Source organism: Schistocerca serialis, chromosome 3 (assembly GCF_023864345.2).
Source record: "Schistocerca serialis cubense isolate TAMUIC-IGC-003099 chromosome 3, iqSchSeri2.2, whole genome shotgun sequence".
Lineage (NCBI taxonomy): Eukaryota > Metazoa > Arthropoda > Insecta > Orthoptera > Acrididae > Schistocerca > Schistocerca serialis.
The window spans coordinates 800,278,964-800,351,052 of NC_064640.1; the positions used below are offsets into that span (position 1 = coordinate 800,278,964).

The following is a 72,089-nucleotide window of genomic DNA, read 5'->3' on the forward strand; positions in this document are numbered from 1 at the left end:
TTTGAGCCTCAGCTTCTAGTGACTATTGATGAGTAAGAATTTTCTTTTAATCTAAATCGAATTCTCTCGTTCAGAGGCTCTAAACAGTTTGTGATAAACTTGTTTAATGACTACGATAGAGTTGCATAGACGATTAATGTTATTGATGAATGCATTGGACTTCTTGAGTGAGGAGTAGATTGAAATCCCCTCCCTGATGCAGGTTTTCTATGCTTGCCATAAATCAGGTCTAGAAAATACCAGTACGGTCTCTTCAACGAGACTGCGACAGATCCTACCCATAATAAATCCTTTCTTCAACGTACCCATTCAAACGTCTCTATATCTCACGAAATTAAAACGCTGGAGTCTCATTCGGGAGGAGCGACATATGAATCTGCGTCTGGCTACCTAGACTTAGATTTTCAATGTTTTTCCTAAATCACTTTAGATGAATGCTGGGTGGCTTCCTATGAAAAACTGTAATGAAATGCGAACTTGGGTTGTGCCACTACTGACCTTGTCGTTAACGGGACGTTTAACCCTAATCCTCTTTCCTTCTAGCTACTGGTACCTCGAAGCTGAGCAGGTGTTAAACTTTCTGAACTAATAATCTTTTTTGCAGATATTCTTAGTAGAAGATTTGTATTTCGCGCAGAAGATGGTAGCCCCAATTTCGGAAGCCTGTCTTGAATACGGACACTTTTTGTCTTCTTACACGCCTATTTGGAAAAAATGAACTGAATGGCATGTCATGCATTTACTCTCTGCTGACAACACGACATTGACTACGAATATCTGAATGAATGAACTTGGTTCGCTTATGCTCCTAAACAAGTTTACGCGAAATGGCATCGATATTGTGAACAAAAATATCGATAACGTGGCTTGGCTTATCGACTGAGTTCATTTCATACATGAGAGTCTCTGGCATGACGTAGAAACGCATGAGGGGCCGGGAGAGGATATGTGGTGAAAGCTTGCTGGGGCGGCGTCAGTAATATTATGCATTTCTATTTGTGTGGCAGTGTATCTAGCCGTCGGCATGTGTGTTTTTTCCAAACGATAAGAAGGTTTGAAGAAAGTGTCGGTAATTGTTGTGAACTGAAAGCTATAGATATTCGAAGAAAAACATAAGCTACTTTATATTCTTGCACATAAACAAAGAACAGCTGACACAATCCAACGCTTGTTGTGTGCGCTTGTAGTGCAAAGTAGGTTTTAAAGTGTTCCACGCTAGCAAGTGGAAATACGGCTAGCTAAAAAAATTAATAGTCATGAATAATCAGTTGCGAAAATTCTCAAAAATAGAACATGAATGCAAGATCCCAGACTTTTGAATTGGTAAGTAACGACGGTCCTAGCCCATAGTTGTTGAAAATTACCAAACATTTTCGGTTTGAAGTGTACTACAGAACTATTTAAAAAGGGTAGATGCGCTAATTCGTCTTTGTGTAAAGTAATTTGTATCAGTGGCACAAATATTGTGAAAAAGCGTTCCTATTTTCAGTACCGGCTGTGTTAATTGCGCCGGTCATTACGTCTTCTTTTTACTTCGTATCTGCTCTTGCATTCGAATCACGACAATAAACCCAGGTGAATATATTAATATGTTAGACGTGTTTGCATAACGACAAAGGCATTTTAACATGCGGTTAGAGAAAGTTGAGTTTACTGTTAGGTAATGAGTTGAACTTCTTCATTTAAAAAATCAATTTTCTGTAGTTGTGGCAAGTTGGAATGTGATGTTATTTTTGTTACGGTACGAAAGGTAAATGAAAATATTGTTTCTGCGTGCATTTGCTAACACCCCGCCGCAAAAATATAAGAAAAAAATGTCGTGAATCAATTTTCGTATTCTGCGGAATGAACTTTTGTGAAGGGACATTTTACACTGAATAAGAAAGCGTTTCAGTTCGTAGCTATTTAGTGTAATTCAGTGCTTTTTGATTACGTTGTCACAATGGACAGTTAATATCATGTTTAAATATTGTGAACAGTCTCTACCATATGTTTCTCAAAATTTTTTCATACTCTCTTCAGTCTGTCCTCTTATCTCAGCTTTTCCAGAACCTCATTTAACTCTATGGATGTGTTGGGTACTTGTCTAAAGTGTGGGTCTATGTGCTGTATTCACTGTATCGCACTCATTTTGAAAGTTTGTAGTATATGAATTTTGCATTATATAACGTTTTTGGATATGCAGTTTTTAATGGATTTTTTTAGCTTTTTCCATATTGATCGAATAATTAGTATTGATACATCAGGCTTTAGATGAAATGGTCTATTGTAGGATTTCATGAACTTTGATCTACTTATACCCATTTCACACGTATTGGTAATTTTTAGATATTTTATATAAGAAATAGGCACATTCTAAAATATATGCCTTTTAAAAAATGTGAATGTATCTGCATAAGTCAGCAGTTAAACCTGCAGAGTCCTGTTATGCAGCTGATGTTACCATTTTACTTTTTGCATCTGATGTGAATTTTCTGGATATATCAGAGGACAGGACCAGAGTCTATGAAGAGGAGTTTTGCAACAATGCTGCAAGCAAAAGTATCAATACCTAAGCCCCTGTCATATAACAGAAAATGACACATCAAAAGGCAAATGTAAAGTCCGTATCACCTTGTTTTGAAGAAGCCAAAAGCAATTAATAAGATGCAGAAGTACAGAAATGTGATAGTGCACTAAGTCCAACTTGAGTTTTCTACACAATATTATGAAATTTGAGGAATTTAAGAAAGAATATTTAACACATGAAATGGATGGTGTAACACAACAGAAGAAAACAATTGGAGGTAAAAATGATAGTGAGATATGGCTCATCACATTAAGTGACAAATATGGCTGTAGTGGAATATTAAGTTTCCATTGTTAGATTAGTAAATAATAGTGAAGAACTTCAAAAGGAAATGTTTGTGTTCAGGAAAACTTCAGCATAATCCCAGTAGTAAGACATTACATGATAATAGAACAAGCATATTATCTTTGTAAGCTGACAAAAAAATGGAAAAACATGATCACATGGAGAGAGCATCTCTACAGTATGAATTCAAATCAGATGATGATGTGACAAACTTGATCCCACAGTCTCTCTTTCAAATGGTAACTTCAAAATCAAATTTCTTGCTAAAAATCTCAACAGTAGTAAATTAAAAAGAACTGTGGTAAGACACTCCTTTACAGTTTCTTGGGAGAAAGATCTGATGATGGCAAAAGAGCACAATAAAACCAAATCATATCCTTTACTGATGGGTAAAGAAATGGAAGTCTATTTCCACAATATTGTTACTCTCTCGACACAGCTTCAATTGTGGAAGAAGAACGGCACTTAAGGCTGCTCCAGTCCACGACTGATTTAGACCAATGGTTCCCAACCTCGGGGTAATTACCACCTGAGGAGTAAAATATAATTTTCTGAGGGGTAAAAGCTAAATGGTTCAATTGTTTGTCACAAAACTAAATTATTTTCAAAAGATCACTACTATTATCACCATTTCGTAAGTCTTTAATATTGATTATATAAGTTATCAATAATTACTTTTCTCAATTAGTAGCATTAATGTTGATGGTGTTAAGGCAGCAACCAGCCACAAATTTATTTTCAGTTCCTTTATTACTGGTTTTGAATCATTATGATTTATCTTCAGATGCTTTTCATTCTTTCATTACGTTTTTTTTACATATTAATTGTCCTAAAATATAAATAATACATAATTATAAGCATGCCACTCAGATGGTTGCATTACAGATTTTCATTGGATGTGACTTACGTGAAATGTCGGTTTGGAGTGTTTGTTTTCATTACATTCGTCCAACAGATGTGAATTCATTCCCACTGCATTCTTATTGTTGCACACACAAATTTTTCTTGCTGAGCTTTTTAGATTTGTCACAGAAAAGATTTCTAGCACACACCACATGTTTTGATACAATACAAAGTGCTTACAAACATATGAGTGACAAAGATACTATAGTATTTTGTGACATCATGAAGATGTCCCATGTTTGGAAAAAGTTCATAAATTCACTTAAGCAACTGAAACACCTTTTACACTAGTACAGGGAGACATTGATAGTGTGAGCTTTGTGGTAAATACTGTTATATTAATTATATAGTTGATCCATTTTTTTTTTTTTTTTTTTTTTAGTACTGTATAGGTAAGACAGTAGGATACATTATTTATTTACATTTAGCATCATGAGAATTGTAGTAACACATAAATTTGCTACTTGATCTGCAGATAAGCATAAGAATATCATTTGCTATGGAGGGTGGAAAATAATTTTTGGAAATTTTTCAGGAAAGGGGTGTTAGCTAACTCGGTTTGTTCATTAAGGATATAGTCTGGGGTGCTGTTCTCTCTCTCTCTCTCTCTCTCTCTCTCTCTCTCTCTCTCTCTCTATCTATTAAATATCATTTCATTCATCTTTCATCACTTTAAAAATAAGTGTTCCAAGAAAAGCATTTCATTCTACAGATTAGATAGGTGCTAAAGTTGGAGATGATGCTTGGGGGGGGGGGGGGGGGGGTTACTAGCTAATGCCTGACTGAACCTGAGGAAGGTTCAGAACCACTGATTTAGACAGTCTTAATTGGATATGCATACTTAGCACTGAATAAATTGACCATGGGCTGGAGTGAGATTCCCTGGTGCTCAGAGCCATTTGAACAATTTTTTTGGAGTGAGATTTCCTCTCTTCTCCCATAAATTAAGCAGTGTGTGGGTATTACAAATATTGTCTTATGTTGAGGCTGCAAGGATTGATGTGGGTGTGCGTGACCAAAAGTTAAGATGGCAAAATATTAAATACATTGCCCTTGCAGGTGTCATAGCAACTGTTGCCACTGCTATAAATTTAGCCATTATTAAAATGATTCTTTTGGCAACAATTATGAAGAATGTAGAGCTCAAAATTTATACATGCAAAACATGTATACATGCATTAAAATCTCTGAAGAATTATTTTGGACAGATCAATAAAATCAAAAGGTTTAAACTCCAAGCACTATGTGCAGCAGAATACGTTGCTACATTATTTTATCGTGGGGGAAGTAGAGGGAATGGAGAACATGGAAACAGTCTGGAGTTGAAATCAGATGCTACATAATGAGGGGAAAATATGTAAGTAAACAGAAGAGACAGATGTAACTGAACAAATTTTCCATTACTTCAACAATCACAATAACAGAAATAAAAGGACTGAGAAAACGCGAAAATTGTGTGGAAGAGATGAATAGGTTATATGAAGAAATCAGTATAGAGAAATAGTTAATACCTGATTGTGGACAATCTCAGGTTGTTTAGGAAATGTGAAGAATCTCCACTGAGGACAACAGACTGAATTAATAAAGTGCAAAGAATAGAGCTAAATGAATACCAGATGAAGGAATAAACCAGGTTCATACAATAAAAGAAATAATTACCAATGAGCAGATAATATTTAGTGACTGAATCTTCAAGTTTGCCTCGAATGTACATCGTGCTGAATCTTCCAGATAGATTAAAACTCTGTCCTGAGCTAATATTTGGAACTGGGGCTTTAGAATTTCATTAGCACTGTTAACTGTTGTGATGTGGCTTACTGAATTATTCATTTTACATCTTGTAATGCTGATAAGTGTGTTATCCGCAACAGAAAAACATCCAGATTCAATGTTTATACTCAAATTCTTGCTATAACTTAGTAGTAGTTTCTTAATTGTCACTATGTGAAGGTAAAATATAAATTAATTTGTTCTGCAAAGACTTTCGTTTTTCATTCAGTATTTTTATTAGTCATGTAAAGTAGAGAAATGGTTTTGGTGCTTCTTATAGGCAATGAAGAGGAAATAATGGGCTCTAGATTAATGATTAATTTTCTTTTGGCAGACTGTAGAGGGCAGACAAGTTGATGAAGCTGTAGCAAGTCTTTTTCACACAGTACTTTTCCACCGATCATTGGGTAAATTTCGATATAAGCAAGAAGGTAGTTACTCAGTAGGCACTGTCGGCTACTGTGATGTGGACTGTGATTTCATTGATTTTACATATGTAAGTATTTGAAATAATGAACTTTTAATTTGTTGTGGACTTTATTTCATTATCAATTTCATACCATCTGCAGTTGGAACATACATTTATTTGCAAACGAAATATAAATTGAGCACTATTGGAGCAACATTTTGACACTTTGATAAGAAAGGTAAAGAGCTGGTGTTAGTAACTGCTGAAATTTTTCATGATCAAAATGTATTGATTTCCAGCTTCTGGGTAAGATATAATCAAGAGTGACATAGCTTCTTTGTGAAAGTAATATGTATGTGCCACTTCAAATTGGACTTGAGAAGGATCTTGCTATGAAATGTATCCTTTATCAGTTCACTATCATGTATAACAAAACATTCACATTTAAAATAAGTGATGTAATTTGGATGTTTACTGAAGTGACACACACTCCTTAGTAGCAGAAACTGCAAATAATGTTTTGACAACTATTGAACAGTTGCCAACAAATACTGTTGCATACTGTAGATAAAAAAGAGCATTTACTTACCCTTCATCTGGAGTTTACTTCATCAATAACGTAACGTGTGTGTGTTGGGGGGGGGGGGGGGCAGTAAGAAGATGTAATTATCAGCAGTTTTGGTATGAATTGATTTTGAAATGAGAATTTTCTCATAAATTATCCCACATATTTTTGTCCTGTCTTGCAGCTTATTATTCTAAGTCATCTTTCCATTTACATAGTACTTGTTGCACAGAGCACTTCAAAAGAAAAATGTTTAAACTTCCTCTGACCACCTCTAAAACTTTGTAAGTACCTGTTTTCTTGAACGCAGTTACTTAAACTACTGTCTTAGAATAGTTATATTGCATTATGAACTTTGTCATTTAGAAATGGTTTCAGTTGGGAAAAAGTGGATTTTTCAGGATTAAGAGAAGTATTGTTATTCTCCGGATATTTGTATATATTTAGTAGTGGCCTCTTAACTATTTATAGGACAAAATGATTTTGAAAAGTGAGTATAAGTTTCTGAGATTTTAATGGCATGATGACAGCTTATGTATTACACAGCAGAAAGGTCTAATCTCAAAAGATTGATTTTTAAGATATTTCTTAATACAAAAGGATACAGAATGAACTTTTGAAATAGAAGTACCAGAAATTATTCAGTGATTATAGAAACAAGCCTTTATTGTTTGCTGGAACTTTCTCGTGGGTGCTTGGTTCAGTTAAGTCACACAAGGTAGCACTATTTTTAATAGATTGGTCCTTTCGTGTGCGACTGTGGTGAATACCTCTCACAGAGCTCTAACAGAGATTAAACTGAAACTTTGAAATAATATTGCTAAATAGGATAGTGTAAAGAGAACACACGAAGCAGAAAAAATTTTTAATGAGTTGATGCAACTTTACTGACACTGAAGATTGGGTTGAGCAGTCTAGTGCCTTACTAGTCCTAATCATATTGGCAGTGGTGTGCCCTTGTCTTCCTCTGACCTTTGGAGAGTCCCATTTTTAAAACTGTGTGCTTTCACAGTACCAATGAAATTCATATTGTGAAATTTGTGGCTTACAAGCAAATGAAAATAGGTCGGCAGATTCCTGGTGAGTTGTTCTTTTCATTGATATACCAATATGATTGCCCAGAAACATTGTACGTCTGATCTTTTATTAGCAGAAACTTTTTTCTTTAATTCTCAGTATCTCAAAGTAAAGGCAAATGTCAAAGTTGCACTATGCTGAAAGGGTAAAAAAGAACTGCGCCACATGCTTCCCAGTATTGAACCACCCCTTTCAGGTTCTTTGCAGAAACCTTTGTGGAAGTGTAGTATGTCCTGAGGGATTAAAACTGTTGGTCAGATATTGTTACTTTGTCTTTAAAGCAAAACAATTCAATCTTATGAACTTAGTTCCTTTTAGGCATTTTGAATAGTTACTGCTGCGATATACGTTCCTTTTAGGCATTTTGAATAGTTAATGCTGCAGTATACGTCTCTCTTGCAGCACTAGAATTAACCTAGAGTTAAAGCATCATACCTCTCAAAGCAAATTGAATGAACAGCTTACAGCTCTAGTTAACCAACCAGTTAAATTAATCAACAAAAATAATCAATTTTTGAAAATATAAGGTAATTAGACAGATAAAAAAGTTTGTTCACCAAGCAGTGGCAGGATAACTCACACACACACACAAGGGTGTTAAAATTTGCAAGCTTTCAGAGCCAGTGGCTCTTATTCTTGCACAAGGTTCGAAGGGGAAAGAAGAGGGGTGAAGGAAAAGGACTGGTGAGGTTTAGGAACAGGGGAACAGTTAAGGATAGTCACCCAGCACCCTGGGTCAGGGGAGACTTACCGGACAGGAGGAGAAGGAAAGACTGATTGTTGAAGACTGCATCGGATGGTTTGAAATCCTGAGAGTTTCAAAGTGGAAGATAAGTTAATGCGCAGGACAGAGATTAATGCCAAAACATCGTGCATGAGTTGGAGTGGAAAGCTAAGTGCATTTTATGTGGTAGAGGTGGGAGGCGGAGGTGGCAAAAAATACAGGTAAGAAAATGAAAGAAATAGAAAACTGAAAGGGAGTGAAGAAAGGAATAGTTACTTTGAAGAAACTAACATAAATTAAGCCCAGATGGGTGGCGGGAACCAGTGTCATGTTGTAGTGCCAGTTCCCACATGCGGAGTTCTGAGAAAGTGGTGTCTTGGGGGAAGAACCCTGATGGCAGGTGTGGTGGAAACGGGCACTGAGGTTATGAATGTTATGTTGTACAGCATACTCTGCAACAGAGTATTGTGTTACTAGTGTATACCCTCTACCTATGCCCATTCATATTAACTCATGACTTTGTGGTAGTCATGCCAATGTAAAAGGCTGAACAATGTTTAAATAAGAGGTGGTATGCGATGTCATTTCAGAGGCCGCTCTCCCTTTGATAGTATATGTTTTGCCAGTTATGCGGCTGGTATAGATAGTGGCACGGGGATAGATAGTGGTATGAGGATGTATAGGGCAAGGCTTACAGTGGGGGCTGTCACAGACGTAGAAGCCGTAGGGTACAGAGATAGGTGCAGGAGGAGTGAAAGATCTAACAAGGATATTGTGGATATTGGGAGAGCAACAAAAAGGTGTTCTAGGTGTGATGGGCAAAATGTTGGACAGAATCAACCTCATTTCAGGGCCCAGTTTTAGGAAGTCACAACCTTCATGAAATAGCTGATTAATACACTCAAGACCAGTATAATACTGACAAGGGGGGCCATGACATCGGAATGACTGATTTACTTCAAACTTTGTACATCTTTAGTTGGCCATTAAAGCAACATAATGTGCAAGTAATGAGGTGCACTACTCTGGCAATTCCAAGAAAATTGCAAGAGAAGTTTTACGCGTCTTTTATATGGCTAATGTGTGTAGATATTGGCTGTTACAGCTCATGGTGGTCAAGTAATAAGCATTAGAACCTTAAAAGATGAACTTGTATGAGGCAACCGTTAGATTCCTGCTCAAATGTGCATATTAATCTTTTTTTTTTTTTTTCATCACTGGTCATATTAATTTATATGGCATTTGAGAGGCAATATAATGAAAAAAGACACTGTGTATTTGCATGAAGTTTCAATTTGTTTTCCATGTCTGCATGATAAGTAGCATCCTGTAAGGTGTGATGATGTGAGCATGTCCGATGAGTAATTGTGCATTACTCTTGTGATTTGGCACATTGTAACTCATTATATTACTGATCATGAATAACATCATTTGCATTATTTAAAACTTTTATCCATTATGAATGAGGAACACTGTGACTGATGAATAAAGGTGTCTTGTAATTATTGAAACCAGTCACCTTTTGTTTTTTCCTTTAATTTTTTTTTATTCCGTTACCGGATTCGAACTGCCTAGCGATTCATCAGATGGTACATTTATTAATTGTCTGCAGCAATGTGGAAGTCATGTAGAGTGATTAATAACCATTGGTTGGATTGCACTGCAGTACAATTAACGTCACAGGCAAACATTCATTATATTTTCCAGATTGCTGTGTTCACCTATATCCAACTAATGGGTATTAATCACCGTACACAAATCCCACAGTACTGCAGAGAATTAATAAATGTACCCTCTGATGATGAATCTCGAGGCGGTTCGAAACTGGTAATGCAATAATAAAAAAAAAATGAAGAACAAAACAAAAGTGACTAGTTGCAGTAATTTCAAGAAACCTTTATTCGCATAATTATTTATTTAAGTTTGACATGGGCTCTCAAAGTCTGTCCTTCATCTTTGAAAATTTAATTACATACAGTAAATAGGCAAATAACATAGTAAATTCACTAAAACTTCATGAAAATGCATGTGGTTTTTTTCCACTATATTACCTCTTAGATGTCACGTAAATTAAATAATGCGACCAGTGATAATAAAAACATAGATTAAAAAGTGTTATCAGGACTCCAACTGTTGTCTTGTCTACGAACCTCTTCCAACATGCCAAGGCTAACCACTTGACCACAGTGACTTCTTACGGTTGGCATCTTCGCACAGCTACATCAGTTACATAATACATGTAAAACTTCTCTAGTGATTTTCTCAGAATTGCCTGAGTAGTGCCCTTACTGCTTGCATGTTATGTTGTTTTAATTGCCTACTAAAGGTGTACAAAGTCTGAAGTAAATCCATGATCCCAACATTGTGGCCTCCCCTTGGAAGTGACAAGTGGTGTACTCCGAAGTTTTTTTGAGGCATGAGTAGTGCCAGGACTGGATGTGATGACCTGGAAAATCTGCTTTTGAATTAGGCTGATCGTGTAATTACATCCGGTGAAGGCTGAAGTGAGAATGGTGGTGTATAGCTGTAAAGAGTCTGCATCTGAACAAACATGTTTGCCTCAAATGCCAAGGCTGTATGGGAGGGAATGTTTCCATGTCAAACATTCCCTCTCACACAGCCTTAGAATTTGAGGCAAACATATTTGTTCAGATGCAGACTCTTCACATTAATACACCACAATTCTCACCTCAGCCTGCACTGGATATAATTACTCCACCAGCCTAGTTCAGAAACAGATTTTCCAGTCCATCACATCCAATCTTGGAACTACTCATCACTCCAAAAAACAACTTAGGATTACACCACTTGTCTGTCAGTAATATACTGGTCTTCAGTGTATTAATCAGCTACTTCAGCAAGGTTATGACTTCCTAAACTGCACCCTAAAATGAGGTCGATTCTGTCTGACATTTTGCCCATCACACCTAGAACATCTTTTTGTTACCCTACCAATCTCCACAATATCCTTGTTAGACCCTACACTCCTCCTGCATGTATCTCTGTACCCTATTGCTCCTATGTCTGTGACTGTCCCCGCTGTAAGCCTAGCCCTCTTGCCCTATGCACCCTCCTGCCACTACCTATACCAGGCCTGTAACTGATAAAAACACACACTATCAATGGGAGAGCCACCTGTGAAATGACACATCATATACCAGCTGTTATTTAAACATTGTTCAGCCTTTTACATTGGCATGACTACCACAAAGTTATCAATTAATATGAATGGGCATAGGCAGAAGGTTTATACTGGCAACACACAATGTCATGTTGCAGAGCATGCTGTACAACATAAGTCATAACCTCGGTGCCTGTTTCCACCACACCCGCCATCGGGGTTCTTCCCCCAGACACCATTTTCCCAGAACTCCGCAGGTGGAAACTGGCACTACAAGAAGTCCTTGATTCTCGCCACCCATCTGGGCTTAATTTACGTTAATTTTTTCGGTCTTGGTGTTTCTTCATGGTAACTATTCACTTCCTTTCAGTTTCCTATATCTTTCACTTTCTGACCTGTCTACTTTTTGTCACCCCACTCCCACCTCTTATAATGTAAAATACACTTAGCTTTCCACTCCAACTCGTGCATGATGTTTTGGCAGTAATCTCTGTCCTGCACATTACTTCATCTTCCAGGTAGAAGCTATCAGGTTTTCAAATCATCTGATGCAGTCTCCGACAGTCAGTCTTTCCTTCTCGTCCTGTCCAGTAAGTTTCCCGTGACCCATTGTTCTGGGTGACTATTCTGAACTCTACCCCTTTTCATAAACCGCACCAGTCCTCTTTCTTCACTCCTCTTCCTTCCCCTTCAACTCTTGCGCCAGAATGAGGAACCACTGACTCCGGAAGCTTGCAAACTTTAATACATTTATGTGTGTTTTCTCCTGCTGCTGCTTGGTGAGTCAATTTTTTAGCTATCCAAGTACATTATATTTACAATCAATTAAATGAATGTCTCAAATGCAGTCTGTGAATATAGTTACATGATGATTAAAGTGTGATGAAAATCAGTTTTCATTTAGTTTCTAACTCCGAAGTTTGTCTTCAGCTTGACTGGCTGTACAAACTCGCACGCTCATTAAAATTATTTTTGTGAAGAAGTAAATCTTTCCAGTAGCTTTTGTCAGGATTTTAATAACCAGCAATAAAAACAACAAGAGTCATATATTTCATTTAAGTGGTTGTGTCCCTTCTAAACAACTCATTCTGAATATGCAGTCTTCTCCTTGTAGTCCTGTCTGTATTACCCATGGAAGAATGAAACAGGTCACAGGTTAGTTTAGGGTTTTTCTGTTGGTCAAAAGTCCTTCATTTACAGGAGAAAGGGATGTATAGACTTCCTGTAATATCACTCAAGTACAATGGCATTTTCTGCTAAGCACAGTAAGAACTTTGCTCCATTTGCATCAGTTTCATGAGAGCTGTTGGATAATTTTGTGTGTGATTTGGTCCTTAGACTATAGCAATCTGTGTGCATATTCACAAGCTGACTGATTGTCTATCAGTAATGAGCGAACTGTGTAAACAGTGTTCTCAAGGCACGAATGTTGCATCCTGTGTTGTAACTAATCAACTGGTTACTTTAATTTCAGATCACTTCTTCTGAACTGGAAATGTTTGGCTGTCTGCAACTGAACATCCTTTGACTCACTGATGCTTGGTTTTTCCTTCTTTTTGTAACTTTGAAATTAACACCATAGAGTCTGAAATATAGAACTGTTTCTGTTGGTCTATGACTAGACAATGGTTTGTCTACAAACCACTTTCAAGACAAGACCTCTATGTGCCAGTTAACTATGTGAAAATTTACCATTACATTCCTAACTCATAAACCCAATAAAATCTCCCTAGACAACCTTCAAACTGATATAATCAAGGTTACTGATCACCTTTTGCTGGAGTCTGTGAAGAATAGTTGCACATAAGAGAGAGATGATTTTATGTAATGTATGCTGTGTTTTTAATTTTTGTACAGCATATATTAAACAGTCAATTATAATAAAACTGATTGTGTTTGCAATCTGCAAAGTTGATACTTTTGTCACTGTAATAATTCATCTGGAGAGAAATTTCAAAGTTGGGAACTCTTTAAAGCATTTGAATAACTTTTATGTCTTCTGTAAGTCGGGCTTGGTGGTCTAGTGTTAAAGGGCGAACCTGGAGACCATAATGTCAGACACTGGAATTTTTCTGTCTGCCTTTATGCTAGCCTTGAGCTCTAAATGATGTCAAGATACACCAGGAGTGAAATGTGGTTCAGATTCCATTTTAAACTCTAGGTGCCCTTTTCCCAGTAGGATTTCCAGGGTAGATTAAGTGAGCACAAGTCACCGAAGTGGTGTCCAGTGGAAATAACGTGCAGACAGATGGTTGAACATTTCTCCTGGGTGGTGTGCAGCCAGTTATGTCATACCAATATACCTTCTTACACCTTCTGTGTATGCAGGGTGCTCGGAAATTCCAGTTACACACTTAAAGGGCTTTTAGAGGGGGGTGAGTAGAGAATATTTTGAAATGGAACCATGGCCAGGCATGTACTGTTCCCATGCTACAACCATTTGAGAACATGTTGGTAACACAACTACTTTGCAAGTAATTGCTCAGGTGTGGCCCAGTACATCACTTTTTTTATAATTCCACTCACTTATTAACTGCCAAAGAAATTGCTTGTGTACTTGTTGACGGATTCTCTTCAACGTGATGCAGTACGGCCTCTTGCAGTTTGGGTGTGTGGTGGCTTCTCATAGCATCACAGTCATGCCTGATGATGGTGAAGGTACACTTTCTTGAAGCCATTGCATAAATTGTGGCAAAAAGAGTACATGATGGAGTCGGACGTTGTGGAAAACGGTCTTAGTAAAGGTGACTAGCAGTTCTTCCATTACCATGAGCTTCGCCATTCAGAAACACCATATTAATGTATTCTGTAAATGTGTACTCGACCAAGTTGCTCTAACATTCACAGACACATGAATGTGGCTTGAACCAGGTCAGGGAGGTAGGATACATGCCAAATGACATCATCAGCCGATTTGATGTAACAGTCCCTCACCATGACTACCCTTTGCATGCCTACCTAGTGAATGCGTTTTATTTTGGTCCAGTACTGGCAGTTTTAAAAATTTATTTTATTTTTGGTGCAAGACTGCACCTTTTTGTTTGGTTTTTCATTATTGCATGTTTTGTATTTGGGCCTTATTTCTTACTGCACTTTGTTTCAAGCAACTGTGCATCCACACATTGGCATATCTTTCTTTGTGTGTTCACTCTCAATAATATATAGTAAATATATCCTAATAAATGGTAGAGGATTCTTATAAAAGCACCAGCTGATTCTAATTAAACTGATGGTGTTCTGAGTGCTGTGGTGCAGGCTGTATACATTGTAGGATGCTGAAACAACATGCATATGTTCAATAATCAGTGTGCTTGCGGAGTATACTGAAAAAATAGTAGTTCCATTTTCTGCCACCATGTGAAAATATGGTGCTGTAAGCATTTGGAATGTGGTTTAGTTGCAGGAAAAGGGGAGGAACGATCAAACATAAGGTAATGGTGGTTCTGTCACTTTTGTTAGAATATGGTCATGAGTTATAATGTGTTCAGTATGGTCCCTGGCTTGGCAGCATACTGCACTAATAACACTACACGGTCTACAGTTGCTTGCAGATTATTCAGTCTAGTCAGAGCGATATGTCATCATATGATGTCTTTCAGATCTGGAAGAGTTCGGATACATCCCCTATTAGACATGATCCCTACAACCAGAAGTCACATGGATTTAGGTTAGGGGATCTGGAAGGCCACATATGTTGAAACTGCCTGGAGATGATGTGGCCCCATCTTGCATGAAAATAGCTGTTTAAACACAGTTGTGTTCTTGCAAAACTGGAATCATGTGTTGCACAAGGAGGTCCTTATAGTGTGCAGATGTTGCTGTACACCTAACAGGCGTGCAAGGTGTCACCTTCTCGAAGAAAAATGGACCGAGAATGAATGAGCTTGCAAAACTACACCACAGAGTCACATAAGCTGAGTGCAGTGGATGTTCTTGCACAACATGTGGCGGAGTAAATCCCCACATGTGACAGTTCAGTTCTGTGCATTCACGGCACCATGCAGAGTTAAATGGGCCTTGCCTGTACAAAGAATCTTCCCTGGCCACATGTCATCCACTTCCATGTGTGCCAAAAGAGCGAAGGGCCAAGTCATGGTGTTGTAACCTATCTTGGGATTTCATTTGGTAGATGTTCTGAATGCCATACCAGTATAAAATGCGCCACAAAATCTTCTGATCTGTTGACCAAAGTGGAAACAATTCCCAGTTCCTGTGACACAGCTTGAGTACTGGCTGCAGAATGAGGCATGGGCTGTGCGGTTAGCTATAGCTGTAGCAGCTTCAACTACTGCCATGGGAATGAGCCACCTCCTTCTCCCTAGTGATCTCCCCAATTCAACTGTTTCTCCAGATTTCTTGATCATATTCTTTATCCCATTTATTGACATGGGGCATCTTCACAGCTGTTTCTGTCAGTGATATTCCTACTAATGTTGCTGCTGTTCTGATAAACCTTTACCTGCAGTGCATGTTTTTTCTTCTCAATAGCCATTGCGTTTCTTATAAAAACTTCAATCTTATTGACTGTTTACACCAACAGTCATTTCATAAAAAAATCAACTAATGTCGCCAAGTGACAAACAGCCTACTGTTGTTTAAAACACAAACATTTCACATGTGCCTGTTTAGAGTGCCATATTTTCTCCAGCCGGTGGAAAGTGGAACTATTATTTTTTTCAGCACACTCCATGAGCACACTGATTAATGAACATATGTACGATGTTTCAGCAACTTGTGAGACATACAGCCTACCTTGCACCACTCAGAACACTGTGTTTAATTATAACCACCAGGTATTTTCTTCTACCACCTTTCTTTTGTGCTGTGGCATAAGCTTAAACACATTGTGTAGTAGAGACACATGAAACTATGCTATTGGCCATTTTCACTCTGTTTGTACCCTTGTGGAGAGCGTGTGCAGGTGAATCTTACAGGTCCTGTAAGTGGGGAAAGAACTTCATGTGTCACATCCCCGCTAATTTGAGAGAACGTAGCAATGTGTCAATATGGTCAACTGTCCCCATACTTGATTTGTAAACAACAACACAGTATGGTTTCTCATTTGTTGCACCAGTCTTTCTGTTGGTTTCTGCTGTCTCACATTTTTGTGGTATTACAGGTAGTCAGTAACAATATTACTTTTATTATAGCACTTTGTGACAAGCATTACATCAGTAATGCCCATTCATACAAAAAGTGCCAGATGTGGTTGTCTCATAGTTAGGAAGTCAGGGGACCAACTTTAGGTTTGAATGCCAATTGTCAACTTAAAGTGAGTGTTCTCATTTGAAATATGGCTCCATGAGTGTTACCACTATGTTGGCAAATTTCTCCAAATTGTGGAAGCCAGATCAATGATATAACTTGTCCAACAGTTGTACAGCACAAATGTTTTGTATTCCATACCTACTTCTTTTGGATGATGTGTACTGTTTGAAAGATAATTGCCCTTTGAACAATGACAGACTTTCATTGCTGCAGTGTTTTTTATATGGGTGAAATACATTGTGAAATTCTAGTGTAGAATAGCAGGTCTCCTTAATTTGTGGAAGAGTTGTCACTAAAATGAAGCATTCTCAAAATCAATTAAAAATGATCTCTGGGACACATATTATGTTCGAGTATAATGACTTTTCTGGAGACTAGAAATCTACTCTGTAGGAATCAGCATGGGTTTCGAAAAAGACGGTCGTGTGAAACCCAGCTCGTGCTATTCGTCCACGAGACTCAGAGGGCCATAGACACGGGTTCCCAGGTAGATGCCGTGTTTCTTGACTTCCGCAAGGCGTTCGATACAGTTCCCCACAGTCGTTTAATGAACAAAGTAAGAGCATATGGACTATCAGACCAATTGTGTGATTGGATTGAAGAGTTCCTAGATAACAGAACGCAGCATGTCATTCTCAGTGGAGAGAAGTCTTCTGAAGTAAGAGTGATTTCAGGTGTGCCGCAGGGGAGTGTCATAGGACCGTTGCTATTCACAATATACATAAATGACCTTGTGGATGACATCGGAAGTTCACTGAGGCTTTTTGCAGATGATGCTGTGGTGTATCGAGAGGTCGTAACAATGGAAAATTGTACTGAAATGCAGGAGGATCTGCAACTAATTGACGCATGGTGCAGGGAATGGCAATTGAATCTCAATGTAGACAAGTGTAATGTGCTGTGAATACATAGAAAGATAGATCCCTTATCATTTAGCTACAAAATAGCAGGTCAGCAACTGGAAGCAGTTAATTCCATAAATTATCTGGGAGTACGCATTAGGAGTGATTTAAAATGGAATGATCATATAAAGTTGATCATCGGTAAAGCAGATGCCAGACTGAGATTCATTGGAAGAATCCTAAGGAAATGCAATCCGAAAACAAAGGAAGTAGGTTACAGTACGCTTGTTCGCCCACTGCTTGAATACTGCTCAGCAGTGTGGGATCCGTACCAGATAGGGTTGATAGAAGAGATAGAGAAGATCCAACGGAGAGCAGTGTGCTTCGTTACAGGATCATTTAGTAATTGCGAAAGCGTTACGGAGATGATAGATAAACTCCAGTGGAAGACTCTGCAGGAGAGACACGCAGTAGCTCGGTACGGGCTTTTGTTAAAGTTTCGAGAACATACCTTCACCGAGGAGTCAAGCAGTATATTGTTCCCTCCTACGTATATCTCACGAAGAGACCATGAGGATAAAATCAGAGAGATTAGAGCCCACACAGAAGCATACCGACAATCCTTTCCACGAACAATACGAGACTGGAATACAAGGGAGAACCGATAGAGGTACTCAGGGTTCCCTTCGCCACACACCGTCAGGTGGCTTGCGGAGTATGGATGTAGATGTAGATGGGTGTAATTAAATTGAAAACTGCAGTTTTTAAGAGAATGTGTCTCGACTAATTTTCAGCTTTTCATAAGGATCATAAGCAGACAAATGCAGTGGGGAAATAACTTCTTCAAATGCCATATTTCCACCATGACTATCTAAAATGCAGGGATACTTTGGTATTTGCCTTGGTATGAAAATATAATCTATTGGCTTTGTGTGCTACAAATTTCATCATACTTTCTAATAAAATATCAGGAAAAAGAGTAGGATGATGCAGTATTGTCATAATATGAACTTGTCTGAAGCTGAGTCATCAAACACATGCACAAATGGATGAATTTGTCATAGTCAAACCTGTTGCTAAAGCATACTTTTTTCCCAAATATTTTGCTTGCACTTTGAGACACTTCAGATTCTCAAGAACTTTCATCTCTTGTTGAAGCAGGTGGACGTTATATCAGTTCATAGACATGGCTCAGAACTATTACTTCAGGATTCTGTCAAAAGTTGTTGCTGTGATCACAATCAATGAGTTTTTACATTAATATCGTTGTGCACAGACTCTGACTGAGCAGGCCAAATGTTGAAAAGCTATTTGACACTCAGTGTGGCTATATGGCTCTGTGTTTTAACATGCCCAGAGCATACAGGTACACGAGTGGAAGCATGTCTTAATGCATTAGGAACACACCAGGGTCTCCATGGCTGCACACCCTAACATGTTCAGTGCACCTGAGAACAGGACCTAGGCATGTGTTAATCCATTATACATGAGTCAAAGAATTAAAAAAATAACCTCACTTATCACTACATGCATTGTCTAAACCTGTCAATTCAAATTTGATTGCTTCCTTGTTTGGAAGCCAACTTTTTTTAAAAATGTAAACTGAATATGCATCTTTTGATGCATCAAATTGGTATCCCCATAGTTCTCTCCTTACTTTTAGGAATCATTTATTCTCGCAAAAGCAGGATGAGTTGACATCTGAAAATGACTTCGTTATTAAAAACAACTTTTTGTATAATTTAGTTGGGAGCAATGCTGTATTGTGGCATTTTGTAAACAACAAAAGAAATAATACAGTCATAGGTATTTGTTTCAAACTTAGGTGACTTTTCAGCAGTTGTGTGCTGAAGTTGCTACGCAATTGGGTAGTTAAAGTATTTTAGGAAGATGATCCCAGTGTCACACCTCTGTTGTCATAAAATTCAACATTGGTACAGTTACTAAAATTGTTCAACAGCTTTCTGTGCTCATTATGTGACAGTGTTTCTGAATTACACATAGTCATCTCCATATGGTGGTACCCAAGGGTACAATAATTCTTGATTTCCGAACAAAAAGCTGTGAAAATGGGAACATGCCATGAGTTAATGTATTAAAATTACTAATGGATATGATGTGTTTCTGTAACCAGTTATGATGTGTGGATATATGTATCATAATAATCCTGAAGAAAAACAAGCCAGTACACTTTGGAAGGCATCATGTTCTTCAACACAAAGATAGACAGAATTCATTCTATATGCAGCAGATGACAATGGTTATTTATTTCAACTATGAGAATTTTTTTGCCATTTTACAGGATTTTTGAAGTTAAACATTATCAGAGAGATACTTATCATTGGCAAATTGTAATTTTTTGCAAGGTTCTTTTCTGTTCCAGTTTTGAAAGATCTTTATAGTGATTAGAACTGCCTGTTCTTGAGTTTGCCACCCACTGAAATCTTTGCACCCTTCTATGATATTTATTTTATGCTGCTTCGTAAACTTCCAGATTAACATCTTGAATACCTCAGAATAACCCTTCTTCCTGCCATTGGTATTTAATCATGCAACTTAATTTCTAAGATCTTACTGTTTTATATTTGATATGCACCCTGCTATCAGTGCTTCAGATTTCGCACTATTCGCGTAGTTGGGCATATGAACATGTTGTTTTGCTGGCTATTATGTTTATTCTTTTGCAGGCAAGGGAAACACTTCAGCAGTTCGCTGCTTCATTCCACAAATTACTGTTAAAGAGCAGGAGTGGCTGGGTGCAATTGTTATAGTTGTGGGTGGTACTAATACAATTGTTTTTGAAGTAATTTTGCTGTGTGTTAAAACAAATAAAGATAATTGGTACACTGAAATAGTCTTAATGTTGTTGACTAACTTTATTGGTTAACTGTCATGATACCAAAAGTTCTGCAAAAAATTTACACAGGCTTTGTTTTGTAAGGATGTAACTACATTCTGAATACTAGTAACATTCCACTGCATTTTATTGAAAGAACTTTAGTTTTATGCTGCACACTGTAGGTTGTAACTCAGATTGCACTGTAATCAGCTAGCTTATTGTCTGTACATTATTGGCTTCAAATTTCACTACAGAGCTTGTAATGTGATGGCTGAAAAACTTCAACTAAAGTATTAAAATGGACTAGATATGTTTCTGTATCATTTTATAGCTTATGTGTTTGGGTCATCTGTGAGTACAAATGCAGGACAATAGTTTTTGTGGGAAATAAATGTATTAAAAATGAGCAAAATAGAAATGTTTGCTTTGGCTCGGTTTATATGATGTCATTCCTGTCTGTTGTTTGAGATGGGGAAATAGGCATATAATCAGGAAAGATGCTCTGTATTATTAATTAAAGATGAAAAAGACATTACCATTCTTGTTTTTATATTTTTTTTGATCTTCTGTCTGTATTCATGTTTAACATCAGTTTTCAATTTTCAGGTTTGTTGTTCATCTGACAACCTTGATCGTACTCTAAAGAGAGAAATTTCAGAGTTTTCAGAAGCCCTGCGTGGAAATGATGGCCCAAGCTCAGGACAAATTTCGTTAGAGTTTTTCCAGAAGAAAAAGAATCGGTGGCCTTTCCAGACAGAGTGTATACCTTGGGAAGTTTGGACTATAAGGCTAGAACTTATAAAACTTAACAATGAACAGGGTGAGCATAGGATATCTTTGTCATATTTGTTGTTGTTGTTCTCATGCTATTGTCTCCTGTGCAAACCTCTTCATGTCTGTGTAACTACTGTAATCTACATCCATTTGAACCTGCTTACTGTAGTCAATATTCGGTCTCTCTCTACATTTCTTACCCCTCCCCCCTTTTCCCCCCTCCTGCACCTGCAGGTGCATGCGCCCCCCCCCCTCCCTCTCTCTTTCTTTCTTTCTTTCTTTCTTTCTTCAATTATCAAACTGATGATTCCATGATGTCTCAGGATGTGTCCTATCAACTGTTACCGTCTTTCATTCAAGGTGAGCCACTAATTTCTTTTTTCCCCAGTTTCATTTACTACATCCTCAATAGTTACTCAATCTGCCCATCAACTTTTTATTATTCTGGTGCAGCACCGTTGTCTGAATTACTTATTGTCCATTTTTCACTTCTGTACAAGGCTACAATCCAAACCAATACCTCCAGAAAAGTTGTTGTATGACTGTAATTTATATTCAATGTTAACAAATCTCTCTCTTTCAGAAACTTTTTTTTGCCATTGTTAGTCAGCATTTTACGTACACTCTACTTCTCCATTGTCAGTTACTTTAATGCCCATATAGTAAAACTCATTGGCCGCTTTTAGTGTCTCATTTCCTAATGTAGTCAGCTCTGCCTGATTTACTTTAACAAAATTCCATTACCCGTAAACAGTCATTTTGGAAAGCTTTAAAAATAATAGAAGAGACACTTGGAGGAGAATAATTGTCGATTTATAAAAGAGGAAGAGGATCAATTGTAAAATGCCATATTTATAATGACACATCTGGAGCAGCTTCAGATTAATTTATCCTCTGTTTCTAATTTTAGATCTTGAGGAGGCTCGTAACTGGGTCGAAAAGAGATACATGAGAAGTAATTTAACCCATATAATGAACTCTCATAAAAACGGTACATATCAAAACTAGACTGTAGAATATGTCCAGAAAATTTATACATTGTTCAGATACTTAGACAACTGTGTGGTCTATTACAGTTATGAGTAATTATTGTTTCTACTGTAATGTTGAATTTGAGAACTAGCTCGGCAAAAGTATGAGTAATAGCAGACTGCAATTACTGTAAAGTGTGTATGCTGTCCTTTACATTTCTGCCAATGACTTTAAATGAACATTGAAACAATGGAGATCTGCTGTGAAGTAACCCTCAAATTTAACATTAGAGGTAGTGAAATAATGAATCGTAACAGTAAATAAGGCAAGGGTGGGAAAATCACAAATGTATATTGCATAAAAACATTATCATTTGTGGGGTACCAGATTCTAATGTCAGGAAATGAATGTGTCTTAAAAAGACAAAGGTTCATACTTAGGAACATTCTCACAAAGTATAATAATGAAAATCTAAAGGCAAAACTGTGTGTTGACATTGATTGGTAAAAGATCTTGAAGAGATTTTGTGTGCCTGGAATACTAGATGACAAGCAGCTCAGTGTGCAGATGTGCTTGTAGTTCCGGGCATCACTCGACAGCGGTTTCTTGTGCGCGGTCACCACACGGTTGCCATCTATTGATGGCGCCATCCTGTACACCTCCAACTCGGACATCTATGGCGGCTTGACATACACCACCCACACCTCTGGTTGGCAATTGAAGCCCCCTGTTTATAAGCATCTGCAGGAGCTGGTTTGCACATTATACAGGGTGATTCAAAAAGAATACCACAACTTTAAAAATGTGTATTTAATGAAAGAAACATAATGTAACCTTCTGTTATACATCGTTACAAAGAGTATTTAAAAAGGTTTTTTTTCACTCAAAAACAAGTTCAGAGATGTTCAATATGGCCCCCTCCAGACACTCGAGCAATATCAACAGATAAGTGCCAATGTGGTGGCGCTCCATCCTGCTGAAATATGAATTGTTGTGCTTCTTGTTCGAGCTGAGGGAACAGCCAATTCTCTAACATCTCCAGATACTGTAGTCCAGTTACAGTAGCACCTTCGAAGAAAAAGGGACCAAAAACTTTATTGGCTGAAATGGCACAGAAAACGTTCACCTTAGGCGAGTCACGTTCATACTGAGTTGTTTCCCGCGGATTCTCAGTGCCCCATATACAGACATTGTGACGGTTGACTTTCCTGTTAGTGTGGAAAGTTGCTTCATCACTAAACACAATCTTTGAAACGAAAGATTCATCTGTTTCCATTTGAACAAGGATAAAATCACAGAAATCGATTCTTTTAATCTTATCAGCAACAGACAGTGCTTGAACCAATTTCAGACGATAAGGTTTCATAACTAACCTTTTTCGTAGGACTCTCCATACAGTTGATTGTGGAATTTGCAGCTCTCTGCTAGCTCTGTGAGTCGATTTTCCTGGGCTGCGAACAAATGCTTGCTGGATGCGTGCTACATTTTCATCACTCGTTATCGGCCGTCCAGAACTTTTCCCTTTGCACAAACACCCATTCTCTGTAAACTGTTTATACCAACGTTTAATACACCACCTATCAGGAGGTTTAACACCATACTTCGTTCGAAATGCACGCTGAACAACTGTTGTCGATTCACTTCTGCCGTACTCAATAACACAAAAAGCTTTCTGTTGAGCGGTCGCCGTCTTAGCATCAACTGACGCTGACGCCTAGTCAACAGCTCCTCAAGCGAACAAATGTACAACTAAATGAAACTTTATAGCTCCCTTAATTCGCTGACAGATAGTGCTTAGCTCTGCCTTTTGTCGTTGCAGAGTTTTAAATTCCTAAAGTTGTGGTATTCTTTTTGAATCACCCTGTATATGTTCTTGGCTGCCAGCAGGCAGGGGCTCCCCATGCACCTGTCCATGCCCCCATCTGTGTGCCTGTTGCTGGCCCCTTGTAGCCTCAGCACATGATGCATGTGCTGCAGGCTCCACCTCAGCTGCCCAACACCTTGCACACGATGCTGCTCCTGCCACGGCCACGGCCCCCACATCCTCAGCAACTTTGTTGATCTGCTTTGACGACTTCATGCTGTTTACATATATGATGATGTAAAAGTCTCTTCAGTGCTTCGTATTCTTGGCATGTGTAGGTAGGTCATCCCCAACTCCAGAGTTGTTCATAATCTTGATAGCAACTTTCTCTCGTTAGTAAGTACATTAAAACTGTAATATCTGCAGATTCTCCACAGCCAGTTGTCTTTTTCTATTTCATAATGAGCCTTGAGATTCCCATATGTGACCCTCTTTTATACACTTTCCAATCAATAAAGTTCAGTGAAACATACATGACATGAATAGGAACTGATTATAATTTGTGTGCCTGACATAAAAAATTTAAATTTCTGTGCACATTCCATTGGAAAAAAATGTGGTCATATATCTACATTCCAATAATTAGGTTTCGATATTTGGTTGATGGATATGAAAAAAGATGTTTTGTTATTTTATTGAGTACTTGCAGCTAAGCACTAGTAGTAACGGTGATGTGTGTAGTAGATGAAGTAAAGGCTGTAATTCAGTCTTAACTGCTGGAAGCCTCCTGATGCTTAGGCAGGCAGCTTATTCAGTAACCATACAATTGATAGTGAACTGTTGTTTTACAATTTCATCAGTTTATTTTAGTGTTTGTTTTTGAAATAGCAGTGTAGTACACATGGGCTGGTGTACATTTTCTTTAGGTTTGATAGATGACAGCTACACATAAGGATGAATTATATTGAAGTAAATAAAATGATTTCAGACAGTAGATAAGAGTTACGTTGTTTGTTATAGAGAAGTTAATTGCTGTGTGAAGTACTGAATTTGAATAAAATCTTCCAGCTTTCCTACAAAGCAAAGTGATGTAGTGACATAAACACTGGAGTAGTATGGTTTGAAATCTGACATGTGTTCCATGGTTTTTGTGAATCTGTAGGAGATAATTCTGGGATGGTTTCTTATGTTTTTGGCCTTCCCATTAAAGTACATTAATGTATTTGCATATCAGTTTAAGAAATTAATACAGATATTAACACTTTATTGTGCACCATACAACTGACCACAGGTAACCACAAAATACCGTTAATTGGTTTTGTGATGGAGTGCTGGAAGAAGAGCATTCTTTAGAGAAAATAGGGGTCTTATGTACAAAGTGTTGTGGTGCAGCTGACAGGCGGTTCACAATATCATATAGGTTGTGGTAAACAATCAGTCTTCAAACATACATGGAAAAGTTTTCCGATACTTACCATATGTTTGAAAAGGCTGCTGGTAAAAAGGGGAGGGGGCTTGGTTATATAGACACTTGACATGAGCAAGTTTAGTGTTAATCACCCAGAAAATGTATATCCAAAGAAATAATATTATGGAAAGGATACTTGATACGCACCGTATAGCAGAGATACTGAGTTGCAGGTAGGCATAACAAAAAGACTGTTAGAAAGTGAGCTTTCGGTTAACTAGGCCTTCATTGAAACCCCCCCCCCCCCCCCCCCCACACACACACACACACACAGTTGCTATGTTCCATCCTATATTTTCCATTGTTTGGTAACCAAAGAAATGTATTCATATTGAATACATGTGCAGAATTGTGGCTGAAATGAAACCAGTGTGATCGGGAATGCTATAAGCAAAAAATGCAGCTAACTGCTACCTGCCTTTGTTGCTGAGGTTGTGAACAAATGCTTCTGCATTTGAATCCTGGTGATGGAAGAAATCACCATTATTTGGCTGGCAAGGGAGGAGAGGTGGTGATATACAGTTTCTCATCACCAGGCGTTTGTGTCAATGTCATGAGTGTTCTTCCAAACCTCTCTGCAGTGTTTTATAGAATGAGATCAAGTGACGCCATGATTGGTGATGTTAAGTCTTGATGCTATTTAGACGAGAAGTATTAGTCAAAGCTCTGGCACTTGGTTTAACACTCATCTTCTCTGTTTGTCAACGACAACACAAACACGCCACTGAACTGTACATGAACTTGTAGTCACATACACTGGACAGATACATTGAAGGCAAAGCAGTCACAGTTCATGGAATAAAGGTGCCATTGTCTACCAGCCAATAATGCCCTAAGGCTTTTTCTTTGAGCTAACTTCAGAATTGTATAAGAAAGTTGATACTATGTCATTGATAGAAGGAAAATACTAATGATACTCTTGAACTGAACTGTCATATGTTGTAAATAGCTCAGTGATGGATAACTGAAATACCAGACTATGAAGTACTTGAATATATTACAAAATTCTCAAATACTATATTTGGCATTATAACATGAATATTCCGAGGGTGATACATTGTATGGATTAAAAATGTAAATGTTAGAATGCAATGGGAAGATGATGATCTATTGTGGCTTGTGCCAAGTCAATGACACAACTAAAATAATCATTGCATAAAGGCTATGTATGTTATAAATAATGCAGGTGGTATATTGGTTAAAGAATGTTGTTGAAAATGAGAGTTGTATGTATAATTTGCAGTCTGCAATTGTATTGAAACTTTACGTGAAATTCTTGTCAGCATCTTGCCACATCATTGTGTAAGTCAGCCCAGTGTTTCTGACAAATGGAAGCATATTACACATTTTGTGTGTAGTAAATGTAACTGGGGAATGTATGTTTGTTATTTCTTGTTTGTTCAAAGCTGCCCATAACTTGTTACAATTTTTGTCACCAAATTGCTTGACAATGCCTGAAGGAAAGCAAAAGTACTCAGTTGTCAATGAAACAGAGCGTTTGTTTCAAATAAAACCAGCTAGTCTGGTACAGTAAAATGGATCCTTTTGAAATCTTTGTGATTACTTCATCTTCTCCTTTAAATCGTGATGTGATAAATACTGTTTGCTGTTGATCATTTCACTTTACTCTGTAATAGCTACCACAGCTTTTTTTCCACAGATTGGCATTTAAAATTTATTAGTACCTTAGCTGATAAGTTGTGATTCATAATAGCATACTTGCTCATGATGAAGAATTTCTATTGCGTACAAAATAACAACAATAATTATATATATTTTTGTTTGTGTATGTAAACTGTACTTGCATCAAAAGTAATTGCTTTGGTTACATAAAATCACAGGAAATACACAATAAACTAATTTTTTTTAATTACCTACAAACTTACTGTAAGGTTTTAGAATACACAGCAGACTTACACTGAATAAAGGGTGATCTAAATTATGTGCAAATCAAACAAAGCAAGGGGGGGGGGTGGAGAGAGAGAGAGAGAGAGAGAGAGAGAGAGAGAGAGAAGAGAGAGAGGAGAGAGAGAGGGGGGGGGGGAGGGAGGTAATTGGCTCCCAGCTTGTCTCTTACACGTTCTTTTGTTTATTTCCCTGGTGGTACTACCAGTAACCTTACCATTTACTACACTATTTATGTAGTGTACCAAAACTACTGAACCATAGTTTCGAATAGAGTGAAACTCTAGTTGCAACAGATTGTTGTCATGTGCAATTTTGAGTATATTTTCAGATATACATGAAGTGCATTCAGCAATTGCTGATGGGTATCATCCTTTGCCAGACTCATCATCCTTTGCCAGACTCAGTGACTAAAGAATCCTGTCTTGTATATACTGTATCCGTACAAATTACTGTAGAAAGAAACTGAAAGTGCTCTGTACCATCTGCCGTAATCATCCAGCATATCATTAAGGTTTGTCCTCAACATTAGCTGTGGTACATTCTTGTAGGATACAGCTACAGATCTGCATCTTACAATTCAGTGGCATTGTAAGTGTGACAGGAGTTACCACTTCTGCTGATCATGTGTTACTATCAGAAAGTTCAAGAGACAGTATGGAATGATAATGTTATGACACCATAGCTCTCTTAAGTGATAAATGCACAGACTGCAAATGGACAGTAGTAAGATGATACACATGTTTGTAAAGAGCTACCTATCATTGAACAAAAACGCAGTGATTTAACTACAGAAAACATAATTAATATGTATAGTGTTAACCTGATGTTAAGTTATTTACTTAGAGAATGGACTGTCACTCAAATCCCATACGAATAAAATGACCAGCCTTGAACAAAATGCAGTGGGACATGATCTTTAGAGTAGTGGCAGTCTGGAGAACCTTAACAGGACTTTATGCAGTTGACATGTAAATGAGAAAGTGCAGAGTACTTTCGTGTCTTCTGTGTAAGAAAGAGTCAGTGGGAACAATCACTGATCAAAAACTCTACACTAGACATGAGTTGAGGAATGAATTGATGAATACCACATATGGCGGGGAGGGGGGGAGGGTGCAAGGAGACACTGGAAGTAAATTTGATTCTTGTAGAAATAACCCAGTGGGCTGTATTCGCTGTGCTTGTGCATGTGCATACTTGGTTTTTGCATGAAATGTCTGTATACCAACTTGTCAAAACACAGTAGTCCAGTAGTACAACAATCATAGTGAAAGTGCTGCTGTCAAAAAAGTGTGTTCACCAATGTAGAGAGAGAGAGAGAGAGAGAGAGAGAGAGAGAGAGAGAGAGAGAGAGAGAGTGTGTGTGTGTGTGTGTGCTGTGTGTGTGTGTGTGTGTGTCCACCAGTTAATGACAAAACAAAAATCTTCATGAAAAAATTCAGTAATAGTTTATAGTTATGTCAATTTATGGACAAGGAGATGCTGTTAATTACAAAAAGAAAGAGGAGAAAAATTTGAACTTCAGAAAAGTGGTGACTAGGAATATGTCAGCAGCAAAAGTACAGTTAAAAGATGAATGTGCATATCACTGTGTACTACTGCTGTTCTTCATGAATAATAGCATTCATCTCTGAGGCAAGCAGGCAACCACATAATATAGCAGAATGACAAACACGTGAGTTAGAAACTTGACTTAAAAAAAAAGACAAAAATCCCTTGAACAAAAAGAGGAAGTAAGATACCAAAGGCTGCAGTGCTTGGAATTATAGGTAAATAACAGAATTGGGGGGGGGGGGGGGCTTGTTAGTGGGAAGGATAAATTGATGTCTCTACAGTGCACAAGCTGGCCTTTGCAGAAAGAGGCAGCACTGGAAGAATAGAATTATATGAAGAGTAATTGTACATTCACTGAGCGACAAATCAGAATATGTTTAAAAATTCATGTCAGGGAAAAGTATTTAACCAGGGGATGGAGATGAGCCAACTATTAGTTGTGGAAGGAGATGAACGTAAAAACTTAAGGTGTTTACAAAATGTGGTGGTTGAGTGAAAGGATGAGTAAAGAACTGTGAAAAGGCAAAAGATGTAGCCAAGCAGAGGACATAATACAAAATAACAACATTAAAGCAAACCAGTGCAAGGAGTAAAGGTTTGTAAAAATATATTTATTTATTTATTTATTTGTGAGACCTTTGAGTGAATAATAAGAGTGCAGGACATTAGTGGAAAAACAGAGGTTAATAATGGTTCCAATAGAGTGAACTTTGATACAGAACTAAGTTAAAATAACTGTATATTTAAAGAACCACAATGAAGATAAGAATGAAGTAATCACATGGAGAACAAATACCAACAAAAATTTAAGATGCAGTAGCTGTTCAGGATAAGATATTAAAGATATTGGCATCATTTTAACTGGCCAGTATGGAAAATACACACATCAAAAAAAGTTTTGCATCATCTCGGTTCTGAGAGTACCGGAACCTCTACAGAAAATTGGAATAGAGATCAACATAAACATCATTTCTGTCCTTTTTATTGCTCATGAAAACCACACATTGCATGTTCTACCACCATACAGCGAGACCTTCAGAGGTGGTGGTCCAGATTGCTGTACACACCAGCACCTCTAATACCCAGTAGCAAGTCCTCTTGCATTGATGCATGCCTACATTCGTCATGGCATACTACCCACAAGTTCATCAAGGCATTGTTGGTCCAGATTGTCCCACACCTCAATGGCGATTTGGCGTATATCTGTCAGAGTGGTTGGTGGGTCACGTCATCCATAAACAGCCCTTTTCAGTCTATCCCAGGCATGTTGGATAGGGTTCATGCGTGAAGAACATGTTGGCCCCTCTAGTCAAGTGATATTGTTATCCTGAAGAAAGTCATTAACAAGATGTGCACGATGGGGGCGCAAATTGTTGTCCATGAAGAGGAATGCCTTGCCAATATGCTGCCGATATACTTGCACTATTGGTCAGACGGTGGCATTCACGTATGGTTCAGCAGTTACGGTGCCTTCCATGACCACCAGCAGCGTACGTCGGCCCCACATAATGCCACCCCAAAACCTCCACCTTGCTTCACTCACTGGACAATGTGTCTAAGGCATTCAGCCTGACCAGCTTGCCTCCGAACACATCTCTGACGATTGTCTGGTTGAAGGCATATGCGATACTCATTGGTGAAGAGAATGTGATGCCAATCCTGAGCGATCCATTCGGCATGTTGTTCGGCCCATCTGTACTGCGCTGCATGGTGTCATAGTTGCAAAGATGGACCTCGGGAGTGAGGTTGTGTATCGTGCAGCCTACTGCGCACAGTTTGAGTTATAACATGATGTCCTGTGGCTGCATGAAAAGCATTATTCAACATTGTGGTGTTGCTGTCGGAGTTCTTCCAAGCCATAATCCGTAGGTAGCGGTCATCCACTGCATCCACTGCCCTGGTGCGGCCTGAGCGAGGCATGTCATCGACAGTTCCTGTCTCTCTGTATCTCCTCCGTGCCTTAACAACATTGCTTTGGTTCACTCAGAGTCGCCCCGGACACTTCCCTTGTTGAGAGCCCTTCCTGGCACAAAGTAACAATGCAGGCATGATCGAATCGCAGTATTGACCGTCTAGGCATGGTTGAACTACAGACAACACGAGCCATGTTCCTCCTTCCTGGTGGAATGACAGGAACTGATCTGCTGTTGGACCCCCTCCCTCTAATAGGTGTTGCTCATGCCTTGTTGTTTACATCTTTGGGCAGGTTTAGTGACATCTCTGAACAGTCAAAGGGCCTGTGTCTGTGATACAATATCCAGTCAATGTCTATCTTCAGGAGTTCTGGGAACTGGGGTGATGCAAAACATTTTTTGGTGTGTGTAGTTTCATGGTGGTCATCTGAGAGAGAGAATACACATTGACCATAGAACAGAACAGGAATGTGTCTGTTAGTGTTATTAGATTCACAAGTATGACTGTGCTGTGCACAGAATAAACATCTCCAGTGTGTAATAGATTTTTTGCAGGGCATAGGAAAGGAACTGGCCATCTTGTAACTCTCAAATTTGAGTGGCTATTTTATTGCCTAAACTGAATTTTTGTTAATTATGTGTAGTAGATGTGTTTGTATGTGCTTTCATGCTGCCCATTATTTAATTTTCTTTTTCCACTTTCAGAGCGTCAGGTTTGCCGAGAAAAAGTTGGTGACATGCTGACAGAAAAAATATTGTACATAGCAGAAGTTATGAATAGGCATGAGTATGTCCCCAAAATGCCCAATCAGTCAGAGCTGGATTTGATTTTTGACACAACATACCCTGATGTACAGCCATACTTGTTCAAGGTAATTAATGATCATAGTTTCAGGATTTGTGTGCACATGCATTAATTGTATGTACGTATCAGTCAGTAACAAAGTAGAAACTTTGAATTAATTTTGTTCTGAAAAGGTGATATATTTATTATGTATGTTTTCTTTGTATATTTTTTCCAGGTATCATTTACAACATCAGGGCCATCAAATACATCAGTTGGTACTACAATGAAAAAGCTAATAAAGGAAACTCTTTCACTATAAGTCATTAATTTAAGTTCTATATCAATGCAAGAAATGTCTGTGTTGAAGATAACATCTGGTTCTATGTGTGAAGAAAGTGATTAATTGTGAGAAGAATATTTTTGTCAGGGAGGTGATGTGTGCAGTTCGTGTACATAGTATTTGTCCTGCCATTTATAAATTTTAAGAGAGAATGTTGAGTACCAGAGGTTATGAAGATAACTGCCATCTTCCAACAATCCTGTTGTTTTGTAATCACTCACTAATTGGTGTGTGGGTTGGTCTGCGAAACTAGTTTTAGCATTGTTGTTAATAATGTGACAGTGAATTATTTATAACTGGAGCTTGATTCGTGGTCTTCTCCTTAAATGTTTTTAATTTGAGTGTTTATTGACAGATTTGTTTTGACTACAATGTTGCAGCTCAGAAAGTCATTGTTGTTTTGAATAAATGAATGATGTATAATTTCAGCTTTGTGTATTTCCGTGCACAGGTGCATGTGCCAGCCCTCCCCTCCTGCGTGAGTGTGCTTGTGCGCATGTGGGTGTGTGTGCGCACCCACGTTTCCTTAATAAACAGTGGCATGAAGAGGTGGCACTGATTTGCTTTCTCTGTACAGCTGGCTACACTGGATGACATTCCATGTGTAGAGTCTGTTCTTCTGAGACACCGTTGAAAACTGATACACAGTTATGTGAGGGCTACAGGATTCTGTGTACTACGTGCATTCTGTAATTGTCACCCACAAAAAATTCCATCAACTAACATATTTCGACAGGTTAACAGGTTAATGTCTGAGTCAATAGCTGAAGGTAGAGCAAACAACATTAGGCATAATTTTGACCATCATGTGAAATCTTCAGTACCTTCTGGTTCACATGTTACACACACCAATCACTGTAACACTGTTGCAGGCAATATAAGCTTCATTATTGGGGTACAAGATATATCTATTCATAATAGCAAATCTTTTATCCGCCGGCCATCTTTTTAGTTGGTAACTTAGATATAAAATGCCCTTAGTGTTGACAAGGCACATGGATCTCTGTCTCTCAAGCCATGTTTACCAATGGTAGACAACAGTACTTCATCACTCATCTCCAGTACTTTGTAAACACTGTCAAGTCACATTTTTAAGGCCAACTGCTAATGTGCAGAGCAACTGTTGTTTCCATCACAAGGTGGAGGAGGAGTGGGGGGGTTAAAGTCTATGGATATATGGGACCTTATTTTCCACAACTTTTGAAGGTTTCGTGAAAAAGGATACACACAGTGATTGTGACTATGGCGGTAGTTGTACATTTTTCTAATAGGATTAAGGCCTGCGGAATTTGGAGGCCAAGGGGTTTCATAAAGTTTTACCAGGTGCAGGAGATATATCCCAAATGATTAAATATGTGGGGGGACAGGGATATCCCAAATGATTAAATATGTGTGTGTGGGGGGGGGGGGGGGGTGGTGCAGTTCTCTCTATCAATGAAATTGGGACCAGTGATAAAATTCTTGAAAAGCTTACATCACACATTGACAGACCAAGGAGACCGTTTATTGACTTCTCTCTGCTTGTGTGTATTTTAAACTGACCAATAGAGCATATTTCGAAGAATGACTTGCCTATGGTATGTAAACAACACTTCACCCATAAACACAATCCTGTTTAGAAACACTGCACTACCTTGCATTTTTCGTAGACACTTTTTGGAGATCTGTAACTGAATTTGAAAAGTGACATGTGATTGTTTGTCACCACTGCTAAAAAGTTAGCTGTATTTCTGTCATCAGTTGCTGTTATTTTTCATTGGAGTATTTTACTCTGCATACTCAGTATCTTGAAGTTCTTGTAATGTTTGCAATGACAAATCTGAGGACTTGACATTATCAGGCTGCTGATACACATACAACTGCGGTTTAACAGTTTGGTGACATTTGCCATAATGAAAACCATATCCACTTCCTCCACTGCTGTAGGCATTGTGAAAGTGTGAATAAGAGGACAGTCATTAAGTTTTAATTATCACATCAGAAAAATAAAATCTACCTTTTTTTTTTTAGGTAGATGTCTGCAGTCCTGGTACCCATAAAAATTGCCAAGCCCCATCACAATAGCTGCTGCTAGATGGGCTAAAACAAAATGACACAATCTATTGATAAATTGGAGTATCATGTGGTAGTTTGTTTTCTGCATTTGAAGGAAAACAATGCTGCAACAATCCTTGTTGAGACAGGGAATTGTCCAGCAAATGTGCTCTATCGTATGATGCAATGATTAGTTGGAACAGATACTTCCAGTGTTTTCAGACAAATCTGACCGATGATGAACCAAGAGGCAGCCCATCTTTTTGTGAAGAACCAGGACCCCAAGAAAAGTCAAGGCCCAGGTGCTTGAAGACTGATGCATCACAACTGAGGCAATAGTAGAAAAAGCCAAAATCAGTCATGCATCAGTTTTCAACATTGTACATGACATTTTTAACATCACAAAAGTTGGTGCCCTGTGGATTCTGTGACTACTCTCAAGCATCCAAAAAGCCCAAAAATGTTGCAGCTCTGTCGGGCAAATGCAGATGATGTCTTTAGTTGTTAATCACCACATATGAATGTGTCACTATGACACGTGGCAAAGGAGCAAATCAAGCAATTGAAATATGTGGATTCACCAAGAAAGGTGATGGTTAGTGTTTTTCAGGACTGCCATGGTGTGGTGGAGACAGACAGAGTATGCTTATGAGGACAAACCATCACAGGAGTATAATACAGCAATCTGGTGACTAGATTATGGCTGGCAAGAGGGTAAAAATCGCAGGAGGAGACCAAGAGATTAATACACTAAACAGATACAGAAGGATGTACGTTGCAGTAGGTACTGGGAGATGAAGAAGCTTGAACAGGATAGAGTAGCATGGAGAGCTGCATCAAACCAGTCTCAGGACTGAAGACAACAACAACAACAACAACAACACATTGATATCCACCTGGCCCGTGAAACAGATAATGTGCGTCACCAGAGAGACTATATGTTGCCGAACAGGATCAATCCAGTTTTGGTACTATGAGCAATTTCAAGTCTTTGCTGTTGATCAGCAGACGTCACTCACTTGGAATCCCACAGCTTTCATGTTAATTATTCACTACGGTATCACTAATTCATTTCATAACAAGAGCACCAACTTCGACATTTCAGAAATTCACTTCTTTTAGTCTGAAAGGTTGTAACTTATATTTCTGCACCTAGTATATATCACTTCCTTTGCTCAAACCATGAGTTTGTGACTTGCGTACAGAACTGACTACCTTTCTGTCTACTGACATCCATGTTACATGACAAATATTGTGAGCTATGTGTAGTGTGCATATTATTATAGAAACTGAAAAAAGCACCTTTGACATGACTTGACTGTGAGTAAGACAACCACATCCCATTCATGTTCTGTTGCTCTTTCCAGTCATTTACATGTTATGTCCCATTCGGAATATCATCTTCAAGTTTCACAATCCCATCACTTCCCACGAGTTGTTCTTTACAATGTAAAGTGCTTTATCGATTCATACGTGGTAAGTACTTGGCACAAATAGAACTTAAGACACTCACGTACAGGGTGTATACAGTACTTATCACTGAGAGACTTGGGACTGATAACCCTGTAGTCTGGTCCCTTTACTTCCCAAATAAACCATCCAACAGAGAGACTTGATGATCTTGGTAACACTCGCGCTGTTTCATCCATCTGGGAACTGACTGTAAGTTGCTTGTAATCTTGTGTCCACAGCCAAGTCTTGCACAGTGTTGAATTTTGTAGTGCCTAAGGGACACAAGTTACTTGGCACATCACTTTTGTGGTGATTAGGTATGCCTGTTAACATTTGGAAAATTGGCACCCAGATTGACATATGCAAAGCACACTTCTGCTACACAACGTGGAACATTTTTGTGCATATTTAGCTTCTGGGCCAATGATTGGTTGCAAATGTGAATTGTCACCAGCTGTTAGCTGTTAGTAACACACTCCATGTGCCTGTCTGAAGCAAAAAAGGGCTGTGATTCACAAGAAGACAACTTTCAAAGAAACTAGAAACACACTGCCTTGAGAGGGATGGAAGTTGGTGCTTGTATATTAATAAAAGCCACAAGTAAGGAAGTTGAACATGACCTGTAGAATGGAATGCTAACTTTTTTATCCTTACCTTTCCATTGCACTTGGGATGTTCAGTTCTCAAACTTAAAAAAAACCCTTTCTTGTATGTGGCTCAATGACATAGTGGTGCCAGTCTGTTCTTGACTGTTGTAGTGTGCATTTATGTACCATGGCCTTCCTTACTGAGCAGTCACGCGTACAATGAACACGCTCACTCTTTCCCTTCATGGTGTAGCTTTTTAGTTGTAATTATAGTGAAAATTTCCTTCCTTTTCGTAGAAAACAACACTGAAGTTTAGCTTTGAGAGGAGTATTGTATGTTCATCTGCGTTCTTCCTTTGTAATTGGTTGATTAATGAAGGAAAAATGGATAATGTTACAAAAAGAATATCAGTGCTGTAGTTAGTGAAAGAATAGTAAAAAATACCAACAGTTTCCTTATATTTTAGCGTGATAATGCTTCAGTAAACACAGTTGTTATTGTTTATGCTGGTTTTGTTTTACAGTCTGCCATAATTTATAATTTGTCGTTTGAAGTTCCACCTGATAAACTACAAGGTATATGAAATAGAGAATGGGGAAAGAAAGTGAAGGGATGGATGTGAATTCAAGACTTCCTGCCGCACAGGGCACTATGTTAATGTGATGGGGAAAGCTGAAAATTCGTGCAGGATCAGGACTCGAACCCAGATTTATCGCTTCTCAGTAGTGGTCACCTCAACCACTTCGGCCATCTGGAAACAGCCCCGACAGACTGAAATTCCCAACTTATTGCACACTGTGATGTAGTGTCTCGTGCCCATTAACCCCTTACTCGCAAATTATTGATTCACCACTCAAATATTCTAAAGAACAATACCACTGTCTACAATGTTACAGTGGATATATGGTTGGATTAAATTAAATGGAATCAGGGTAGCCAGAGTGGATTTGCAGAAGCATATCCCATCCTATCTGTTTGTGGCCACATAATGTATCTATCAAATGAAAATAGGTCCCATACTTAATTTACAACTCAGTGATTCTTGTGGTCATATAAGGTCAGTGTAACTTCCTGGTGACATGGGCTGCCAACAAAATGGTTCAAACGGCTCTGAGCACTAAGGGACTTAACATCTGAGGTCATCAGTCCCCTAGAACTTAGAACTACTTAACCCTAACTAACCTAAGAACATCACACACACCTGTGCCCGAGGCAGGAGCCGAACCTGTGACCGTAGCAGTTGCGCGGTTCCAAACTGAAGCGCCTAGAACTGTTCGACCACACTGGCCGGCAGCTGCCAACAGATAAATACATATGCAATATTGTGTTCTGCTTTTGAACATGCAGGTGGACAAAGTGAAGAGTAAATTTGACTGAACAGTCAAATAACACAATTGATGCAAAAAATGCATTTATCTTTAGCTCTTCACTGCTGTGGCTGTGTGAACACATGTGGAAAGAATTGTGAAAACAAATGTGTTGCTGTCCAGCTAACAAGCACCAGCTGAAGAGACTGAGGTGTGTGAAATCACAAGTCTGTTGATGACACTCTTTGGTCTGAGTTGATCTAATGAATGACGGATATCTGGGTGTAAGGAATCATTTAAAAAATGTTAGGTTTTGGACTGGCAGTATCTAGAAGAGTCTCGCTGGCCAAAACAGCTAACAATGTGTTAACTTGATCATTGTCATAACCGTAATTGGGGCTGGTAGATGAACGTTGTTTCACCTATGTCACAAACCATTTCATTCATTAGGATTTCACTATCTTTTAACTCCATGCATCTTAGTCATACCCTGTGTGTTTTTAATAGCAGTTCAGAATTACAGTCTCTGGTGTGTATACCGAATATATCCACTGCATTCCTATCCTTTGAAAATGAGGATAGACAGTTAACACTACCCTCTGACATTCTGTTGCCCCAGATTTCCCCAGAAATTATTGTACTTCATATGTCTTTGTGTCTGTCCAGACTACTAGGGATGGACAGACCAGGATACTCTCCTGTTGGCAACCCAGTAACTCTTTCTTGGACATCGGCTCGTAAGTTTCCCTGTTTTCTGAAATTATTAGCACTGCTAGAGGGTAGTTGTACTCATTTCCACATTGTGCTCCATTTCACTCGGTAAGGGTGCACAGTAAAACACTGATACCAGGCATTCAAGCCTGCTACCGAAAACTGTGTTGACACGTAGTCTTGCTCAATCTGTCCTCATTTCAACTAGTGACATGTGGTAAAACAATGATAAATTGTCCTCAGATGATTGCACTATATGCTGTAACTCGGTTGTAAAATTCTTCTGTTTCTTGAAGGCCTGCGAAGCACCGCTGCAGTGGCAGTAGTGTAAATTTACTCACTGGAAGATATTGAATTTCTATTTTAAATCTGTCACAAAATACACTGCAAATTGCTTTCCCCCTTCCCTCTCTCTTGTTCAGGTAATAATAATAAAAAATAAATAAATAAAACAGAAATAACAAACATTTTTCAAGATGGAAGTAATTGTGCGAGTGCCCACAGGAAATTACCTTCAAACTTACACACTTCAGAATAACTAGACCCTCATTGAAAGCCCTGACTTTCATGACACATGGAAACCAACAAATGAATCAACATGAAATTGCACCTACATAGTGAATGCTTCAATAAGAAGACTGGAAAGATTTTATATAACAGGGCCATTGAAAACAAAAGTAGTTTATTCTGAAATAGCTTCTCTTGCCTCCTCTGACCAATGCTGTCACATGACATATATCAAAATGCAACCACAGGAAATGAAACATGCAAGAGAGATATGGAAGCTGAATGTCAACATACTCTTAGACAGAGAATTATAACATGAATTTAATAGTGAATGGTGCATCTGTACGAAAACAAGTGTAGAAATATCAGTGGACTGAACTAGATGCAAAACTTGCAAAGTCAAGGATCTGGAAATTTTTAATATGCTTTTCAAGCTGTAAAATAAGACACGAAAAACATCTGCTACTCTTGTGTCTGTGAATTGTATGGTAGATGTACAGACCAGCTCTGTTGCAGAAGTAGTATTAATAAGGTTCAGCTAACATTTTTATGTATCAAATTGCAACAGCTGGACAGTCTGAAAGTAAGAATGAAAGCAATCAGTGAAATTGAGCAAGAACCAACATCCCTCTATCATCTTCTAAAACACAATAAAAGCAGGAATCAATGAATAGTAGAAGAACTATAAATTGAGGAAGGGCATCCTAAAAGTAATACATAAATACTTTCAAAGCCTCTACCTTTTGAGATGTAACAAACAAGCTCAATGCAGATGATGATTGGTCACTATGCACCCCCCTCATGAAGGAAGAGATTCTTGACTCAGTAAGACAGACAGCAAAACAGGGAAGTCGCCAAGCTCAGATGGAGTACCTACCAAGTCTTGTATAAAATTTTGGGAGACAGTAGAAAAGCATACCACTGATACCAGGAACTGTATTTGGATGAGTAACAATATTCATGAGACTCTGAAGGACTTCTAGTTGTGCTAATTCCAGAAGATACAAAGATGAAACATTTATCTAAATTTGTGCCCATATCACTTTGGTAATCTGATTATATTACACAGTGCGTTGAAGGTTAGATTGCAACAAGTGATGAAGAAAGTCATATGACAAACTGTTCCTGGAGTGCAGCAATTCATCCATATGTTCCAGAAGCTCTCAGATACACTGTAAACTGACCAATACACTGACTTCCACCATTGAGCTCTATAGAGAGGTGGTTTGCAGGTGTTTTCAATTGCTTGAAGGATGGTAGCCCTGACCTCACACATGCAGAAGAATAAGGGAGACTGCTTTTTTTCTTCTAGACAAGTCTTGAACTGCACACCTGCGGTACATTTGTGGGATGGTGATATACATGTACACTGATCAACCAGAAAATTATGAACACCGATCTTCTGTCGATATAAACTTGTTTCGGTGATAGCAGCATCACCTGGTGAACAATGACTGCTAGTCATACACACACATGGTGCGTGTAGTATGAATGAGCATGCTGGCCGTGATCAGAATGGGGAAGGTGCACAATCTATCGGAATTTGAATGAGGGCAGATTATGATGGCCTGGAGGCTTGGCAAGAGCATTTCAAAATTGCACGAGTTGTTGGGTGTGCGAGGAGTACTATGGTAAGTGTCATCAACAAATGGTGAAACTATGGCAAAACCAAGGTGAAACCATGTCGAGACATATAACGGGGTTGGGCGGCCACCCCTCATTAGAGATGCCAGACACTGTAGGTTGGGCAGACTGATAAAACAGGAGAGGCAGTGGAACCAGCATCAAACTTTAATGGTGGGCAGATGCAAGTGTGTCTCAACACACAGTGCACCGAACACTCCTAACAATGAGCCTCCACAGTCAACGACCCATGCATGTGCCAATATTACCACCACAACATCAGCAACTATTACTGAAATGGGCACATGAGCATCAGCACTGAAAGTTCATGCAGTGGCAATGTGTTGCATGGTCTGATGAATCCCAATACCTTGTCTATCATGCCAATGGGAGGGTGTGAACCTGTCATCTCCCAGGGGTACAGCTCCTTGACACCCGTACTGTGGGGTGGAGACTAAGTGGTGGCAGCTCTGTTCTGCTCTGGGAAACTTTCACTTGAGCATCCATGGGTCCAGCGGGGATTGTGCAAGGCATCATGGCAGCCAAGGAGTATCGTACTCTGTTTGCAGGCCACATATACCCCTTCATGATGATCATGCTTATTGACAGCAGTGGCATTTTTCAGCAAGTTTATGTACCATGATACAAGGCCAGGGGTGTGATTGAGTGGTTTGAGGAACACAGTGGTGAGTTCCAAGTTCCAATTGATGTGCTGTCCCCGCAGTTCCTCAGATCCGAACCCCATCAAACACATCTGGGACGTGATTGAATGTGGCGTCAGAGCTCTCACCACCCGCCCCCGAATTTACAGGAATTAGATGACTTGTGTGTACAGTTGTGGCACCAACTCCCTTCAGCGATCTACCAAAACCTCATTGCTTCCATTGCCATGATGTGTTGCCGTTGCTGTCCATGCCAAAGGTGGACATACTGGCTATTAGGTAGGTAGTCATAATGTTCTGGCTGATTAGTGTATTCGCATCCACCAGTACCCCTTGTAGCTTCCAAATTTTGCATAACATTTTTGTCAATGGACAGCAGAAGCTTGAGGGTGTGTGACTGTTATACTTCAGTCAGTAAGGTAATTGATTTTTCACCAAAGATACTGGTACAGGTTTGTACATGATTGGTTACCCCCATTTCTAGCTACTAACTGACCAAGCTACAGTGACCACAAATTTTGTCTCGTCTAATAAGAAAGTGAGGTTTGCAGAAAAAAAGTTGAGAGTGTTCATAAAACAATAACATGGGATTTTGCCTATCATGCCACATGTATTAGACATTGGGAACAGATGGCACATTATCAAAGCTATTTCTACAGATGTATTGAAGAAATGTGCAAAAATTTTATCTTCTGTACTGAATGCACACTTGTTGTTGTCATGAGTCCTGAAACTGGTTTGATGCAGCTCTCCGTGCTACTCTATCCTGTGCAAGCTTCATCATTTCCCAGTACCTACTGCAACCTACATCCTTCTGAATCTGCTTAGTGTATTCATCTCTTGGTCTCCCTCTACGATTTTTACCCTCCACACTGCCCTCCAATACTAAATTGGTGATCCCTTGATGCCTCAGAACATGTCCTACCAACCGATCCCTTCTTCTAGTCAAGCTGTGCCACAAACTTCTCTTCTCCCCCATCCTCATTAGTTATGTGATCTACCCACCTAATCTTCAGCATTCTTCTGTATAGAAGTCATATGTGGGTGGTAGTCACCCTACCTTCCAGATAAAGTGATATTGTAGCTTGAGTTCACTACTGCATGAAAAAAATGTTGATTATTTTACTGTAGGGATATCTAGTTCCTCGGCATACTCGGTCCATTCAGCTTTTTCAAAGTTGAACCTTCTGAGGCATGGTATTTTTGTTGTTCTCACAGCAGCACATATTTTGATTATGATAAGCTGGTGTTGTGTTTTAGGAAGGGGTGTGTATATGTTTTCGAAACATTAGTCTTCCACCTTTGCACTTACAAAACAGTTATTAGGGTTAGATTCACACCTCCAGATCTTGCCTGTGGTCATGAGGAAGGGATAAATTATTTATGTATGCCAATTGCTCTGGGTCTAGTATATGTACAGTCTCATTTGTATCTTTGTAGCCCCATGATGTGCTGTGGCAGTTAAGGTCTCCTGAAATGAACTGTGTTTTCTGGTTGTCAAAGTTTGGTGGCAAAATCTGTCTGAGCACTCCAGGGGACTTGTATACTGATTTTATAGTAAAGGTGCAATACTCAGTAGTCAGTAATTTTATGTTGCTGTACTTGCTGCTGCTGGCAATTCTGTTGGTTGATATTATGGCTCTCAGGTTTTGTGAAGGTAGCACTGCTGTATGTAGGATGTCGATTTTATGTAGCCGATATCATTCTCACTATTTTTTGTCTTATTGCCCCTTCTTTCCTGCATACTTCTTGGATACAGTGTGTGTCTCATTTAGGTGTGTGGTAAAGTTCTGATGGGATCTGTTGTTTATTTCTGATGAAAACGCTACATATAGGTTTTTAGCTGTCAGAGTTGGCTCTTTTCTTCTTGCATTTCGGGTGATGGAAGGAGTGGTTGTGGCCTTTTATTGCAATGTTTCCAGGGGACACCAGCATTATGTGGCATATTTGTTGGTCTCTTATATGTGACAGTGCACATGTGGAAGCTCCATAAATAAACTAAAAAAAAAATGTTAAGCCTTAACATTGTCAGCTTGCCTCTGTCTTCCTTACTCTTCCTGTACCTACAGTGGCAGTAAACAAAATGTAGCCAATCAGTCACTTTACTTACCTGCTTCATATGTGCTTACCTCATGAAAACAAATGTTGGTGGGTATGTCTGTTGCATAAACTCTTTGTTCTGCAGGTCTATATGTGAGAACCTTCATTCAGATTTGGTCAATATCTGTAGAATGGCTCAACAGCTCCTTCTGAAAGATGAGCACAATTTAGAAACTGTAACAGACACCTGCAAATGCATAGCAAGACTGACATTTTGAAGACTGATTTACAAGTGGATTGGCAAACTGTCTGTTGAACATGAATACATCTTAATGTCTTCCACAGTGTTTTTGCTGATAATCATCATAATCATCACTCTAACAATTAAAACTGTGTTCTGTAACTGCCTCAAAACTTTATGTTTTCTACTGGCGAGGCACCCATACCTGGAGGCAAAAGGGGTCCATGGCCCCCTCTAGCTCTCCTCCATGCTGTTTTCAAATGAACCATGCTGACATTCTCTTCAAATGAATTAGGAGAATCATGGTAAACAAATTAGGATGACCAAACTGGGCTCGGGATTCTGTTCTGCTGATATAAACACTACACGTCCTTGCTAGGCAACAGCATTCTGAGCTCAACTAAGAATCGTACTTCTATCACCGTATTCTTTATGCATTGCTCCTAAAACAGACGAAAAGGATTGCAGCTAAATGCCTACAATGACGAAATTCATATCACATTTGTTACTAACAATAATGTTTCTACACTAACGTTTGTGAAAGTTGCAGCGCAAGGAAGGGCACATGTGACCATAATGAACTTCACGCCTCAGATTTGATACACGATAATTCCCAAAGCAATATTGTTACAGAATGTGATCTCTTGTTATGGGAAATTAGTATGGAGTAAATCTTCCACATTCTGTAATCAGATGATCTGATTGTCATGCTATGACAGATGATCTGTATAAATTTTTTGTAATCCTCTCACGAGTCCATGATGCATCAACTGTAATTACTGAATGAGTTGCGTACTAACAATGACTCTGACATCTTCAGAAAGGCCACTATGGTGGCTGCCCTGGGCCTGCTTGCACTGAGATTTATCATTCACCCATAGTCGAGTGGGGGGCCATTCCAAGGTGAGGCAGACAACGAAAGACTTCCCAGGGGTCTGGACGAAGGGCCTCCCCAGTTCATCTGACACACATTTTTCAGGCAGTCTCTGTGTCTGATAAACATCCTGGGCCAGATGCAGTCACTTGTTCTGTTTCAGGGGAAGCCTCTAGGCCTGCAAGATCCGGGAAGTCACAGAGAGTAGGATTACTGGTAGTTGGGAGCTCCAACTTCAGGTGCGTAATGGGACCCATAGGGATATGGCTGCCGAGAAGGGGAATAAATCCATTGGGCACTTCATGTGCATATTGGGAGGAGTCATTCAAGATGTGGAATGGGTGCGTGCGGATGCAATGAACAGCACAAGATGCAGCCAACTGCAGGTGGTGGCTCGTTTTGGTACCAATGATGTCTGTCACTTTGGATGGGAAGAGATTCTCGCTGATTATCTGGAGTGGTAAAGACTGCTAGTCTTGCTTGTGAGATGTAGGTGAAGCTCACCATATGTAGCATTGGCAACAGGACTGACTGTGTGGATCTTTGGTATAGAGCCCTGAATCAGAGGCTTGGACGATTCTACTGCTGTGTAGGCTGCAGATTCCTCGACTTGGACCAGAGGATGTAAAGATTTAGGTTCCTCTTAATAGACCAAGAGGTCTGCTATGCACAAGAAGTGTCCGACGGGTTAGGGGGGGGGGGGGTACGTGGAGGGGACTTCTGGTTGGTATTTTAGTTCAGAAGATCTCAGGGAAATCACAGAGTGTGTGTCAGTCTAAAAGGGATGCAGGGCAAACACAGAACCAGGGTAGATCTAGCAACAATCAGTATTGTAAATATAAACTTTCATAGATGTTTTGAGAAAGAACAAGAGCTACAAGCAGTAATAGAAAACATTGAAGCTAAAATCGTTATTTTTACAAAGGATGGTTTAAATACAGTTGGTGGTGGAGTGTTCATTGCCATCAGTAGTAGTTCACCTTGTGGTGAAATTGAAGTAGATAATTCCCGTGTGTTAGTAGGGTTAGAGGTTATACTTGACAGCGGAATAAATTAATAATCGATTCCTATTACCGACCATCCTCCCCCCCCCCCCCCCCTCTCCACCAAGGCTCAGATGATACAGCTGCTAAAAAGTTCAAAGAAAACTTGGGTCTCATTTCAAATTGACACTCCACTCAAAAAATTATAGTTGGTGGTGATTTCAATCTACCCTCGATATGTTGGCGAAAATACATGTTTTAAGTCTGTAGTAGGCATTACACATCGTCCGAAATTGTGCTGTATATTTTATCCGAAAATGTTTTGAACAATTAGTTCAGGAACCCGCCCAGAGTGTAAATGGTTGTGAAAACATACTTGATCTCTTAGCAACAAGTAGTGCTTATCAAATAGGCAGTTTCATGACGGATGCAGGGATTAGTGGCGACAAGATCACTGTAGCATGACTGAATACCGTAACATCCAAATCTACCAAAAATAAACGAAAAATTTCTCAATTTTTTTTTTAAAAAAAGCAGATTAAATTTGCTTGAACCCTTCCTAAGGTACAGTCTCCACTTCTTCTAACCTGACTGTGTAAGCATAGAACATATGTGGTTTAAATTCAGTGACATAGTGTCAACAGCAACTGAAAGATATATAATAAATAAATTACTACGAGATGGCGCTGATCCCCCATGGTACACAACAGAGGATAAACCACTGTCGTGAAATCAACGAAAAAACCATGCCAAATTTAGAATAACGCAAAGTCTCCAAGATTGGCAAAGTTTTACTGAAGATCGAAACTTAGCATGGACATCAACTTGAGAAGCGTTTAATAGTTTCCACAATGGAACTCTGTCTTCAAATCTGGCAGAAAATTCAGCGAGATTCTGCACCGGCAATGGAGGGTGAAGCTTTGACAATGCCAGCCCCTCGTGCTGGCGAAAAGTCAGAAAAATCATTAGATGAACGTCGGCCGAAGAACCCGAGACAGAAGCCAATAGGCAGTTTGTCAACAAGTGGCCATAAAAGCCTCAACAATTTTGTATTGTCTCAGTTGTGCGACTGGATTCATGATTTCCCGTCAGAAAGATCACATTTCGTAGTAACTGATGGAAGGTCATCGAGTAAAACTGAAGTGTCATCTGGCGCCGGTCGTTGTGGCCGAGCGGTTCTAGGCGCTTCAATCTGGAACCGCGCGACCGCTGCGTCGCAGGTTCCAATCCTGCCTGGGGCATGGATGTGTGTGATGTCCTTAGGTTAGTTAGGTTTAGGTAGTTCTAAGTTCTAGGGGACTGATGACCTCAGATGTTAAGTCCCATAGTGCTCAGAGCCATTTGAAGCATTTTGTCATCTGGCGTTCCCCAAGGAACTGCTACAGGCCCTCTGCTGTTCCTGACCTACATAAACGATTTAGGAGACAATCTAAGCAGCCCCCTTACATTGTCTGCAGATGATGCTGTCATTTACTGTCTTGTAAAGTCATCATATGATCAAAACTAATTGCAAAATGAGTTAGTCAAGATATGTGTATGATGCAAAAAGTGGTAATGGATTGTAAATAATGAAAAGTGTGAAGTCATCGACAAGAATACTGAAAGGAATATGCTCAGTTTGTTACATGATAAATCACAAAAATCTAAAAGTTGTGAATTCAACTAAATGCTTAGGGATTACAGTTACAAATAACTTAAATAATGTCGTGGGGGAAATCTAACCAAAGACCAGGTTTTATTGGCAGACGCAACAGGTACTAAAAAGATAGCCTACAATACGTTCGTCCGTCCTCCTTTGGAGTACTGCTGCGCAGTGTGACATCAGCATAAGATAGGATTGACGGAGGACATCGAAAAAGTACAAAGAAGAACATCTTGGTTTGGAAGATCGCAAAATAAGGGAGACTCCGCAAGCCACCGTACAGTGCGTGAGAGAGAGCACCCTGTACCACAACTAGTCGTTGCCTTTCCTGGTCCACACGCAGACTGAGCGAGGGGAAAACGACTGTCTATATACCTCCGCATGAGCCCTAATTTCTCGTATCTTATCTTCGCGGTCCCTAAGGGAAATGTACGTATGTTGGTGACAGCTTCAAATGCCGGTTCTCTAAACCTTCTCAGTTGTGTTCTTTGAAATGAAAGTCTTCTTCCCACGAGGGATTCCCATTTGAGCTCCCGAAGCATATCCGTAACACTTGCATGCTAATCGAAACTACGGGTAACAAATCTAGCAGCTGGCTTCTGAATTGTGCAACACCCCAGATACGGAACCACTAATGAAAGCCCATTGGTAGTAAAAGAAATAGCAAAATTAGTTATCCTGACATTGACGGGAGCTACTAACAACAAAATTAACACTTTTGCAAGTTTGACTAACAGGAATACTATGTAACTAATAACGTTTATTATAAAGAAAGGACTAAATGAAAGACTACCAGACGAAACGAAGCCTGAAACTTTAAATAAATAATTCAAAATATATTCTTTACGAAGGTTAAAGCCCAGACCATAAATAGATCAGAGATAACATTTATCCAAGAAGAGAGATGTAGCCGCATCGAGCTGTTAAGTTCGCTGCGACTACAATGTAACACTGCAATGGTGATGTTAATTCAGTCTCTCTTGTAGACGTCGCAATAGTAGTAAGCGTATTGAACGCTACTAGATTGTTTCAAACCGATCTGAAGTTTTAAAAGTTTTCCAGTACCGACTTCACGTACTAGTCAGAATTTCGAACGGAAGTAAAATAACATTTACGGTTTAGCCAGACAACGGAGCAGTTATTATATGTGAAAGAAAAGTAAATCGTGTGATACCTGATTAAAGCTGGGACTTATCCTTCGTGATCTGTGATTGTCACGAACATCAAAGGACACAGCAATAAACCAACCGCCGACATAAACTCTATTATTATCCTTGATAGGAAACAGATACACGCGATCACGAAGAACTTACAGTTACGCCGTGTTGTCGGAAGCTGTAGTTAATGTCAGAATCGCTGATGCAAATACACTACTGGCAATTAAAATTGCTACACCACGAAGATGACGTGCTACAGACGCGAAATTTAACCGACAGGAAGAAGATGCTGCGATATGCAAATGATTAGCTTTTCAGAGCATTCAAACAAGGTTGGCACCGGTGGCGACACCTACAATGTGCCGACATGAGGAGAGTTTCCAACCGATTTCTCATACACAAACAGCAGTTGACCGGCGTTGCCTGGTGAAACGTTGTTGTGATGCCTCGTGTAAGGAGGAGAAATGCGTACCATCACATTTTTGATTTTGATAAAGGTCGGATTGTATCCTATCGCGATTGCGGTTTATCATATCGCGACATTGCTGCTCGCGTTGGTCGAGATCCAATGACTGTTATCAGAATATGGAATCGGTGGGTTCAGGAGGGTAATACGGAACGCCGTGCTGGATCCCAACGGCCTCGTATCACTAGCAGTCGAGATGACAGGCATCTTATCCTCATGGCTGTAACGGATCGTGCAGCCACGTCTCGATCCCTGAGTCAACAGATGGGGACGTTTGCAAGACAACAACCATCTGCACGAACAGCGAGTTCGACGGCGTTTGCAGCAGCATGGACTATCAGCTCGGAGACCATGGCTGCGGTCACCCTTGACGCTGCATCACAGACAGGAGCGCCTGCGATGGTGAACTCAACGACGAACCTGGGTGCACGAATGGCAAAACGTCATTTTTTCGGATGAATCCAGGTTCTGCTTACATCATGATGGTCGTATCCGTGTTTGACGATATCGCGGTGAACGCACATTGGATGCGTGTATTCGTCATCGCCATACTGGCGTATCATCTGGCGTGATGGCATAGGGTGCCATTGGTTACACGTCTCGGTCACCTCTTGTTCGCATTGAGGGCACTTTGAACAGTGGACGTTACATTTGAGATGTGTTACGACCCGTGGCTCTACCCTTCATTCGATCCCTGCGAAACCCTACATTTCAGCAGGATAATGCACGACCGCATGTTGCAGGTCCTGTACGGGCCTTTCCGGATACAGAAAATGTTCGACTGCTGCCCCGGCCAGCACATTCTCCATATCTCTCACCAATTGAAAACGTCTGGTCAATGGTGGCCGAGCAACTGGCTCGTCACAATACGCCAGTCGCTACTCGTGATGAACTGTGGTATCGTGTTGAAGCTGAATGGGCAGCTGTACCTGTCCACGCCATCCAAGCTCTGTTTGATTCAATGTCGAGGCGTATCAAGGCCGTTATTACGGCCAGAGGTGGTTGCTCTGGGTACTGATTTCTCAGGATGCATGCACCCAAATTGCGTGAAAATGTAATCACATGTCAGTTCTAGTATAATATATTTGTCCAATGAACACCCGTTTATCATCTGCATTTATTCTTGGTGTAACAATTTTAATGGCCAGTAGTGTAGATTCCAGACCCTGAATGACAGATCGGTGTGTTTTCAGTGCAGGTTTAAATAATTACGAAGTTCAATAAAATCCAATATAACCTTAACGCTTCGTGTCGGCTACTCCATTTAATGGAAATTTACTGTGTAATTGTGAAATTAACTATTTATTGAGAGAACGCAGAAGTTAAAGGTGATTTTATTAACAGTGAACAGCAAGTTTACACCGAAATACGACGCTTGCTGTACGTTGTCGAAGAGTTTATCTCTGGAATTGTGTCGTATTAGTTGTTGAATTAACACCGTAGCGCCGTCTTGACGACGCTATATTAATTAAAAAATAAACATCCTCGCGAAACTATGATGTGGCATCAGCTTGAGTGATAGACTTTATAATTCAAAATATCCTATTATCTGCGTTTGAACACTCATTCGCAAACCGGGCATAAGAACTACAGTTATCAAGTTCGTGTAGGCTTATCAGCCTGTCGTGAACACGCAAAGCATATTTGGTTAACTGTTTCAGATCGAGGGAGTTGGTGCGGTACCGAGTGGTGCAGTCGTTGTGGGTTCGAAGTAAAGAACGCCGACAGACTTCGAACACCAGTCCTTCAATTTCAAACAAGGGTTGCTTACACATTCCGGCGTGCTGCTCCATCGATACTCTGATATCAGTCTAAGGGAGACAGTGTCTGAAACTAATCAACCAAACTAGGAGTTTGTTTTTAATAATTACAGATCGGAGTCGTCGCGATCGACGTACGCTGTTCCATGTCAACTAGACTGGGACAACCATCACCATCGAGCTGACACAAATAAAACGCCACAATTGCTTCGACATCTTCTTTAACTCCCACCTAGTGCGGATCCCAAACACTCGAGCAGTACTCAAGAATAGGTAACACTAGCGTCCAATATGCGGTCTCCTTTACAGGTGAACTACACTTTCCTAAAATTCTCCCAATAAACCGAAGTCGACCATTTGCCTTCCCTACTACGTGCTCGTTCCATTTCATATCGCTTCTGAATGTTACGTCCAGGTATTAAACGACGAGACTGTGTCAAGCAGGGCACTACTAATGCTGTATCCGGTCATTACGGCTTTGTTTTTCCTACTCACCTGAATTAACTTACGTTTTTCTACATTAAGAGCCAACTGCCATTCATCACACCAACTAGAAATTTTGGCTAGGTCATCTTGTATCAACAAACTGTCACTTGTCTCCGACAAATGGCTCTGAGCACTATGCGACTTAACTTCTGAGGTCATCAGTCGCCTAGGACTTAGAACTAATTAAACCTAACTAACCTAAGGACATCACACACATCCATGCCCGAGGCAGGATTCGAACCTGCGACCGTAGTGGTCACGCGGTTCCAGACTGAAGCGCCTAGAACCGCACGGCCACACCGGCAGGCTGTCTCCGACACCTTCCTGTACATCACAGCATCATCAGCGAACAACCCCAGATTGCTGCTCACCCTGTCTGCCAGATCATTTATGTATATAGAAAATAGTAACGGTCCTTTCACACTTCCCTTGGGCACTCCTGACGTTACCATGTCTCCGATGAACACTCGCCGTCGAGGACAACATACTGGGTTCTATTGCTTAAGAAGCATTAGAGCCAGTTACATGTCTGGGAGCCTATTCCGTAGGCACGTACCATTGTTAAGTCTGCAATGGTGTACTGTGTCGAACGCTTTTCTGAAATCTAGAAATATGGAAGCAGCAAGTTGCTCTTCATCCATAGTACGCACTATATCATGTGAGAAAAGAGCAAGCAGGGTTTCTCACGAGCGATGCTTTCTAAAGCCGTGCTGATTCGTGGACACGAGCTTTTCGGTTTCTAGGAAATTTATTGTATTCGAACTCAGAATATGCTCGAGAACTCTGCAGCAAACCAATGTTAAGGATATTGGTCTGTAATTTTGCGGGTCCGTTCTTTTCCCCTTCTTATATACACGAGTCATCTGCTCTTTTCTCCAACTGCTTGGCACTTCGCGCTGGTCGAGAGATTCGCGATAAATGCAAACTAAGTAAGGGACCAATGACGTAGAGTAATAAAACCGAATTCGGATTCCATTCGGACCTGACGACTTTAGAAAACAAATAAGTCGTTGTTTCTCCACGCCAGAGGTACTCATTAGTATGTCGTCCATGTAGGACTCTGTGCGATGGTCAAACGACGGTACGTGTGTACGTTTCTCCTGTGTGAACGTTTTCTTAAACGTGGAATTTAAAACTTCGGCCTTCCTTTTGCTATCTTATACTGCAAAACCAGACTGGTCAACAAGTGACTGAATGGAAGCCTCAGACCCGCTTACCGATTTTACATGACTAGAATTTTTTCGGGTTCTCCGACAGATCTTTAGCCAAGGCATGAAAGTGGTAGCTGTTGTATGCTTCGCTCGTAGATCTTTTCACAGTCGCACGAATCCCTACTAATGTTTGCCTTTCGTCATTTACGAGTTTTGTTTTGAACCGAGACAGCAACAGCCTTTGCTTCCTCAGCATTTTCCGAATTTCGTTATTAAACCATGCTCGGTCTTTTGCATCCTTAATCCACTTACTAGGCACATACTTGTCCAGAGCACGATTGACAGTCTGTTTAAACTTTGCCTATAATTCCGCTATGGCCATCATCCTGGAACTAAATGATTGCAGTTCATTGTCTAAGTGAGATTCTAACAATTGCTTAGCTGCTTTTTCTAGCAGAAAGATTCTCCTGTCCCTCTTGACTGAGTAATTAATTTTCGTAACGATAGTCGCTATGATGACATCATAATCACTGATCCCCGTCTCTATACTGACGCTATCGATAAGGTATGGCTTCTTAGTAGCTACAAGTTCCATTGGCTGCTGAACTAGCTGCTCAAGACAGTTTTCGGAAAACGTGTTCAAAAGTAATTCGCAAGACTGTGGCTGTACCCCCTGCAGTGAATCCATATGCTTCCCAGTCTGTACTCGGTACGTTTAAGTCATCACCAACTAATATTGCATAATCTGGGTATTTATGCACAAATGACCGTAGACTTTCTTTGAAAGACTGTAGACCTGCCACAGCGGAGTCGGGTGGTCAGTAAAAATGTCCCGTAATTAGCTTGGTTTCACTTAGACCTGTTATACGCAACAAGATAACTTCACTGTCACACTTAATTTCAACCTTGGTAGAGACAATATTTTTGTCGACTGCAATGAGCACTTCCCCTCCTACGGCCTAATCTGTCTTTCTATCAACATTCCAAGACTCGCTGAATATCTCAGAGCTTTTTATTTCGGGTTTTAGCCAGCTCGCAGTCCCAAGAATAATTTGAAGTTGAGAACTTTCCTGGAGGGCAATAAATTCAGGAACTTTGTTACGAATACTTCGACAATTTACTGATAAAATTTTTACAGTCGAACTGTCTTTAGTCTGAACGTGGTCGGATTTCCCTATATGCGTATGACTGGCGAGTGTTCATGAGAGTACCTCGAACCACCACCTAGCCTAAAAGACCCCCATGTGTACTCCACTAGTATTCTCCTACACGAGAATTCTCCTATTCTCTTTGTGTAGTGTATCCCTGGCCTATCAATGGGAGTCCTACAAATCCCCACCCGATAACGCAGGTCCAGAAATCTGCAGCCAAGATCGTCACAGAGACGACGAAGTCGTTGGTTTAGAACCTCCACTCGGCTCCAAATCAAAGGACCCCAATCTCTCTAATCTCATCTCAGTATATCGGCTCTTTTTTTCCCCTAAATTGTACGCCACTTGTCGTGATTGCCGAAGTAATTTTATTTCCGTTATCAACGCATGACACTTTTTGGGAAAACCCTGTCATCAGATATTACACGAAATATAAGATAGAAGTCAAAATATGAAAACGAGTAAATTACAACAACGTAGTAACAGAGGGAACATACCTACTAAATCAGTACAGAGTACCTCTGTAACTTACTACTCCATAAGAGCGCCTGACATAGAAAGCTCGACACAGTGTCATGATCTGCGACTGCAGCCGTCAGAAGCCCAGAGGCGAAACCAGAAGCGCCGACTGATAGGATGAACAGACAGTCGAAATACAAACGCTTTTCTGTGGGTCCCACCGATTACAGTTCTGTCGCTGGAAATACCTTATTGGCTCGTCCAGCTGAAGCCGCTGAACACACATGTTACCGTAAACAATGGACCTCTGTTGGTCACGACAAGTTTTCAGTGACACAGTTGTAGCAGACTTGCTGTAAGCCAGTGGCTACTAGCTTCCAGTCGCGCGAGCTCGTAACCCAGCAGTCTTCTAGGCTTGGGAATGCTGAGCAAAGGTAGTCAAGCAGTGGGTCCCCACTCTGGCAAAGGAGAAATAACGACAGTCTGCCCCACTGCCAACAAACGCCGTACAGGTGACAGTCGTTAATATTATTTATACCAAAAACCGCAGTGAATTCTCACTTGCAACGACACATGGGAGGTAGACGAGCAAACTTACGATAGTTCAGTGATGATTCCGAAAATCTGTCACGTGTAACTGGTTGCCTGTCCCCACCTCATGGGAAGGTGAAGAGAGCGCCTAGCCTATGAAACCCCATGTTTTTTTTGAGTAGACAATTTCGACGGCGTAAGTCAAGGGTGCGCCGAACCTACGACGATCGATTTCCAACCAGTTTTGTAGAATTAATTATACATCTTCGCGTCTCATCTCACCGCATTTAATACTGGCATACAATACCTCTTGCAGCACTTGAATTTGTTCTGTGATCTTTCTGCACCACCTATGTACTTCTTGAATAGTTACCTATGCTCAAGATAGAAAATACATAACTACTGAACTTCAGTATTGGGTCCTTGGGATTTCCCTTTTTCTGAAGATTTTCTGAATTAGCTGAGTCCAACACAGGTGTCCGTATCACAGGACTCACAGCTACCTCATCTTACTACGTTACACATATAGCAGATAAGTGTTAACCACTCGCAGTTTTTAAAGACGACACACGGACCTTCTGGTCACAACAATTCTATAAGGGAAAGAATTTCATCAGTCTGTGTCTTTAATGGAAGAAAGGCCTGTGTCATAAGGCGTAACTACACACACACACACACACACACACACAAAAGTTTTGCATCACCTCGGTTCCACGAGTTCCGGAACCTGTACAGAAAATTGGAATAGAGATCAACATAAACATCATTTCTTCCCTTTTTATTGCTCATGAAAACCACATATTGCATGTTGTACCATCAAAGACGGTGGTCCAGTTTGCCGTAAACACCGGTACCTCTATTACCCAGTCGCACGTCCTTTTGCATTGATGCATGCCTGTATTCGTCGTGGGATACTATCCACAAGTTCATAAAGTCCAGATAGTCCCACTCTTCAACGGCGATTCGGCGTAGATCCCTCAGAGTGGCTGGTGGATCACGTCGTCCATAAAGAGCCCTTTTCAATCTATCTCAGGCATGTTCGAAAGGGTTCATGTGTGGAGAACATGCTGACCACTCTAGTCGAGCGATGTCGTTATCCTGAAGGAAGTCATTCACAAGATGTGCACGATGGGGGTGCGAATTGTCATCCATGAAGACGAATGCCTCGCCTGTATGCTGCCGATTTGGTTGCGCTATCGGTCAGAGCATGGCATCCACGTATCGTACAGCCGTTACGGCGCCTTCCATGACCACTAGCGACGTACGTCGGCCCCACATAATGCCAAGCCAAAACAGCATGGAACCTCCGCCACGCTGCACTCGCTGGATAGTGTGTAAGGCATTCAGCCTGACCGGGTTACCTCAAAACACGTCTCCGACGATTGTCTGATTGAAGGCATACGCGATACTCATCGGTGAAGAGAACGTGATGCCAATCCTGAGCGGTCCATTCGGTATGTTGTTGGGCCCATCTGTACCGCGCTGCATGGTGTTGTGGTTGCAAAGATGGACCTCGCCATCGACGTCAAGAGCGAAGTTGTGCATCATGCAGCCTATTGCGTACAGTTTGAGTCGTAAAACGACGTCCTGTGGCTGAACGAAAGGCATTATTCAACATGGTGGCGTTGCTGTCAGGGTTTCTTCGAGCCATAATCCGTAGGTAGCGGTCATCCACTGTAGTAATAGCCCTCGGCCGGCCTGAGCGAGGCATGTCATCGACATTTCCAGTCACTCTGTATCTCCTCCATTTCCGAACATCATCGCTTTGGTTCACTCCTAGACGCCTGTACACTTCCCTTGTTGAGAGCCCTTCGTGGCACAAAATAACAATGCGGAAGCTATCGAACAGCGGGATTGACCGTCTAGGCATGGTTGAACTACAGACAACACGAGCCGTGTACCTCCTGCCTGGTGGAATGACTGGAACTGATCGGCTGTCGGACCCCCTCCGTCTAACAGGCGCTGTTCATGCATGGTTGTTTACATTTTTGGGCTGGTTTAGTGACATCTCTGAACAGTCAAAGGGACTGTGTCTGTAATACAACATCCACAGTGAACGTTTGTCTTCAGGAGTTCAGGGAGCTGGGGTGATGCAAAACTTTTTTTGATGTGTGTATTAAGTGACGAATATCTGTTAAAAAGTATACACGTAATTTGGATTCTACGTGTAAGCAAAAAAAGTTGTTAGGAAAGGGATCAAATTTTTACCGACAAGGCCCTAGTTGCAGCGTTCCACGCTGTTGAAATTCGAAAGCAGGAAAGTGAAGCATATGGAAAATAGCTTAGTAAATAAATTTCCACCAGTATACTTAAAAAATAGTAAATGGCAAAATCAAAGTTATAAGAAGTTTCCTCCTCTTTCAGTGGGCAGCGGTCATAATGTTTTGCTTGTCAGTGTATATTTAACACGGTACACAAACTTTGCACAATAGATGCAGAAGTGCCACTAGCGAAGTGACTGGTAACCCAGTCACAGCGCCACATGATGTAGAGATGCCACAACAAATTGAACACGTCGAGACAACGGCACCTACACACATGAAAAACTCGCAAAAGCGGCAATATGGCAGGAAAGCGAAGGAAGGACTTGACAACGAACGAGATAAAACTGGAATACTACAACGCGTCGATGCCATCCAAAAGCGCGCCACAGCTTCTCAATAACACTTATAGGCTTAAACATACGATGGGCATTCAATATGTGATGAAATTCATTCTTTTTTACTCGGTCTATTTCTGTTGAAAAAAACAACGCGGAATTTGTTGTGGAACATCGTGGAGAGTTCCTGCTTCAATCCGCATAGTTTCTAACAAGGGAACATCCCCATCGCACCCCCCTCAGATTTAGTTATAAGTTGGCACAGTGGATAGGCCTTGAAAAACTGAACACAGATCAATCGAGAAAACAGGAAGAAGTTGTGTGGAACTATGAAAAAATAAGCAAAATATACAAACTGGGTCGTCCATGCTTAAGATATGCAATATTAAGGGCAATGTGAGCCGAGCTGCCGAGCGACGGCGCTCCTTCTAGCTACGATGTACAAGCAATGGCGTAGCGGGCGTGATTCCCTTACATCCCGCCTACTGGATCTCCTAGTTCCAGCGTCCCTCACACCTCCGGTTGCGGTGGGCAACATTACGTCACATTTTGCGCATGTATCAACATTTATCGTGGAACTTAGTTATATCAGAGACGAGCTTCCGCGCACGAGACCACCATGCGCGAAGGATTTTTATGTTTGGCTGCTACAACGGATAAGTCGTAATGTCATTGAACTCAAACAGCCCAAGTTGCATTGGCCGAAGATTTGGAGACATGTGCACCAAAAATTCCTTCCTACCTTCGTTCGGGCACTGTGGTTCTCTGTCACCTGTGGAAAGTTCAACACCAACCAACGACTCCATGCAATTGGACTAGTGGACACTCCACTATGCCCGAAATGTCGCCAAGTGGATGACGACCATCACCGCTTAACTTGTATCGCGGTGGAGGAGGTATGGCTCCTAGGAAGACAGATGGTGGCTTGCTACCTCCGTGTGACCCCGCAACATATTACACCTGCTTCCTTCTTACATCCGGAGAGTGACTACTTTCCGGCGACTAAATCACACTCGATCATCTGGGTCAAAGGTTGGACGATCGCGTACCTCTATGGGGATGCTGCCAAGTCGCGACTCGACTTTTGGTATTTCTTGCAGCAAGCCCACAATGAGGTTCATAGATGGTCACACTATCGGAAAACCTTTGCCAATTATCTTCAGGCAGTCTTCCTCGACCCCCCACGCAGTTGGGAGGTGCCGGGTGCAGTCGGTATGCACATTTGACAGCTGATAATGAACCTCACGTTTCTCTCACCGCTCCATCTATAATGCACAAACTATACCATGAAATGATCTACATGTTCCTTTTAACAGAGTGATCTTTATGAAAAATAAATAAATAAATACATAAGAATAAAAAAAAAGGAGCGCCGTGGTCCCGTGGTTAGCGTGAACAGCTGCGGAGCGAGAGGTCTTTAGTTCGAATCTGCCCTCGGCTGAAAATTTTGCTTTCTTTATTTTCGCAAAGTTATGATCTGTCCGTTCGTTCATTGACGTCTCTGTTCACTGTAATAAGTTTAGTGTCTGTGTTTTGCGACAGCACCGCAAAACCGTGCGATTAGTTGACGAAAGGACGTGTCTCTCCAATGGGAACCGAAAACATTTGATCGCAAGGTCATAGGTCAACCGATTCCTCCACAGGAAAACACGTCTGATATATTCTATACGACACTGGTGACAGCATGTGCGTCACATGACAGGAATATGTTGTCGACCCACCTAACTAGTACACTTGGCGAATGGGTAAAAAGATTCTTCTACCTTGCCCGATTTAGGTTTTCTTGTGGATGTAATAATCACTCCGAAAAAGTGATGAAAACATAAGGGTTTGTCACATAAACTGAAAATAAAAAGTTAAAATTTTCGGCCGAGGGAAGATTTGCACCAAAGACTTCTAGTTCCGCAGCTGTTCACGCTAACCACGGGACCACGGCGCTCCTCGGCTCATATTGCCCTTAATATTGCCTATCTTAGGCATGGACGACCCAGTTTGTATATTTTGCTTATTTTATCATAGTTCCACACAATTTCTTCCTGATTTCTCGATCGATCTGTGTTCAGTTTTTCAAGGCCTATCCACTGTGCCAACTTATAACTAAATCTGAGGGGGGTGCGATGGGGAGGTTCCCTTGTAAGTTCCGATAGCTGGCTGCGCTATAGGTAGCTTTCAAAATGGCGTCTGTAATGGAAGTGCGTTCCAAGCAAAGAACTGTCACTGAGTTTCTTTTGGCGGAGAGTCAGGGTATCGCAGATATTCGTAGGCGCTTGCAGAATGTCTACGGAGACCTGGGAGTGAACAAAAGCGCGATGTGTGTTTGGGCGAGGCGTCAGTCATCATCGCAGCAAGGTCCCGCAAAACTGTCCGATCTTCCAAGTGCCGACCGGCCGCACACACTCTAAGGAAGCTAAAGAAAGTACTTGATAGTGCTTGTCTTCACAAAAATGTAAACAAACTTCTGCCCCACCATGACAACGCAAAGCGGGTTGGGTTTGGGTTCGGGTTCGGGGAGGAGACCAGACAGCGATCTCATCGGATTAGGGAAGGAAGTCGGCCGTGCCCTTTCAATAGAAACCATCCTGGCGTTTACCTGGAGCGATTTAGGGAAATCACGGGAAACCTAAATCAGGACAGCCAAATGTGGGATTGAACCGTCGTCCTCCCGAATGTGAGTTACCTGTGCTAACCATTGGGTCATCTCACTCGGTCACAACGCAGATCCTCGGACAAGTCTGTGCAGCCGAGAGGAACTCACAAAACTTCATTGGGCTGTTCTTCCTCATCCATCCTACAGCCCTGATTGCGCACCTTCCGACTTTCCTCTGTTTGGCCCAATGAAGGACGCACTTCGTGGGAAGTAATACGTGGGCGATGGGGAGGTGATCGATGCAGCAACACGTTAGCTCCTGCGTCGACCAGTAGACTGGAACCTTGCGGGCATACAGACCCTCCCAGTAAGGTGGCGTAAGGCCGTGGAATTGAATGGAGACTATGATGAAAAATAGGGTTTCGTAGGTAAAAGAGTGGGTGAAATGAAATGTCGTGTGACTAGGGTCTCCCGTCGGGTAGACCATTCGCTGGGTGCAAGTCTTTCGATTTGACGCCACTTCGGTGACTTGCTCGTCGATGGGGATGTCCTAATGGATAACACAACACCCAGTCCACGAGCGGAGAAAATTTCCGACCCAGCCGGGAATCGAACCTGGGCCCTTGGGTTTGACATTCTGTCGCGCTGACCACTCAGCTACCGGGGAGGGCAAAGAGTGGGTAATAATATGGTGGACTGGAATACTGAATAAAACCAACATGTTTTCAGAAAAAAATGAGTTATATTACGTATTGAACGCCCCTCATTGAAGCCAAAATAGGTCCTGGACTAAAGTAAAGAACATATTAGGAACTGTATTAGGAACTGGAGCGGCTATTCATTAATTCTGTACAAATTTGCCGAATAACAGTGCTCTCCGTACACGGATAAACTGACAAACAGCGAATTTACCGACAGATAACAGAATAAATTCTTTGACTCACTGAGAACTGGACCCTTGACCTTTGAATTTGTAATCTGATATGTACTGCTTTAGCCAACAAGTCACACCGCGTGGCGATAGCAGATGGAAAGTAATATCAAATTTCTGATCCTCTGTATGCCGTATAGTACGAAATAGAAGTGTCCGTACTTGACTACAGATTATCGTCTCTTATCTACGGAAGCCTAGTGGTCGACACGCGTCGCAGGCTGACGTGTCGAGCAGCCAGAAAGGGCGGTGCCCGAGAACCCGTTGCAGAAGGTCGGCAGTGGTTAGGCCCGGCAGCGAGGCCGCTTGCGGCTGCTCTGGACCAAGGCTGCAGCGCGCGGCAGAGGTCACAAGCCGCGCCGGCACATCACACCGCTATAACACACACTATGGAAACATCGGCTGGTCGTTCATTCTAGTCTCGTACCGGGTGCTTCTCGAAGAATCGCGTGATTTCATTTTAAACTTTCATTTATTTACACTACTGGCCATTAAAATTGCTACACCAAGAAGAAATGCAGATGATAAACGGGTATTCATTGGACAAATATATTATACTAGAACTGACATGTGATTACATTTTCACGCAATTTGGGTGCATAGATCCTGAGAAATCAGTAGCCAGAACAACAACCTCTGGCTATAATAACGGCCTTGATACGCCTGGGCATTGAGTCAAACAGAGCTCGAGTGGCGTGTACAGGTACAGCTGCCCACGCAGCTTCAACACAATACCACAGTTCATCACGAGTAGTGACTGGCGTATTGTGACGAGCCAGTGGCGCGGCCACCATTGACCAGACGTTTTCAATTGGTGAGAGATATGGAGAATGTGCTGGCCAGGGGAGCTGTCGAACATTTTCTGTATCCAGAAAGGGCCGTACAGCACCTGCAACATGCGGTCGTGCATTATCCTGCTGAAATGTAGGGTTTCGCAGGGATCGAATGAAGGGTAGAGCCACGGGTCGTAACACATCATAATGTAACGTCCACCGTTCAAAGTGCCGTCATTGCGAACAAGAGGTGACCGAGACGTGTAACCAATGGCACCCTATGCCATCACGCCAGATGATACGCGAGTATGGCGAGACGAATACACGCTTCCAATGTGCGTTCACCACGATGTCGCCAAAAACGGATACGACCATCATGATTCTGTAAACAGAATCTGGATTCATCCGAAAAAATGACGTTTTGCCATTCGTGCACCCAGGTTCGTCGTTGAGTTCACCGTCGCAGGCGCTCCTGTCTGTGATGCAGCGTCAAGAGTAACCGCAGCCATGGTCTCCGAGGTGATAGTCCATGCTGCTGCAAACGTCGTCGAACTGTTCGTGCATATGGTTGTTGTCTTGCAAACGTCCCCATCTGTTGACTCAGGGATCAAGACGTGGCTGCACGATCCGTTACAGCCATGCGGATAAGATGCCTGTCATCTCGACTGCTAGTGATACGAGGCCGTTGGGATCCAGCACGGCGTTCCGTATTACCCTCCTGAAGCCACCGATTCCATATTCTGCTAACAGTCATTGGATGTCGACCAACGCGAGTAGCAATGTCACGATACGATAAACCGCAATCGCGATATGCTACAATCCGACCTTTATCAAAGTCGGAAACGTGATGGTACGCATTTCTCCTCCTTACACGAGGCATCACAACAACGTTTCACCAGGCAGCGCCGGTCAACTGCTGCTTGTGTGTGAGAAATCGGTTGGAAACTTTCCTCATGTCAGCACGTAGTGGGTGTCAGCACCGGCGCCAACCTTGTGTGAATGCTCTGAAAAGCTAATCATTTGATACCACAGCATCTTATTCCTGTCGGTTAAATTTCGCGTCTGTAGCACGTCATCTTCGAGGTGTAGCAATTTTAATGGACAGTTGTGTAAATGTCACCGATTACATGTTGGATGCGTTGGGAAGACGTACTGCAGCACGACCACATGCACCAACGACTATCCAGCCATTGCCAATTGTGCTGAATAAGAAATGGAAAGTATTACAGCAAGAACGTCTTACCAGCCTTGTGGCCAGCATAGGAGCCTGTTGCCGAGCATGCACTGTGATGTGTCGACAGAAGTGCCGACACAGTGTGGGTTGAGGAGACCGAAATACACGCTATAAGCTCACGCAGGATGGCGTGAGGTCTGAAACAGGATACGTAATGAATGCTATAAAGAAAAGTACGTAGCTTGGTACATCGCTATTGACGATACAAGTGAGACTCTATAGTTTCAGACAATATACTGCTAATGACGCCTTGCTAGGTCGTAGCCATTGACTTAGCTGAAGGCTATTCTAACTATCTGCTCTGCAAATGAGCGAGGCTTCGTCAGTGTGCATCGCTAGCTACGTCGTCCGTACAACTGGGGCGACTGCTAGTACGTCTCTTTAGACCTGCCGTGTGGTGGCGCTCGGTCTGCTATCACTGAAAGTGGCGACACGCGGGTCCGACATGTACTAATGGACCGCGGCCGATTTAAAGGCTACAACCTAGCAAGTGTGGTGTCTGGCGGTGACACCACACACTGCTGTCCGTGGTGATCACACGTCGAATTAAGAATCATATCCTGCATTCAGCACTATCCAGTGGACCGTCAAAAATGATGGTGGCTTCAGTGTAATTATTTTTTTTCAACATAGCTGTAATTTCTGTTCGTCTCACTGCCTATTTCTTTCAGTTACCTTCTGTACTGTACTGCAGCAGTTATTTCTATGTGTGGTTCAAACTTCGTGGAGCTACGTTACTTAGCAGTGACACATGGTGAGAAAATTACTTTCGTCTTCAAGTTTTGCTTACCAGTATATTTTGAGGAAGACTCCGCGCACTGGACTAGAATTCATAAATTCCTAACGGTTAATACACTGCCTCCAACGACTCCTAGCAACAACAACAACAAAACAAGAATACAATTGTCCGCAGCTCGTGGTCGTGCGGTAGCGTTCTCGCTTCCCACGCCCGGGTTCCCGGGTTCGATTCCCGGCTGGTTCAGGGATTTTCTCTGCCTCGTGATGACTGGGTGTTGTGTGCTGTCCTTAGGTTAGTTAGGTTTAAGTAGATCTAAGTTCTAGGGGACTGATGACCATAGATGTTAAGTCCCATAGTGCTCAGAGCCATTTGAACCATTTGAACCAAGAATACAGTTCAGAGTCAATAGGGAAAGAACCACACAAGACCACCACACTTAAATTTCCACGGAAACAAATATAATGTATTGGCTCCAATCAAGAGCTCGCCAAGTCTATTTATATCACTAAATATCACGTTCCAACTAGCTATTGGGCTCCACGACCTAAATGGAGGCCTCTTCCTGTTGAAAGTCTCTACACTCGCCAAGTGGCCTCACTCACACAGAAAACAAGAATGACTCAACCGGAAATACATGTCCGATCACGGGAACGCACTTCCACATTCAATTTTCAGTGCTGCAAGATATAACTCGTTTGATTACGATGGATCATCTTCTCCCGACTTCTAAAATACGCAATGGAAACACCAGCTTCACCCCCAGACGTCACATGCCTTCTAAATCCCATGAGGGCTGCCGTCTGACTTCTTCGTTTAATGGTTAGGCCTTGGAGCTAATCAGAATCAGAAGCACATTGGAGGCATTTCCTTTGGCCATTTTCTTCTTCCACCTATAGCGCTTCTGTAAGTGCTATTTCCTGTCAAGTTTATAGAAATATCCCTGCACCAGGTATTGGAACAGACTGGCTGTCATGGGGAAATAACTCGATGCTGAGCTGATCTCTTATGGCCAAACCATTCTCTGTTTAGGACGATTAGGGAAAGAAAGGCCCATAAACTCCAGGCTCAAAAAGCATACTTCTTCCCAGAAATCGATCCTGTCATAGACATTAGCCACAGAATGAGAACACAGATTCGGCCAGGATACGACATGTTACGAACTCATGGTATCAAAAAAAATTGACTATTCGTCCGGTAGTCTCATGCAAAGCACAGGTAAAATCCATCTCGACCACAGATACAAGCTGAGCATCAACGTCGTAAGTTCGCGACATTTTTTTTACAAGAAAGTGTTACGATTTCATTTTATTAGATTTTAATAAAGATGTACGAAGGAAAGTCGACCGTTGCACAAAAAGCGGAGGCAACGCAACTATACCCATGAACAACTGAAACAGAAATAGCTGCTTTGTTGGAAGAGGAGCGCTCCTGCCCCAGCATGAATGGAATATTTCAGCGATTTGCGTGATTAAGACGTCGTCGGACTAAGTGCTGGCCGTCAGTGTGAAAATCTAGCCCACGATCAGTAGAACGCCTAATATCTGCGGATTTCATCGCAGCCGGCTCATGGAGGACCTGCTACATGAAACATGTCATCTTCGAGATCGTGCAGGCACTAGGCATTTCATGCACGACTGTCACTTAGGTGTACAGTGAGTACTTCGATACGGCTGAAACCAGAGCCACTAATGTCACCTGCCGTTTGCATCAACGTCTTGATGACAAGGTGTCACTGACGAACGATGTAGGAACCTACTGTCCGATTTTGTACTCGTGTTTGTCCATCTACATAATACAGCAGAAACCAGTACCTTCAACGAGACAGTTCACCTCCCCGTGGCTTTCGAACTGAATCTTAATTGTTTCGAGAATGCTCCACGACTATAGGGACACTCATTTTGTCGCCCAGGAATGAAGGAAGGAAGGTAGGAATGTTGAAGTTCAACTTCTCGTCGACCTCAGAACCATTATAGACGGAACAAAGGTGAATTTGAGAAGTATAGGATGAAGTTTATAATTGTATTTCAAGGAACTAGGAATTAGGATGGCCGTTGGCGAATTTGAAACCTGTTCAATACGGATATATTTTTAGCGACGTAGCAACGGCACCACTTCACTCGGAAACAGAGGAAAAACTTTGGCTGAGAACAAAACTGCAACTGCGACGAAATTTCCGTAATTTACATAGAATATACTGGCATACTTATCGTTACGTAAGCTGTGCTAAAGGAACACTGTGATATGCGTTAAGTGTGGGTTGTGACTTCAACAGAACTGGCAGTCTAATTGTCTAATTAACACAGCTTTGGTTGAGCTGTGCCTTTGACCCTCATCCACTGTATGGATGTATGCCGGCCGAAGTGGCCGTGCAGTTAAAGGCGCTGCAGTCTGGAACCGCGAGACCGCTACGGTCGCAGGTTCGAATCCTGCCTCGGGCATGGATGTTTGTGATGTCCTTAGGTTAGTTAGGTTTAACTAGTTCTAAGTTCTAGGGGACAATGACCTCAGCAGTTGAGTCCCATAGTGCTCAGAGCCATTTGAGCCACTGTATGTATGGATCGACGCACAGAAGCCCAGGCAGCTTCACGTACGAACGTTTACGGAACTGCATTTACACCATGTCAGTGAGAGATCACATCATTTTGAACACTGAAGACATTTTTGTATCAAAGTACAGAGGGTGTCATTTAGTATCCGGCCGTACACAGTTTTTAATGGTTCAAATGGCTCTGAGCACTATGGGACTCAACTGCTGAGGTCATTAGTCCCCTAGAACTTAGAACTAGTTAAACTTAACTAACCTAAGGACATCACAAACATCCATGCCCGAGGCAGGATTCGAACCTGCGACCGTAGCGGTCTTGCGGTTCCAGACTGCAGCGCCTTTAACCGCACGGCCACTTCGGCCGGCTGCAGTTTTTAATAATTCACGATGTTAATTGAGGGATCACGTATCAAGCGTATGTAAAATTGCGCTGTATCACTAGAGACAGCTTTATGAAATAATTTTTACTGCTTCGGTCGCTTTTTAAAAATATTAATTGGTACGGCCCGTTTCGGCAGCAAGCTACGTTCATCAGGTAAGTGACAGTTACATACATATTAACTGAAGTGTGATGATGATTATTTGTGGGGTGTGCTAGCGAGGTTATGTACCGAAATTTGAGACTGTACAGAAAGGTTCGTTTATCAGCGTATTTAACTTAGATGAGTTTCATGTTTAATCATTTTATTGATGTCTTTACTCACATTTTTGTTGAAAATGTCTTTGTTTAGCATACAGAGCACAGCAATAATGACAACACTATCGCTTAATAGTTTCACATTTAGATGTTTAAAGTCCACAGAATCTTCATTGCTGATCTTAGCTGTTTGACAGAAAGAAGAGAGCTGGGATATATCGAGAGACAAGCTACATCGGTAAGAGAAAAATCTTAACTCCTCTTGCATTTAGCGTGATTCAGGATTTGATTGACTTTTACTGGATCGTTTGTTCCAGAGCCGTATGGATGAAAAGGGCAGATGAACGGAGAAAGACTTAGCACTATGCATAGTTACAAACAAGGTGTTAGACGTATTCGATCTGGTATTGCAGTTACAGAAAGGTGATAGGTATTTGATATGCGATGGAAAGTGCTGAGGAAACTAGCGACTTTGAAAAAGGTAAGGAGACAGAGTAAGTGAAAACCACGTCTCCTATCCAATCGCATCCATCCTAACTGAGCACAGGAAGGACTGTTATGAGCAAACAACAGAATGTTACACACATATCTTACGTTTTATGGTTTCCGTAATTCACTGCCGGAAAGAAAATAAGAACGCACATTGAGGTGTTTCTATTTTATTCAACATACACTGTAGAAACAAGGCGTATAGAGTACATGGAATGATTGCATTTACAGATCAATAACTCAAGCGGTTCTGTGGTACCAGGATGGGCCCATGCTGAAACATCCACATTGTTGCACAGCGAAGTCTTCATGGGTGACAATGTAGGCACTGAATCTGGCACGTAGACGATCATACAGCTGACGAATGCAGTCTTGGGACACACTATTCTACACCTGTTCGATCTGTTCGAATAGCTCTGTAAGAGCTGTGGGTGGATGAGTCGCACGAGTCACTTGTCATCCCATCATGTCCCACACGTGTTCGATTGGATACAAATCCGGCGATCGTGCTGGTCAGGGAAGCTACTACACGTCTTGCAGAGCATGTTGAGTTTCAAGAGCAATGTGTAAGTGTGATTATCCTGAAGGAGCAGGACTTCACCTTTCTACCGAATGGCAGAAAAACTGGTTAAACAACATGTATTGTGCGCGTACCGAGCGCCGGTCAGTGTCTCCTCCACAAATACTGAAGGTGAACGAGAGTTGTAGCTCATGGCACCCCAATCCATCAGATCTGGGATGGGCCCAGTTTGTCTCTGGCGAAGGCACTGTTCAAGATAATGCTCACCAGGCCTATATCGTACGCGTGAATGAGCTTCACTTGAGTGTAGGCAGAATCTACTTTCATCGCTAAAGACCACGGCGCACCATTCCATCATCCATGTGATACCCCAACGACACCAGTCGAGTAGTGAACGTCGATGCTGTGGCGCAAGTGGAAGATGCGCGTGCCTGTAATCCCATCTTTTAGTAACAAAATTCTCGATGACACTTGTGAGGTCGCCTTTGCTCTTATCTGTGCTGTGAAAGCATTCAGTGCTGCACTTAAAATGCGATGGTGCTGGGGGCCGTGTGTGCTGCATGTAGGGCCTACATCCAAAACCTCGCCTACGAGTGTGAGAATGTTCACGTGTCCACTGTTTCCAGCACCTCTACACAACTGGCTTGACATGTCCAACTTGTGTAGCAATTATCTGACCACCACACTACTCGAAAGACCCCAACTGGACCCTTGGCAAACTCGCTAAGATGGCTGTAGGAAGCATGAGTGTATTCCGTGTCCTAGTGGCTACTTGTTCCACACATCTGTACCACACTGAGTACCATGGGCATTCCCTTTCAAAGGATACACTCAGCTGGCGTTCTGGTAGCTATGCCACTACGCTTTCTACTGCTGCGTGACAATGAAACCATTATCACTACATCTAGCAGCCCCTTAAGTATCATATTTTGTCATTGGAACAAAATCGACGTTGTCTTTCAAGGTGTTCTATCATTTTTCCGGCAGTATAACTGCTAGATTCATATTACATACTTTAATTCTTCTTCAATTTACCCTCGATCGTTCGTTGTCAGCGTAAGAGACACCTACCAATGAGCGACTTGGCGCAGTGGCAGAACATTGAGGACCGATCTGGAATTCCCTTTCTGGCCATCCAGGTATACATTTCATGTGGTTTCCCTAAATCGTTTGAGCAAATGCTAGGATTGGTCTTTTGAAAGGGACACGTCCAATTTCCATCGCGATCGCATTTCAATTTGAGCTTGTGCTCTATCTCTAGTAAACTGGTGCCGATTGGGCTTTAAACCGTAAAGGCGCACATACACGTTCCGACGGGACTGTCAGTTAACCTGAAAAGTTCACCAGAAGACCAGCAGCCGGTATGTGTATGGGGGTTCGGCTGACTTGTACAGTTTCACTAATACAGCAGCTGGATATGTTCGTCCATCCAGCCAAACTGAAGTGAGCACAGGCACACCGAAGCACATCTAGAGTGAGGGAACATCCTAACCGGTCCGAAACTACACGATTTAGATGGTAACCAACGGCGGTTTGCCGAGATTCATTAATCATATGTTGACTGAAGCTGAAGGTGGAAGATTAAATGAAAGCTGTCCATTTCTTGGCTAAGTATCTCCTCACTACCACTTATTATCGCAAACTCCTATGGTTTCCTCACATCTGTACGCCAACAGCTATTGTGCTTCCCCTAGCTCGAGCAGTTCACAATGCACCACACCTATACCAAGGCAAGCACCACACTAGATAACCCCAGTATGTTCAAGAAGAATTGTGAGACTACGACAATGATGGTGGAAGCCAGACATAATATCCATTGCAATATCATGGCAGCACGTGGAGGTCTCGATCACAAAAGAACAACAGCACAAGCAACATATTACACTGCTGCAGAGTATGCGCGCCCACTGTGATACAAATCTACCAACGCAGACATAGAGGACAATGCGCTAAACAAAACGTATAGGCCTATTACAGTTTGTGTGAAACGTATACCTCTCGTAAAACTCTAGCACAGTGCACCAGATATTCGTCGTGAAGTAGATGCCAATGTGAAGAGAACAAATCAGGCTCATGAGGAAAACCATTCACTATGTGGGCACGTTTCAGCAACGCCAAGGTTGAGATCCAGAAGAAGTTTCAAGACTACTTCAGTCTTGCAGACAATACCAACCAGAGCAAGAAAACAATTGCGGATCTATCTGGCCTTTTCCTTTGAAAACCCTCCCACCTGGGCATGAACAGAACTGGACGTGTAGAGGTCACTGAATCGTCTTCGTTCTGGAGTTGGAGGATCCAGGAGCAACTACTAGAAATGGCACTTTCCTATGGATACCACCAGGAACCACATACCATGGGGGACATGGTGGGTTTCAACTATGCCTTGTATGACCTCTATCTCGCACAGAAAATCTTCTGCCTGCGACACCGGGTGCAGTTGAAATTGCAAAGCTTTGGCCAACACTAGTCTAACTTAATTATTCTTTCTTTCGTTCGTTTGTAACGGCAATTACCATGTATTTTGTTTCTCTAGTGCAGCGACCATATATGGGCATGTTAGTGATAGCCTGAGCCTGCAGCAGGGGTGACAGCAGGCGAGTGTGGGATGTTGTTATTCCAATAATTCAATAAGGCCTCTGCAATATCGCAAGGCAGGCCAACATGCAGAAGCAGTGGACTCAGTGGTACTGTACAGACTCGGGCAGCAAGAGCAAGGCAGATTTCCAGGCAGACAGTGGCAGTGGTATTTTAGGATATGTAACTGATAGTGGCGCATATGCACAACAAGCGTGCTGCTGGCGACAACTGGGCATTTTGTAATGAAATTATTCTCAGTCTCGCAGCTCTATCAGGACGAGGGGGCTGCATCAACTGAGACTGTAAGATTCTCCATATGTTCTCTGGAATTGTAAACAATTTACCTCTACTGTACTGGGACAAAGATGAATGAGCACACTGCATGAAAAGTTAATAAGATCCTTGATTCTGTGTTTAGTTTTATCTGTGGTTTACTTGCTAGTCAACCTGTTGTGTAGCGCTGGGGTATTCTTATTTGGGGCAAAGTAATGTGTAGTTGAGTTTTTCAGGGAAATAGATCGGTTATTCGTGAATCTGGGTGAAATTATTTGGAATACTTTACTATAGAGATGAAAACACATTTACATACTTTCTTGCTCTTTATATTCATAGAGAAGATTTTGGAGGAATTTTAAAAGTATGTTTGTAATTTTTGTAATGAGAGGATTTTGTGATTGTTAGATTCTTCCTAGGTTGTACTGTTTTTTTTTCTCAATAACCAGAGTCTGATTTCATAAAAACAATTTTGTGTAAAGTAGAACCACCCTCCATGATTCATAATAATGTTCTGAATTTTAGTCATGTGCACATTGCACCTTTCACCACACGAAGCAACAGATTGTTTCTGACAGAAAATTTGGAGTAGATTATCTATTTTTAGCTGCTGCATCCGATGATTTGTATTTTCTTTCGAGAACATCAGTACTGCGGACACAAAAACAGCTTGCTGAGCAAGGGGTAAGTCACTTTTATTTCAGCGCAGATCTCATCTTGCAGTCTTGTGCAAACAGTATGTAGTCAGGACTGTCAGGTGTCGTGCTAGCAAGTACATTAATTTTCAGTGGTCAGTGTTTTTAATTTCAAACAGCTACTTTCTTCCGAATAGAGCAGTAATTTATTTTTGTGTTTATTCTTAATCTACAGTAACACTGAACTTTATATCACGTATCGTTCATAATGTGCTTCGATACTGAGTTTTAATTATATAGTTTTCATTGAACATACAGTTAGTTTCGTTTGGCATTTAATTAGATTCATTTTCTTTATTTCAAATTTTGCATTTCATGAAGTTTAGTTTTATTTCACGGCACTGTTCTTCACATGCATGACACAGGGCCAACCAACGGTTAGTTTCGATCAGCAATTGAATACGTTATCTAAAGTACATTTTACTTGAGGAGAAAGTTTTCGAAATCAATATATTCATTTTTCTCACAAACAGAAAATATTTTATAGGAAGCTTATACATGTCGACCCTTTTCGCCAAGGATAGTTCTCTGGTTTATCTGTGATTACGTAGTTAGATTGCGACACAGGTTCTTGAAAGCAAATCAGCGCTACGCGTATATGTACTAACATTTGTATTTTCTCTTTCAGCTATCGTAATTTTATTGCCATATTTATTTGTGATTTTGTATGAAAATTATTTTGTCCTTTTGCAAAAAATATCGAGAGTGAAGATCTTTGTTGCATAGGCAGACAATAGTACAAACTGTGTGAATTTTTTAAGTGATGATTAGATTTTTTGCAGATTTTCTGTTGCGTAAAAGAATTAATTACTTTCGGTTGTTTAGCTACAACCATAAATCTTGTCTGGTAATTCAGTTTTTACATTTCAGCATTATGGCTAGCAAGACAGTATTTCTTCGTGCTACTAGATCTCAGACCACGTTACGAAGTAATTACACAATTGTCAATGAAACAGGAGAAGGACAACAGTCGTTACACATAAATAATTAATTTGAGATTTCAGAAAATGCAAATAACTCTCCAACAGAGATGAGTTCTATATTAGGAAATGCAGCAGAACAGATATCCAACAGAGAACAAGAAATTTCAGGAGATGAGTCGGTAGCCGAAATGTTGCCTTAGCTATGCGAAATTTTACAACAACCAGTTACTGAGACAGTCGATTTTGCTTCAGTTGCTTTTAATGAAACAATACGCACTCAGTCGTTCCAAATCCCGTAAACATGGGTGCGGAATGTAATAATCAAACTCTGTTAGAGTTGCTAGTAAAGATAGATAAAACTTTAGAACAAAACACAAAATCACAAGAAGAAATGAGTGAATATAGTAAAAGTACGAAAAATGACATCACGTTTCACATTCGGAAACTTGAAGAAACAGAGCAAAACCTTTCTGCTGAAATCCGACAAGAGATTAGAGACGAATTACAATGTATTATTACGAGGCTAGAGACAACTGAACAAAATAATTTAAAAAGTAGACAACAGAGAGATAAAGAAGAGCTTTTCGCTAAAACAAATACCACTGTACCTAGCGCAGAAGCCTCGCAACTCACAGAACGTCGTGACCACCCTGATGTCACTGTTGAAACCGTTAGTGAACACGTAAGGGCATTAAAAATGAACTCTGACGGACAAAAAGAACAACTTTGAATGTTAACAAAGAACACAAAAATATCCGACAGGAGTTTTTAAACTGAAACAAATCCACGCAATGACAAAGTAGAACAACTATCTAAAGAAAACAAGATAATTACCTGTACCATTATCGCTCAT

General features: G+C 40.9%; 1 protein-coding gene across 1 annotated transcript; it reads left to right on the forward strand.

The window, feature by feature from the left end:
* Positions 1-915: 915 nt before the first annotated feature.
* On the forward strand, positions 916-32,317 carry LOC126470642 (autophagy-related protein 101). The gene is made up of 5 exons (XM_050098624.1): positions 916-1,323; positions 5,862-6,023; positions 20,979-21,192; positions 31,468-31,634; positions 31,785-32,317. The coding sequence occupies exons 1-5, from the start codon at positions 1,294-1,296 to the stop codon at positions 31,866-31,868; spliced, it is 657 nt and encodes a 218-aa protein (XP_049954581.1). The 5' UTR covers positions 916-1,293; the 3' UTR covers positions 31,869-32,317.
* Positions 32,318-72,089: the final 39,772 nt, after the last annotated feature.

What these genes read in the sequence shown, in the direction of transcription:
- LOC126470642 (XM_050098624.1), top strand. Translation starts at nt 1,294, where the DNA reads ATGAATGCAAGATCCCAGACTTTTGAATTG. An exon ending in ATTTCATTGATTTTACATAT is followed by an intron (nt 6,024 to 20,978) that starts GTAAGTATTTGA and finishes TTCAATTTTCAG; the next exon opens with GTTTGTTGTTCATCTGACAA. An exon ending in AAAACTTAACAATGAACAGG is followed by an intron (nt 21,193 to 31,467) that starts GTGAGCATAGGA and finishes TTCCACTTTCAG; the next exon opens with AGCGTCAGGTTTGCCGAGAA.